This window comes from Heterocephalus glaber, unplaced genomic scaffold, assembly GCF_053883595.1.
Source record: "Heterocephalus glaber isolate CG9 unplaced genomic scaffold, H.glaber_assembly_v1.0 deba00001550, whole genome shotgun sequence".
Classification (NCBI taxonomy): domain Eukaryota; kingdom Metazoa; phylum Chordata; class Mammalia; order Rodentia; family Bathyergidae; genus Heterocephalus; species Heterocephalus glaber.
This window is the reverse complement of record NW_028258343.1, coordinates 3,856,472-3,927,182: the sequence shown is the minus strand read 5'-3', so window position 1 is coordinate 3,927,182 and position 70,711 is coordinate 3,856,472. Positions and strand designations below refer to the sequence as shown.

Here is a 70,711-nt window from a genome sequence, read left to right as displayed (position 1 = left end):
ATCAATTTCAGAGACATTAAATATTTTAATATAAAAAACTTTAAAAGATTCTTTTGGGTGACAACATAGGAAAATACCTTTGTGACTTCTGGGAAGCAAAAGAGTTCTGAAATGAGATTTTTGCTCATAAAGGGAAGAAACTAAGATTTGACAGTATTAAACACTTGATGAAAATATAGTTGAAAATTTGAAGAATGGATTTGTGACATCTGTTTAAAAAAACTTAGCAATAAAAACATATAAAGACAGCCAACAAATTAATAAGAAGACAAATGGCAGAAAGAAAAATGAGAATTTTTTTTTTGTACCAGGGCTGAAACTCAGGACCTTGCCCTTTTGAGGCAGGCAGCAGAACCACTGAGCTAAATCCCTGGCCCAAGAAAATTTTTTAAAAAATGGTTTTGAAATATAATAATTGGCATCTATATGTAACAGTCAACATTCATGTTAACCTTTGATCTGCTAATTTTATCCCTGGATATACTTTCAAGGGAAATTGTAGCACATGGGTACCAGGAGGCTCAGGCAAGGCCATCCATTTGTCTTTACAAAAATGTATAGACAAAAATCAGAAACAACAAAAAAATCAGAAACAACACGGATGGCAATGCATGAGGAATGGGGTCATAACGGGTGGATTTGTCCAATCGAAGTCTACAGGGCAGCAGAGATGAAGGGCTGAATACACTCATCAGCCTAGACTAAGTTGAAAGGAAGCAGCCCGTCACAAAAGATGAGAAAAAGTTCAGAACCAAACAAAACCAATCAATATGGTGTCTAGGGATAAATGCATAGGTGGTAAAACTGAAAAAAACAAGTGATGGAAACCAAAAGCCCACTTGACAGTGGGGGATGACACTAGTGGGAAAATCCCTGGAGCAGGAGCAGTACCAAAGGGTGTCGGGAACTGGTACCGGGTGGCCAAGGTCTGACTTCTCAAACTGAGGGCTGGGTGGGTAAGTGGGCATCCATTTTATTATTGTTCTTTACATCATATATACATGTTATAAATATAAACATGCACTTTTTGTATTAAATATTTGTTTATAGTTTTCTGTTAATGAATACTAACACTGAAAATGAGAGAAAGCGTTATTAGACCCAGTTTAAGGAATCTATTTTTTCCTTTTCTGGACAGTGTACCCTGGGCTTTTGAGATATAGAAGATGGGAGGAAGTTTCAGATTTGGCTGTGGCATTTCTGATACTCAGGTTCCCCCCGTGTTAAATGGGGATAATACAGAACTCATAATGTATCATTAGGATAAACCTAGATCATACTTTTTGTAAAAACGTGTTCTATATAAGTATGGAAGTACACGTGGCTCGTTGTTATTAACATACTGCAGTAGAAAAGAGTTCTTTAAAAAGAAACAAAAATAGAGGGCTGGGGATTTAGCTCAGTGGTTCCGCCGCTTGCTCCGCAAGTGCAAGGTCCCAAGTTTGATCCCTGGTACCAAAAAAGAAAAAAAGAAAAAGAAACAAAAATAGAAACCATCGTCAGTCTTTTGAAATGAAATATACAGGAGGTTATATTAAATCACTTCTGCATTATTTACATTATTGCCAAGTTTGAGGAGTATGTTTTAGCCAAAGGACTCAAAATAATTGCTGTACAGGATGTGAACTTTCTCCCAGTCCGTTCTGCCTGGGATGTGAAGAAACATTCGGGGTCTTTGGACAACTGAGGATCATTCGAATTGATGTTCACTTTCCATCAAAAGAAGATAAAGGGAGATTCAAGGTAACAGGTCTGAGCAGACCTGGTAGGAAAGGATGTCTTAAATCACTCAAGGGGATGCAGATCAAGGCTATGTATGTGGGCCCACCATCTGCATGACTTCATTTAATAGAGTTATATCAAAACAGATTGATTTTACAGCCCCCAAGAGGTGGGCTCGGGGTAGCTTCTGCTGACAAAAGTCAAACTGCTCTATGAAAGAAATATAGAAAGAAAGAAAAGGTTACACTGCTAAAACTTGAACCAAAAGGAGACAACAGAGTTTCCTCCAATCACAAGGAACCAAGAAAAAAATATCACATTTCCTGGCTGCCCACTCACCTCGCCACCCCTCCCCCAGGTCCCCTTTAGCAACACAGAAAGAAATCACAGTAGAGAATTAATAATGCAGTGAGCCAGTCTTTCCTCCCCGTGTGATTCAACCCCCAGCTGCGGGAGGGTGGCAGCGAGCTCTTTAACTCTGAGCGCCCTGAACCGGCTTTCAATATTAGACATCTGGAGTTTTCGAAAATTAACACTGGAACAAAAGTGACTGTCATACTCCATATCCCCTTCACCCGCCCTCAGTCCAAACCTTAAGTTTCTTTGGGTCAGCTTTACAAAGAACAGGTGAATGGGAAACACTGTGTAGAAATGTAGATTCCAAGCAATATTGAAGAGGGCGGTAGCCATCGCCACCACCTGGGTTTGGTTTTACTACAAACTAAAGGCAGAATGTGTTTTACCATAAATGACAGTTCCCAAACTGTAAGCAGCCTCCTTCCTCTCTCTTTCCAGCATATCTATTTAATCATGCTTGACTGAGGCAGGTGATGCAATAGATTCAGTGTAACTGCCTTATCTAGGTGTAGAATGACAAGGCCTGCTGTTGAGGAGGGGCAGACGCACACAACACGGCCCCTTGCAATTTGTCTTTCCTCCTAGGGGTATCTGTGGTGCTCCCCAATATTCCACAGACCAGAAGCAAACACTGGGGCACTGACTAGCTTGCCCTCCCCATTTCTGAAATAAGAATTGAATAATAAAATCAGTTTCAACTCCCCTCACCTGCGGTCTGGTTTTCCAAAACTGGAACTTGCCTAGAATGACACAGACATCCAGAGGAAATCCTGCTGACAGGAGCAGGCCTGACGACTACGAGAGGCGAGGTGGACTTTTGGTTCTCAGGATGATGTGTGTTGGGGACACACTTCTAGTGAGTAAGCGTCACACCACTCGGCAGTGTGAATGCTTCCAGACCACCAGAGTAAGATCAACGCTTTTGCTAAAACCTCACAGGGCTTCCTCACCTGAAGAAGATGAATTATTGGACCAACAACAGGACTATGAAACAGCGGCCTGGAATGGTCGTCTATCCCAGGAGAGAATGAGGGACTCCTCTGTGTCACAGCTCTCTGTGACATTCACTATCACCATTCTCCGGCATGTGACAGAACACTCTGCCCCAGAAGTGCTCACTCACAAAGGAATAAGCAGCCTCAGATAAGAGCTGAGAGTTATTTGGACATCTGCCCTCCTCCGAGGAGCAAGACCTGGCACCTAAAACAGTAGTAGAAGTCACATCACTTCCCTTTTGGGAAACCTCAGTGTTGGAGTTTCATCAATGTGATCCTATCAGTTAAATGCATTTCACAGAAGCTCCATGTAAAATATTTGGATATGTACTACGTCTTCCTGTCACAAGTATGTTCCCACTGTTAAAAGAGAAAATTGGCCCCAACCTTCTCTTAACAATGCTAACATTTACTCCCAGAAGAAAATCGTGGGATTTAACCTTGGTGCATTTCATGTTTTCACCCAGCCTTCTTGGGAGCTGGGGTAAATGGACAAATAGTTCCTGTGATTTAACATTGCATTTAAAAATAGATCTGTACTGAACTTTGTTGCTTTGTTTATAACTTCAGTGCCTTTTATGGAGGATATATGCTGGTGACAGAGATATTTTTATTTCATTGAAAAGCATCATGGGAACTGGGTTTACAATTTTGGAGGGAGAGGCTGGATATTATATTTTAGGATATTATATTTAGTCTTGTTTAAGAAAGTCTTTTCTATTCTCAAGTCAGAAAAATATTCACCTACATTTTCTTCTCATAGTTTTAAAGTTTCTTTTGGCATATACATTCCTTAATGTGAAATTGTTTTTGACTGTGGTATGAGCTAGAACTCAAAATTCATTTGATTCATAATTATAATCAGTCTTCCAAATCCATTTTTCCATGATTACTTCCTTTCCCTACTGCTCAATTATGTCACCCCCCCATGGTGTGACAAATTTCCATGTATACATGTGTAACATGAAGAGATAATCTCACCAGTGACCAAGAAATGCAAATGAGGACCACTGAGATCTTACTTTGTACCCATTTAATTGGCCTCTTTATATTGATGTACTGAAAATTTCTTTGCTCTTGTGCCAATACCAAGTACCAATCTTATTTATTATAAATTGTTCTAGGGTAAAGCCAGCTACTTCTTGGTATATAGTATTTTCTACACATGTTGAAATGTTTTTCTCACAGCTCGTTTCTTATTTGTGTACCTATATTGATGGATGAAGTAGACCTTAATTTTCATTTCTCATTTTATTCTTGTCCAATTTTACTTTTAAAAATTCATTAAATTAATTAATTAATTGCTGTGCTGGGGATTGAACTCCGGGCCTCTAACATGCTAAGCAAGTGTTCTATCCCTGAGCTACACTCTCAGTCTTCTTGCCTAAATTTAATAGTGAGGTCTTGCTGAATTCATAGAATGTGCTGTGTGTTCTTTCTCTCTGACCTGAAAGAATAGCATGAGGGTTAAGTTTTAAGAAAAACTTTTTTAAAAGATTAAAAAAAGTACATATGCGTTGCCAGAAATTATAAAAGCACCCAATATAATTATTTAAAAATAGAAGTTCTTTGTAGCATTACCACCCTAAAACTATTGTTAAATACTTTTGGTATAATTATTTCTAGAACTTTTTATCAGTATCTGCAATATATGTCCAATTTACTCTTTGTTTCTATACTCATACAATGCACACACAGATTTAGTATTATAGCAGCAGATGCTATTTTATCTACCCTTTCACTACTCAATTAGCATTCCCTGTGCCATTAAATATTCCTCAAAAATATTCCAGAAATTTCAGTAACTACATATTAAGCTGATTATGAAAATAAATCCATGTTAAATTCCCTTTGGGAACCAAAAAAGTTTTTTCATTTGTTTCTGGTTTTTAATGCAGTCTGATAATATGTCAATATATATTTTCCATTTCCATTAAGCTTCAGGGAAGTGTCACCTTCATTCTTAGCTCCATCCTGGGTGACCAAACCTTGAAGTCCATCAGCCTCTCGTGGGCGCCATCTTGAATTTATGTTAGATCCAAGGCTGTGGTACCCGTGGTGGCCTCCGACATCTTCGTACCCTGGGATGCATCCTTTTTCTTCCTCCAGGCCTGCAGCCCGTGCCTGTTCTGATTAATACTGAAGGCCCGGTGTGGGCTCGCGCCGAAGTCTGCTTCTCTAGGGCCTTGGCACTTGATTTCTTAGTGCCGGGAGTTTGTCTATTACTCGGTTAGTCAGCAGGCCCAGCCAGTAAAAGTCATGGATCCCACACCAAGCTTTGTGTCAGGGATAGTGCCACCTAGGTTTCCATTCCGACAGATGGAGCCCAGTTCCCCTGCCAAATGCCTGATTCTGATCTCACTGCTGCCTGGTGGCCTGCTCAGCCCTGAATTGAGAGACAGAGGAAATTCTCTGGTAAAAAAAACCCCAAAAAACAAAAAACTGGGAAAAAAGGATAGTCTGTGTAAAGAAAGGCTATTCATAACGAAGTTGGACATCTTGCAAAATCACAAAAATACTTGATCATAAAAGAGCATTGACATGCTTCTCTGATGTTCAGTTTAAGGTGACATGACTTCTAATTGAGATCCATTGGCAGTGATCATAGGAGAAAACTACTCATAATTTAAAAAAGAATTTGCCTATTATTAGAGTGCTGACCCTGGGCAATATATGAAATTGTGAGCCCTAATAAACTGCACCTTAAACATGGTCTCAACGTTTATTTCCAGAGAAAGTCCACATGGTGTCAGACATTGGGATATGCATTTGAGATACAGAAAATATATCCTTCTACTTTTAAAAATTCCCTTATGAGAAACTATTTATTTATTTATCTATTGTTTTTATTTTCAGTTCTAGGGACGAACCCAAGGCCTTGGCACTGAGCTGCATCCCCAGCCCTTTTTATTTTTTATTTTGAGACAGGGTCTCACTAAGTCATTGAGTTGCCCAGGCTGGGCTGGAACTTGCATACTCCTGCCTCAGCCTCCCAGAATGCTGGGATTACAGGTGTGTGTCACCATGCCTGGTTTACAATAAACCAAACACTAGATAGAATTGGTGCTGAGGATTCAATGGGAATGCCTAGAGAAAGCAGCTCAGTAAATCTCATTTGAGAGTGGGAAACAGAGTGTGTTTCTGGGACTAGGTCCTGAAGGATGCATAGGAGTCAGCTGAGAAAGTAAGGGGGTACAGGTATCGAGGATGGTAGGGTTCTCCGTGTGCGTGGTGGGGTGCATGGAGGCAGAAGGCATCAGGCCAACATCACAAAGGGACACATGGGCCACACAAACGAGCCGGGACTTCAGCAGAGGCCTGTGATGGCTCCTGAAAACAGTCCGATGACAGTGCCTCTGCTCAGGGCTTGGGGACCTGGATGCCATTCAGTCCTTGTCCCTGGACTCCTCCAGGCCCTGGGTATTGCACGGGCCCCGAGGTAAGAATGTGATTCCATGGACATTTAAAACAGCCCCACAGCCTGCAGTGTAGGGAATTGTTTGGAGGAATTATGACCACAAGTGAAAGGCCAGCTGTGACGCTGTGGAGCTGATCCAATGACAGTATCCTGTTTGGTGAACACAGGTACCAAAGGAGGTGACAGACATTTAGAGGTTCTGCATAAACAAATCTTATACTTTTTCTCTTCTTCCTTCTGTTGTTGTGGTAGTTTTTTGTTTTTTGTTTTTTGTTTTCTTTTTGAGACAGGATCTTGCTATGTAGCTCAGGCTGGCCCTGAACTCACTACATAGCCCAGGCTGGCCTTGAACTTGCAGTGATCCTCTAGCCTCAGCCTCCTGAGTGCTGGGATCACAGACATGCAACACCACGTTCTGCCTCCTCTTCCTTTTTTGTAAAATTCTTTTAAAGCTTTTTCCTAGTCATTTTATTTTCATGTGTATTTTCCCCTTTTTAAATTCTTTTTCTGCTTGTTTGTTTTTTAGCAAAACAATTATTGGTACACTTTAGATATACATAATGGTAGCATTCATATGGGGACTCTGTACCTGTACATGATATAGCTTGCTTCTTTTTTTCCTCATCCCCCTCCCCTCCTTTCTACCCTTCTTCCCCTCCTTATTTACAAAAGCTTCATTTCCATTTTTCCCTTCTATCTTTCTTTTTTTCTTGCCCCTTCTTTCCTTTCCCCCTCCCTTGTTCCCCTTCTCATTTGAACACTTTCTTCCCATTTCCCAATATCTATTATACATTTTAGTCCTTATTTCCACTGTTTCTCATACCAGAGAAAAAATGTGGTATTTAAACATGTGTGTCCGATTTATTTCACTTCAGAGTTTTCATTTGTATTAAATAATATCGCAGTATGATCTACAAATGATAGTTTGGAACATATGCTTCCTACCTTATTCTAACATCTTTTGGTAAATTTTCTGACAATCAATATAATCCTTAATATATTAGGGATTGGAAGAGATATAAGCCTTTAATCAGACGTGAAATCCCAAGATTTTCTTTTCTTTTTTCCTTTTATTTTTTTTGGTACAGGGCATCAAACTGGGGTCCTTGCGCTCAGGAGCTAAATCCCCCGCCCTCCTTTTCTTAAAAGTGCAAAATCCTTTCTAGAGAACAAAAGAAGTACAATGTTGGTTTAACCAGTATGTTTCTAATTCCGGCGGTTAAATAATTATAACACATTTTCTAGAGCCAGAAGTCTTTGTGTGAGCAGGGTTCTCTCCACTCTTGGAAACCACTCCTGGTTTTCCTCACTGTGAACGATTGTCTTTCTCTAACCAATTGCAAGACACTGAGATTCCATCCTACCCCAGGAAGAATGGCCATCACCAAGAGATCAAAAAATAACAAATGCTGGCAGCACTGCAGGGGACAAAGGAAGTCTCCCACACTGTTGGTGGGAATGTAAACTAGGAAAACCACTGTGGAAATCAGTAAGGAGATTCCACAAAACACCAAAATTAGAAATTCCATTTGACCCAGCCTCTCCTCTACTGGGTGTCTTCTCAAAAGAGTTAAAGTCATCATGTTACAGTAATACCTGGATATCCATGTTTATATAAGCACAGTTCATAACAGCTAAACCTTGGGAGTGGCTGATATGTCCATCAATAGAGAATGGATAAGGAAAATATGGGATTTATACATAATGGAGTACTACTCTGCCATAAAGAAGGATAAACTTGAGTCATCTGTAGGAAAATGGATGCACCTGGAGACCATAGTGTTAAGTGAAATACATCAGACATATAAGCTTAAATATTGCATAGTTTCTCCTATATGAGAAACCAAAGAGCAAAATAAAAGATAGAAATAGGAAGTAGGGAGATAGATCTTTCTCAAAAGGGAAAAGGATCAAGAGATAGAGGGAGAGTGGGTGGGGGAAAGGATGAAAAAAGGAAGTAAGATGTGTCATGTACATGGACCAAGTCCACACGAGGATGTCAACATTATGTATTGCAAACATGGACTAATGAAAATAAATAAACAATTCAAAAGATTGCCTCTTTTCAATTTTGATTTATTAAAAAAGTATTATTTTATTTATCATTATTTTACCAGTGATAATTTTACTTTCCTGTTTGTTTATGACTATTGGAAAACTGGAAGGCTCTGATTGAAAGAAAAATGCCAGTCTCCTATTTTAAACACATTCTTCATTTTGAATATTGTAAATTAAATAAAAAAATAACTACAGAGATGAGTTATAAAAACATAATTCTTCTGGCCAGGTGTGGTGGCTCACACCTGTAATCCCAGCACTTGGGAGTCTGAGGCAGGAGAAACATCACAAATTTGAGGCCAGCCTGGGCTACATAGTGAGACCCTGTCTCAAAAAAAAAAAAGGACAGAAAATATGTATTATTCTTCAAAAACTGAGGAATAAGTAGCTAGAAAGTGACAGTTGTCTTTAAAGTAACTACTTTAAAAACCTCAAATTTGTTAGTATCTTTAAATCCCCAAGAAGGGACACTATCACCAGCAGGCCTCTCTCTTGTCATGTTATGTTTAAATCTTCTGTGCTCGGATGTAAGAAATGTAAAGTTTAGGTCATTGTTTTCTAAAGATGATCATGAGAAGTGTGAAGTGCTAGCGGCTTCCTATTTTCTGACTCACACTACTGGAAAATCTATTAACTGGAGTTTACAGAGAAACATTCTGTGTTTGTGAAACCAGTGTAACATTCAGCCCGTATGCTCACTGACAGCCCCTTCACCAGTGTAGGTGTGAGGGGATGTGGACCGCCCTGGCCTGGAGGATTTGGGGGGTGAGCCCTTTAGCAAGGTCCGGCCCCCACTAGGCACCGTGTCAATGAGTCATGGACTGGAAGGTGCTAGAAAAACCCGGACAGTAGTGGCTGAGGCAGGGTGGGTGGGGCCAGTGTAAGACAGGTTTACTCTTTTCCTTGGGCATTCTGGGCTCTGTGCTTCTCTTTTCCCTTTCTTTTTTTTTTTTTTTTTTCCAGTACTGGAAATTAAACTCATCCCAGTCCTTTTTTACTTTTTATTTTGAAGCAAAGTCTCTCCAAACTGCTAAGTTCCCCAAGTTGGCCTCCAACGTGTGATCCTCCTGTCTCATCCTCCCGACTGAGGCATGAGCTGCCATGCCCTGCTTTGCCCTTCTTCATATGATAAGGTATTACAGTATGATTCAATATGGTGAATGTCAAACTTCATTCTCACAAACTCTGAAGACTCCCCAAATAACTGACTCCTGACTCAAGCGTTCAGCTAAGGACTGGAGGGGCGAGTGGATTTGGAAATAAGATTTCTCCCTGGGAGTTAAATAATAAACCGGCTCAGAAATACAGCATTGCCGGAAGACACAGACTGGGGCTGAACTGTAGGTGTTAACAGCATTAGACAGTGGACCACTGAGGAGGTGGGGGGACATAACGAGCTGGCCATGACCCCAAAGCACAGTGCACGGAGAAAGTGCCCTGGAGGACTCTGGCTGAGCAAGGAACAGAGTCCACCTTGGGGAACCCTGGGGGAGGACAGAGTCTGCCCAATTATCTCAGTGCCACTTCCTGTAGAAACAGTGCCCTTCCAGCTGCCAGCGATTCCAAACCCTGGCTGTACATTTCATTCACAGGAATTAAAAAAAAAATACCCAAGAGTACTATCCCAGACCAAAGATGGTGCTGGGTGTGGCGATGCACATCTTTAATTCTGGCACGTTGAGAAGCTGAGGCAGGATTATCACCGTCCATTTGAGGCCAGCCTGAACTACATAGAAAGATCCTGTCTCAAAACAAACAAACAACAAAAAATGGGACTCTCTGTGTATTGGTATCAACTAAAAGCCTCTGGTGAGTCTAATATGTTGGGAACCATCAAGTGGATAATTGATAAAAAATATTTTTCTAGTAAGGTGAGGGGAAAATTCCCTAATACAGTTTTGAAAATGAGTGATGGGATTTTGCTGATGAGGAACCTGAGGTGCGGGAACAGGAGGCAGCCTGCTCTCTCTGCTGAGGGGCTAGGAGGTAGCAGGCTAGGAAACCCAGTGTCTCCTTTCTGACGCCCCACACTCTCACTGTGGTATCAGAGAGGATGCAGGGCAGAAGCCAGGGACACTGCTTGTTCGGGGGAAGAGTCGGGTGAGAGCAAGGAGGAAAGAAAGCCCTGCCAGAAGGTGAGGCGGGGTCCTCCCCAGGTGCCTGCCAGGGTGTCACTAAGCGACTGCTGGCTGGGGTGGTCTCTGCATTACATTTCCTTAGCTGAATTGGCAAAACACTGGTAATTGCTGAAGTGGTAAATATAAGCACATAGAACACACACACAAGAGCTGACAGGATTCCTGAGACCAAAAAGACACAGTGAGGAGTGATGCACATAGAATGAGTGAATGTGTACATAGTATATAAATCTGTATAGCTGCAGAAGACGAGAATGAATACCTAAGTTGGTCCAGATTGTTAGGAGCATTGAGTGTGTTGGCAACTGGATGCAAATATTTTGGATCCCATGTCACCTTTGGAATCATTTTTGAGTATTCACCCACAATACATGTATTGTTTTAAATCATTATGATGCATTATGATGATTATATAAAATACTAAACCCCACAAAATACAAGAATTTTAAGCCAAGCATGGTGGCGCACCTCTGTAATCTCATCATTTTGGGAGGCTGAGGCAGGAGGATGACAGGTTTGAGCCTAGACCAGGCAATTTAGTGACTCAGTGAGATTCAGCCTCAAAAAATAAAAAAATAAAAAAGAGTAGCTCAATGCAAAGGCCCTGGATTCCATACCCTGTGCCATGAAAAAAAAAAAGAAATTAAAACAATGAGATTAAAAACAAAGTAATATTTTAAAATAATTATTTTTATTCATGCTAAATACACCTTTTGTTCTCAAAGAGAAATAATAAAATTAGTAAATATGCCTCTTAATTTTTCTTAAAAGCATCTACTACTTTGTGACAAAGCCACTTCAAATTCTAAGTCCATTTTTTTGTGATCTCACGTTAATATCTGTGGAAAAAGACATCTTAAGAAGACAGAGAAAACAGAAAACCGAAAATGATCACCAGCCCAGCCTCCAAATTCCTGATTAATTACGTTTCATTTCCAGTTGCCAGGTATGCAAAGGTTTTTGCTCAAACTCAGGTAGTTGAGAAAAGATGATATTTCCAACTATACTTTCAAAATCCCTTGAAACTCTTCGTCTGGTAATTTTTAAAGAGACCCAAAAGCATGGCTTTCAAGTTGAAGTATCCAGGTAAGAGTTGGGGGAGGGAGTGCTCCGCTGCCTACCTCGAACTGCACAGTGAAGGAGGCCCGAACCAAGTCTCTCAGCCAGTCTCTCAACTGCTGGGGTGACCACGAGTGACCCTGATGGTGACAAAGGAGAGCACTGTCAACTCAAGTATCAAATATTAGCAGAGTGTGATTTATGTAATAGTTCTGCAGCCCCCCCACACACACACACAAGAGAGGAAAGTGTTACATCAGCTTTTTAAAATAAGCTCAGCGGGCTCCTCTTTCTTTCTATACTGCATGGTGGCTTGCACCCTGCTTTGGGCTCTGGGAGCAATAACAAGCCATCAGGGAGAATTAGAGGAAAAGCATCATGAGGTCTATGCAAAGGACAGTAAAAGACTGGAGCCTGGCCTGATGGGGCATGCTTATAATCCCAGCATGTGGGAGGCTGAGGCAGGAGAACTGTCCCAAGTTAGAAGGCAGACTGGGCTACATAGTGAGTTCAAGGCCAACCTGAACTATGGAACATAGTCTGAAACACACACACGCACACACGCACGCACGCACACATGCATGCACGTATGCACATAGCAGCTGATATGGTGCATATACTTTCTAGGGCCCCCAGCCCCAGAGACCCACCCACTCCAGACTGGTGCTAGGCTCACTGCCACCCTCGGTGGCCTCTGAACCAGCTCTGTGCCACTCTTCTGAGTCACAGATAATTTGCTAATTATAAGTCACATCCTATTTTAGAAATCCTGATGAGTTATGCTCAAATGCTTATGTTCATCATGCTGGTAGAAAAATTGTGCTTTCTCATACTGGGTGAGAGAATTGGGAAGAAAAACAGAGAAAAGAGAAGTTCATTGTGAGACTTTGTGGTCCTCCGGACAAGCGTCCTCAGCCCAGACGCAAACATCGTAAGGGCAGCAGAGTCCAGTAAGAGTGGAAGAGCGAGTGCAGCCCTCACAAACCACTCCATCCGCCAGATACAATGGTGGCATAGAACACTGGAAGGGAAGATCGGAGAATAAAAGAGCCTCATGCAAAGTCAACAGTCCAAAGCAGCAGAATTTTGTCTTGAATACAGAAGTCAGAATCCAGCCTTGTGTGGCGTGGCGATGTCTGGTCCGGACAGTCCACCCATGAGTGGGGTCACACTGCCTGGGCCTCTCGACCCTTAGCTCTTGTGAGTGCGCGTGATGATGAACTTCGTAAAAGGATACATTCCTGTCACTTAGAGATGTACACTGAAGTATTTGTGGGTGTGAGGACACTATTGCTTTCAAATAGTCGAACAAATAAATAAATAGAAAAGAGAGGATGGGAAATGAAACAAATTTGGCAAAACGAGAGTTCATTATATTATTTTCTGATCACTGGACAGCTTAATAAAATAGATTTTAGGAGCTGTGCAGTGCTCCTAAACCGATCCATTGTGGGTACATCTGTACTGGATAGAAGAAGGAATAAAGGCTTGAGGGTGGAAGAATAGATTATTGTGTTTATGAGATATATATATATCTCAAGTGAGCTGGGAACTATGGACAAAGCCAAATATATATAAACATTTATTCATATGCATACACATTACATGTACGTGTGTGTGTGTGTGTGTGTGTGTGCGTGCATGTTGGTTTTTGGCATACTAGTTTTTTTGTTGTTGTTTTTTGTTTTTTGGTACTGGAGATCGAACTCGGCACCTTGTGCTTGCGAGGCAGGTGGAGGAACCACTGAGCTAAATCGCTGGCCCAGCATGTTGGTTTTTGTCCATGGTCCTTGGCTCATAACTCCCTCTCTAAACCAGGCCCCAATATCTAGAATTTCTCTCCCCTACGCTGGGTCATAGAACCTAACAATGTGCTCTAATGTTCCCATCTTTCTATCTCAGAGATGGGCATGCAGAAATTCTCTGATGCACCTCGTGTGATTACAGACTAAAATCCCCATTTAAGAAGGGATCCTACCCCAGGCCAGGACCGGACTGGACAGAGAGGCCTCGCTGGTCCTCCCCATGGGGCTATTAGTGTCAGCTCACTACGTGACCCCTTCGTTCGGGTCATGTTTCCATGAAGTTGTCCACGCTTCAGTCACAGCTCTGCAGAGAAGTCTCCAGAAACATCCCTTCTGGAGAGCCGGGTGCCGGGCGGTTCCTGAAGGCTGGCATGGCCAAGAGGACATGGAAGCTCTGGGCCCCAGCTCTTGTACTGCACCGTATATATCTCTCCATCTCTACCCTTAATAACGCCCTTTATAATAAATCAGGAAATGTTTTCCTAAGGTCTGTGAAGCAATCAAGTAAATTAATTGAACGTAAAGAAGGGGTTCTGGAAAACAAGACTTATAGGTGGTCAGCCAGCACAGGTAACAACCTGGGGCCTGTGACGGATCACGCGAGTGCACCTTGGGGGGGTGTCCAGCCTGGGGACTAACTCCTGACCTGTGGCATCTGGTGCCACCTCCAGGGAGATGGTGTTGACACCTGGCTGGTTTCCGCCGCAGAATTAGTTGTGTGCTTGCTTGCCGGTGGAGAGAACTTCTTACTTATTTGGGAACTGCAAAAATCTATTTGGGAACTTACTGGGGATTTAGCTCAGTGGCACCTTGCCTGCCTCCCAAGCTCAAGGTCCTGAGTTGAATCCATGGTACTGAGAAAAAAAAAAAAAATCTGTGACTACTGAGGGGTGAGAGCACAATGAGTTTATCATTTCCTATTTCTGGTGGCTGTAATGGCCAGACCACTTCTTCTATTTTATTGTTTTAATTTTTGAGACTGGATCTCATTATCCAGATGAGTCTGGCCTTGAACTTGTAGCGATGCCCTTGCCTCGGCCTCATGAGTGCTGGGATTGCAGGTGTGTGCCACCACACCCAGCTTTCTTAAGCTACCTCTTCTGGCCCGGGAACGCTCAGCCACTCTTTCTTCTTTGTGGATCCTTTCTTTCTCTCTCCCTGGTTGCTCTCCTCATTTTCTTCCCCGCTTCATGAAGGCTTAGGGCAGGAGCCCCAGGAAGAAGGACCCGGTGTCTTATCTGAGCAGGCACAGGCAGCCTTTCCTACCCCCGTGGTGCTCTGTGTCCTCTGGGTGAAACCCGAAGCCCGGTTCAGTACTGTCTCCCACCCTCATGCACTGATGATGTGCAGAAAGCTACCAGCCTCCTCAGGGAGGGAGGCGCTCACACACAGGTGTGCGTCACAGTGGCTGGGCAGGAGGCAGTCTCCTTATTGAGCTCGTCTTCTTTCAGGGTTCATCAACAGAAAACAACAACATCTGTTCTCAATAACTTATTTTTTAATATTAACTCTTTGTGAAGTTACATTTATTTAAGAAAACTTGAAGAAACCCAAAGATAGGCAGCATTCTAGGAGAAACAACTAAATGTGCAAATTTCAAATATTTTCTATAAGTATAAATAATCCCATTTCTTCACATTGAGAATGAAAATATTGGTAGACACAATTTTTGCAAGAGCCACAATTTTTGAAAGAACTAAATGAAAACACTCGCGTTTATTTAATATCTTTGGAAAGAAACTGGAAGAGACAGGAGAAAAGACATCTCAAATAATCTGAGGAAAGGCTTGTAGAGTTATGGATTGTAGGTATTTTCAGATCTTCATTTCAGACCCAATTCCCTCCTTTTTTCCCCCCACCTAGGGCAAATATGACACTATCACAAAGCACACAGAGAAAGAGCAGCCCAAAGACAGGCTGCAATGCCCTCAGCTCATGATTACTGGGCTTGTCCCAAGGCTGAGGTGTCACCAGACACAGGTTCCTTAGCATAGCAAATGAAAGCATCACGAAAGGTTTCCCTTTGAACCTCCCTGTTCCCAACCTTCCCTATTCCTTCCCTATCTTCTCTCCCAGGAGGTAGGATCAGAGAACAGTTTCTTATTATTCTAGAGATTCTCAAGATGTTTCTCGAGATTCTACTGAACGCACTCTTGAAGCCATTCCTTCTTTCCCAGGGAGACAGCAGCAGTGAATCAAAGAGAATATTCCCTAAGCAAATGTTAGCTCACGAAGACAAGGCAGAAAAAACATCTTCACTTAAATAACTGAAATTTGCAAATACAATAAATAAAGTGAATTATATACCAACGCTGCTAGGGCAGCATTTCAATATAAAAAATTCCCTCATACATAATATAAGGGTATATTATTTATGTACACATTTTTACACACAATAGTTCAAGATCTCTTTAGAAGGAAGACAACAATAACCCCAAGTTAGACACTGTCCCCCTAGAAGCTTTGCTGTAAAAGAGTGCACAAGGCAAAGAGCAGCTTGTTGGCTTTTTCCTGTGGACATGTTCTGTGTCAGCAGCCTCTGAGGCAGTCCGTGCACGGTTCTGTCGTTCCACAGAACCTCGCTCAGCAAGGAAATAGGCAGCAGGGAAACCCTAACTCCCGCTGCTCTCTGAACACATCCATTTTTCCTGAGTTCCCACGAGCTTCCTGTAGACGCCCTGTGCCTGGAGGATTCAGCGGAAGGCTGCCAGGATGGCTCTCCGGCTCCCAAGCCACCTATCTGTGTCTTTTCCATTTTCTAAGGAGAGGGGGCAGCACTCCTGGCAGGCAGGGCACACAGACTCGGCACACATTCCAAGTCCCAAGACATCAGGCCGCCTGCTTGGGAAGAGAAGAGTAGCTCTGGGCCGACTCCGACTTCATGCACTGCCAGTCACAAACTCTGCTCTAAGGCCACCTAAGGCCCAACCCGAGTGTCACAGACATGACGAAGAGCTTATCTTCCCTCCTTTGCTCAAAGACCCCCTCCAGGCCACTGTGTCAGGGCTGCTTCCAGTGGCACCCAGGGGATGGGAGTATTAGCACCATGCTGGACCCCTGCTTCCGCTTAACCATACATCTGCTTGAACTGGAAGCACTCGTTACAGTAGCCGTTGCACTTGGAGTTGCCGAAGTGATCACAGGCCGGGGCCCTGCAGCGCTGTTTGGGGGGCTCTTCGGGAACAGGCTCACCCCGGTGGGCCCCGAGGCCCACACGCTGGCTGAGGTGCTGGCACTCCATGCAGAGCTCCTCGCTGCGGCAGGCCAGGATGTTCTTGCAGGAGGCCCGGGCGCACTTGGGCCTCGAGGTGCCCTGGGTGGCTCTCGGCAGGTCTCTGTGCTGGCTGGATCTCTGAGGACAGAGAGTATGGTGAGACCTCATGGGACGGTGTGGATTCACATAGCAGGGGAACAAGAGGCTCCCAGGGGAAGGCTTCCTCCCAAACCCAACAAAGTCCACCTGGCCCTGGGTGGAGACCTCCAGAGGCCTGCAAACGGGGCTGGCGCTCCCCTTTGGGATTAATACTCAGCGCTCTACAAGACAGCTCCCAAAGCCTCTGCACTCGACAGGTGACATCTAGCCATGTCTCTGTCCCTGATCTGCCATCAAGCAGAGGTTCTGCCCAGTCTTGGCTCATGATAAAGGATTACAGAAGAAACCTGCTTTGTACATGTCTGTGCTTCTACTACAAACCAAAGATGTTTGTGATCAATGCCTGGCTTTCTGGATGTTTGAAGAAGTTTTACCACCTAGACTATGCAAACTGACAGCAGAGTTCCAACCTGGGCAGCCACAACAATGTGAACGCCTCGCCCAGGTTCCCACAGCACAGCCACCTGGCAGGGAGCCGAGCCCACCTGTCACAGCCCCCAAAGACGACCCGACACACGGGGAAGCTCCTCAGAGCAGCTCACCAGTTGCTCTTCAGTCCTCTTGGCCTCGTGAAATCTCTGGTTCTGAGCTTCAATGAAGCACTTCTGACAGTACCCTTCAAACATGGTGCTTCCCAGGGTGCCACATTCCCTGCCCAGGCATGGAACGGCATTCTGGAACCTGGAGCCAGTGGGGCTGGCTTTCCCTGAGGCAGCAACAAAATCTACGAGACAGTGGAGGCTGTTCAGTACCACAGACACAGAGACGCTGAAGGATCTTATACATTCGGCAAAATAACAACATGACCACTGAAGCAGCTTGGGCTTTACGGTCTCTCCCCCTGAACCTGCTGTGCTCATTGGTCAGGGAAACAAAACCAATGGCAGAAACATTAACTGCCCACCCTTCTTTCGAGTTAGAGATTTCCCAAGCCACAAATGCTTTCCCACAGTGTCAAAGGAGACTTCCCACCTGCCAGCTACTACTCTTCAGATTGAGTTTCTCTATTATTTGATTGATTGATTGATTGGTATTTTTTGAGACAGGGTCTTGCTATGTAGTTCAGGCTGGCCTTGAACTCACTATGTAACCCAGGCTGGCCCTGAACCCACTGCAATCCTCCTGCTTCAGCCTCCCGAGTGTTAGGATTATAAGCATGCACCACCGAGTGAGTTTCTCAATTATATATCAACATTGCAGAAGTCTAGTTTAAACTGTATCTAATAAATGACAACCAATGGCCTTATGAAAACCAACTCTATCTACTGGGCAATTTTGGTTTGGCACACAGTAACTAAGAGCTGCTGCCATCATAGACTGCCTCCTACATCCAGGAGCAGCGGGCAGAACCACAACTGTCCCCAAGCCCAAGGCGGTGGGAAAGCACAGTGGGGTCTGACCACTCCACCCAACTGCTCAGATGGGCTCCTTTGCTTGAAGTTCAGGGACAAAACCCCCTTTGGAACAAGAGCTGTTGCGCTAAGAACTCTATCACCACACTCACGTTTGTTTTCTTTGTACTCGATGAAACACAGAGTGCAAAAGCCTTTGTTTTCCGGCGTCCCAAAATACATGCAGCCAGCTTTCCTGCACTTGCTTGTCCCAGTCCTGTCCCCTGGAGTCCGTGCGGCCTGAGAGAGGCAGCCAGAGGGGGCGTCATTTCCAGCTCTGTGACAAGAATGCGGGGAGAGACTCTGCATGAGCTGCGAGGGGTCAGACTTGGACCTCTGGTGACAGGAAGAAGGGACACTGGAGCCGAGGCTGGAGGAAGACTCTGTCGTAGTCCTTTTGAAGCAAGTACTGCAGATCCCATTAAATGTCCTAGTGACGTCCTGGAGGCAGGCCTGGCACTTACCAGGATCTAAATGTCTGGTGGCATCTGCAGTCTGGCTGGCATTCAATTGCCGGGCATTGTGACATCGCTCACAAAACCCATTGTGCTGCACATTCAGTGTGAAGGGGCAGCCAGGGCTCCTGCACTTCATGGCCGTGGTCTCGCTGAACAGGAAGAGGCTGGGGGCTGTAGGTGGGGCCGAGTGAGGTCCACCCACTGGCTCCTCAGGGCACCAGGCTGAGGGCTTGTAGGCCTCTCCCCGAGACCCCCCAAGCGCCATGCCAGGGAGGCCCTCGGGGCCGGGCTTGGAGTTCAGCTTTGGGAGTTTGCTTTGGTTCTTTTGGCGCCTCGCCGAGCACTCGTGGCATAAAGGCTTGGTGTTCACGGACATGAAAAATGGACAGTTGGGTGTTTCACATTTTACATCCATGAGGGAGAGCTGGGGTGTGGTGGGCTCCAGGGGGTTCTGTGAATGCACCCCTCTCCTCCCCTGCTCGCTGTTTTCTTGCCATTTCTTGTACTCATGCTGAACAAGTTCAAAGTAGTCATCTACCAGATTTATTTCTTTGGGTAAGTTAGCTTCATCCAACCTAAAGACCCAAATGGGAAAAGATGAGACTACACAAAATGGCACTCAATGCTTTACAGCATCAGCTCCTAAGGGTTTTCAGAATGTGGATTCACTGCCATCCCCGAACTGCAGGTCTGTGACAGTACATGGTTCAAGATGTTTCCCAACATGTCCTCCAGTAGAGCATGAAGTCATTTAGTCTAAGACTCATTATTTTTCTAAAATCAGAGTCTCAATTATCATCTTTGTGTGTCTACACAAAACTACAGATGGGCTGGGGATTTAGCTCAGTGGTTCTGGCGCCTGCCTCGCAAGCTGAGGACCCGAGTTCGATCCCTGGTACCAAAAAAAACCCCCAAAACTACAGATAATTCTAAAATAAAAAAAGGTCCTTGGGGCTGGTGGTGTAGCTCAGTGGTAGAGCACTAGTGTAGCACGTAAGAGACCCGAGGTTCCATGCCTGGCATCACAAAGATAACAAACCAAACCAAAAAAAGCCAACATGAAACCTAGCAAGGGGTCCTTTGTGAAGAGCTCTTTCTCCTGTTTATCTGTTGCTTTTTTAAAAAGTCATTTTCACCATGTAACTTCTCAGCGATCAAATTTCTAGTAAAACATTACTCAGATTATTCACGTGGGTCTGGTCCATTTTATGGTGCAACCACTTTTGGGACACTTTTTTCTGCATTTTGCTGTTCTTAATTTTAAACTTGTGTCTGATCTCCACTAAAAGAAAGTTCTCTGCAGTGTAATGAAGAGGCAGACACACCTGCAGACATTGTTTACTGTTGACTCGAGCTGGCTAATCTCCACTTCGAGAGAGAAACTGATTCTTCTGTGCCCTCGCTGTATCTCAAGCATTCTAAATTCTCAGAAGCAGCCGCCTCTTTAACCTAAAGGCAGGGTTTGGATCTTGGACACAGGCACAATGGGGACTCTGCGGGTGTCCCTCTGCTTCTCCATGTGGCTGTCACATAAACACAATCTGCAACCCAGTGTATGTCTGTCCTTACCAAGAAGCCAAGAGGAAAAGGCTTTTTGCTTCCAATAGTCTTCAGTAGCTCTTATTTTTAATATGCACTAGAATCTAGACACATGTAGACACATACTTTTAAAACCCACAGTTTTGACTCTCAGCATCTAGATGCCCTGGAAAATCACAATGGAACATTACTTATTTTCCATTTGAAACCAAAGCTGGTGATGCCTTGAGTGATCCTCTCTGCCTCTTTAAATTTGCTTCATATTGGAGGAAGCTGGTTACAGATAATTTTGCTGTGGAGCATTGGAGTGGCAGCTGCCTCTGTGGCTAATGTAAAGAAAGTTACAGACGACAGCACGATCAAGCGCTTACTTTGCAGCATTAATCAGATGAGTGGTGCCATGGTCCCAGCCCTGGACTGGAATTTCTATCACCATCAAGTACTCCTTTAAGAGCTTTTCCTTCATCTCATTTTCAAGATCTGTCAAAAAGTGAATTTTTAGGTCTTCAAATCTCCCTCGGTCTCTGTTAACAAGCGGCACAGCTCGGATTTCTGAGGGGAAAAAAATAGCATATAAGTAAAATGTTACTCTGGAGAGGAGGTTGAATATAAAGCTATGTGTATGTATATAGTGGTCACATTTCGAACATGCAGAAAGCATATGATTAAAAGAGTAGAAAAGCATCATCTGGTCACAGTTAAATTCACATGGGAAAACAAAGTGCACTGAACTCTAATACATGCATTGCTTCCAGGAGGCTCACAGAATATTAACTAGCCAGCAGGCAGCGGGTCTTACTGGTTAAACTCCCATGTTCCAAAGTCAGGTGGGCTTGAGTTCAAATCCTGACTGTTTCGCTATCAAGTTATGTGACAGCAGACAGCTTATTTAACCTCTTCGAGGTACAAGTGCCACAGCAGTAAAATGAGGCTCTCTATACCCACGTCTCCCAGGGAGGCTCGAGGATGAAATGGAAGGAAATATGTACCTTGGGCCATAAGCACTGAGCACAGGGCCACTCCCATCAGGCCGCCAGACTGGGAGCAAACCTGACAGACACCAGCCCACTCGGGCTCTTGCACTGCACTGAGGCCTCCTACATTTGTCCCTCGAAGTAGGACCTGAGCTAAGAATGCGTATACACTTATCTGCTACTTGTGATTAACATGCTCCAAGTGCTTCCCTGGTCATATTCAAAAAGATGTGGGACCTGACCATTACCGAGCCTTCGTTACTTACTACTGCAGGTATGTAATGCGAACCAAACTTTTGAGTAGATTTTAGAGCATTCTGAATTAGGGATGTTCAACTAGTAAATTTAAATATTTTAAAAATCTGAAAAAAATTCAAATGAAATCTGCAACACGTGTCGTCGTCCCAAGCATCTGGGATAAGGGACACTCCACCTGTATGTACTAAGCAAATGACATCACACTATATTTCAATGAAAACAATATCTTTAAATAAGACTATCTGAAAAAGGAGCAAAAGAGTCCCAGGCACTCACAAGAGTTAGGAATGTAAACAGGTGCCATTTTCTTACCAGGCCCACTGTCCTTCAGCGTCACCAGAGGGACAAAGTGGTGGCTGTCGTAGCCAAGGACGATGGGGAATCTGTAGCAGTCCTGGGCAGGCCAGTGGAGGGGCAGGTAAATCCCACCCACTTTCAAAGGGGCGAAATTCGAACCTGATTCCAAACTTCTCAGCATTTTGTCTGCTCAAGGAAAGAAAATGAGAAAGGTCACCGTGTGACTTTCATCAAATGCCACCCAGTACTGTTACCCGAAATTTCGGGATTGAGGGCTTTCCCTAAGAACCAAACCATGACAGCTGAAAAACGTGAGAATGCAAATAATCACTCGGCGGGCATCTCACCTGCAATGATGATGATGGGCCTTCTGAGGATGTTGCAGAGGACGAATATGTGGATTTCCTCCAGGGAGTTGTATGGGAGCGCACTGCGGGCTGCCGGGGAGTCTGCAGACGCCATGCCAACGAGGTTGTCCCATTCGTCATTCCAGTTCTAAGGGGAGAGAGGCGGGAGGGGGATTAAAGGCATCTGTATTCAAAAGCCCTTCCAGCACTACTCTGCCATCACACATTTATGTAACTCAGCTTATTTTTTCCCCTTTCTTGAAGTCATTATTCACATGATTGTCCCTTTTTCCCCGTTTTGGCCTTCTTCCTTTACTTTTTCCCACTACAAAGCAAACTCAAAGGTGGGGACAGCACCTGCTTTCAAAACAATCCCTGACGAGGCATAACACTGACGCCCCCTCATCCAAGTGTCCACAAAAGCCCGGAACTTGTGACCTAGACTGCTGAGGCAAAGGCCTGCTCAGGGCAGCATGTGACAGGCAATCAAAGTGAAAAACAACACAAAAGCCAAGGAATGGCCAGGGGCAGGAGGCCTGCTACTGAAGCGCTCCAGAGCCAGGAGTGTGCTGCTCAGCAGCTTCTGGGTGCAGGAGAAGCCTGGGATTTGTCCAGGGGAGGCTTTCGGGGTTTTCCATGGAGCGTGCTTTGCTTAGCCAAACCCATGTGATCCATTAAGTCATCTGCTCCTCCAGAGGCAGAGATGGCTCAGAATACCCTTTACCCACATGGAGCTGTCAACAGATGCTCCCACAGGAATGGAACGTACCCGAGTATCATAGCAGAGCCCCGTTTCCACGAATTCCTGAGATTTCAGAGACTCGAGCTGCCAGCGGAATTTGAAGTTGCGTGTGTCGGTCTCCTTAAGCGTGCTGAAGAGGGCTTTCCTCAGCACGAGGTCTGTGTCCTGGACACCCCACATGTACTGACAAGCAGCGTGCATGAGGCAGTTGCCATCGCCTAAGGACAGAGGGAGCGACAAGGAGCAAGGTCAAGCCATCTGCACGTAAGGATCTACAAAGGTTTGCAGAAAAGACTGGCCCAACTGCAATCACAGGGGCCGAAGGGCTCGATTTCATATCAAGGACCAACTGATAACATTTCACACTCTGATGACACTGGGAGGAAAACATTTTTTTTTTTTTAAATGAACAGCAGCAACAGGGCAGAGGAGCCAGAGGACCTTGGTTCTAGGATGGCTCTGCTCCTAACTGATGCAGGTGACTTTGGGGGAAACTGACTGAGGTCTTAAACAGCTGAACTCCTCATGAAATGAGGGCTCTGGGTGGTGAAAGTCTACAATCTACCTCAGTAACAGACCTTGGTTTGCTGGCTATGGCACCAGCACTATTGCTCTAAGCAAGGGCAGCCAGGACAGAGTGTGCAGACCAGGAGACAGGCCTACCTCAGCCTACTAGACAGAGATGGTCTGGCTATGATTCAGTGTTACATGACTGGACCATTCCACTGGAGCTTGGGGCCCCAGTATTTTCCTCTCCTGGTTTGTACCTAGAGCCTGTGGGCACTGGCACCAGCCAAAATGCGTTCTGTGAGCCTGCTTGTGAGCAACTATCAAGTCCTTTTGAAAAGTTAAAAAGCACCCAGATGCCAAAATTTTAAAATAATTCAGTGTTTAGAGCTGGCATTTGGAGAAAAAGACAGGTCAATTTTCTTCCATTAATTGGTGACTTTTCATGTAAGGACCTAACTGTGGGGCTAAAACTCACAATTTCATATGGCTTTTTTTCAACTGCCAAATAATAACACTGGGGAGGGATTTTTAATAGGAAAAAAAGTTAACTTCTTAATTCCCTGTAGCAAATGCAAAGTAATATTTATTTTTTAAAAAGTTAAACTGTTCTCTTACACTATTATATAGTAAGGCAATAAACCTACTTGAAATTTTATCAAATCTTAATCATAATCAAACTGTAAAAAATACATCTAAAAACCCTCAAATACATATCCAATCAATATTCCATCAACTTACACACTTAAAAAACTAGCGAAGTATTCACACAAATGAACAAAAAGATCACCCAAGCCTTGTGTCTTGGCAGAAGTGTAGCAATGATTGTATTCTGTTGAAATTTCCCCTTTGCAAAATCTAGAGCAAAGATAAGGCTTTTTTTTCTTCTTCTTGTGCTAACTTTCAGTTCTTTATTGAGATGCACCAGTATAAAATTCCCTAAGTAACATCTGGAATTCCCCAGTTCTAAGTTATTTGACTAGCAATTGAGCAACAGCTATTGTACGTTTTGTTCTGGTGTGTAGACATTTACACTGTGAACTGCAGGCTGGACTTTCCAAGTGGGTGTGGTCAGGGTGAGCTGGAATAGGGCTACTCATTATACAAGTGAAATCGCGGCAGCCAATAGACGATGGAATTTTTCATATGAAGTTTCAATTTTATGCCACCTACTCCCTTCCTCATTCACCGCAGTCTCATATCCTCAAATGCAAACTTGTGAATCACCCCCACAACAGAACACTGACTTTGAAGAAACCTTCCTATGGGGGGAAGCATTAAAACAAAAAAAAGTGCTAAAAATTAGACAAGAAAAGCCATTTGTTTCCTCCTTCCCTTAAATATCATTTCTTCCTTTTTTCCTAATTTTAAGAAATTTTCTGCAAAGTAGGAAAATCAGGATTGGGGGCCTAAAAATCCCTGTTTCCCAGGAAATGTTATCAAAATACACTTGCTTTTGTAGCATGAATCCTTACTGATTTAAATGACATATGATTGCAAAATAAATGTCTACTCTTTATATCCTTTTCTTAAGGAAACAAAGGATTTCCTGCCTTAAGGAAATACTGCAGAATGTAGGTTACTTCTGTTCATGGTAATAAGATTTCCCTCTTTCTACCCATTTATAATTCTCCCAAAGTTGACTGTCTCTTTTTTTGTAACAAAAATGGGACAGAGTTGAAACCACAGACTGTCTGTCAGGTACATAAGCCCCTTGATGACGACTTAACATAATTACCTACTTCTATGCATCACTGGATTTAATGCCAAGAACAATGTAGACAGTAGCTATCTCCAGTTTTCTTTGAACTTTTGTTTCTAAGAGTCTAAGCTTCATAAATGCAGGTAAGACGTTAAGGTGATATACAAGAGCCCCCAGAATAAAAACAAGCACAAAAGCTCCACATCTACCAATCATTTTGTGTTACTCAAGTCAAAAATAGCCAAAGCTAATGCACCAATTAAGTTATTAAGTTAATGTTATTATCATCATCACTGCCAACGAGGATTTTCTGTTCTTGGAGGTATTATTTTGATCAGGAGTTTAGTCACTGATGTAAAGACCTAAGATTGCTGCTCTTACCTAGGCTATATGCATTTAATTGATCTTGTACAATCTACTTACTTATTCTAACATCTATATCCAACAAGGCAGAATTTTGCACTGCATGTACTGCACGAGACAGTACGTGCCTGGATGTTTCAATCTATGCACAGATTCTTGCTCAAAGGAAATGATTAAAATATAAAACTGTAAAGCTTGGAACAGGAAATAGCTCTTAGTGGTACAGTGGTATAGGACCATAGGCAATAGGACCTAGGTAAGGGAAGATAAAACAACTTCAGCTTCCCAACAGCCTTAACCCATAAAATGTACAACTCAAGAATTACAAAGACATCACAAGCAGTTTCTAATAACAGTATGAAACAACAGTGATACCAGTTTTCAACACCATGCTTTCCTTTTGAACTTAAACCTTTGAAAATATTTCCATTACTACCCAGGGAAGGGCATTTTACAGATGATTAAACAGCTGCAAGAATTAGAAACATTAATCACCTAACTGGGCCATGGTGTTTAGAAAAACATATTCCCCAAGTCTCAAAGCCCTGTGCAAGGGAATACACACGCTTAGAAAATATTCAAGAAAATGTTCACTGAACAAGCTTGCTTCTATCATGCGCCCCTCACGGAGCCAGTCTGCTAAGGCGGCTATGATTAGTGCAACTGAAGCTTCGGGAATGGGGAGCCCACACCGTGGGAGCTGTGCCGGACAGTGGAGCGAGTCTTACCATTGGTTTTCAGTGCCACGAGCTTCCTGACTTCACGACACCAGTTGAGCTTCTTCTGGCTTTCCAGGGAAGCCTGGATGTTTCTGTCGATGAGAGCTTTGTGGATGATCTCTCGGAACGGGGGACAAAACTGGCAAGTTCTGAACATTTCCAGCGTGTACCGGTGCATGGTTTTAAAATGATGAATGATCCCATTCGTAGGTTTGAAAATGTCTTCTGGAGTTCTCTCTCTTATCTTCACAGCTTTCCGCATATTGCTCAAATACAAAGCCTGAGGAAGGAGTTGTTCGGCCATGGTGTCTACGTCGCCTGAAGAGCAGGGGGAAAGAACCCATTCCATTAGCCTGCCTTTGATACTACTCCTATATACCTGCCGGCAGGAAACCCCACTGTTTGATCTTGTCATTACCCCAATCTGTAGGCAAAGGATCTTAGTCACCTCTACTCCTAGGATACTAGCCGGCCGCAAGGATGAACTCACACTGGACTGTTTTAAGTTACATCACTTTTAAAGATTAGTCTAAACAAGAGAAGGAAGGGGAGACTGGAGCTGAGGAGGAGGGGGATAACCCAAGTTTTCAGAATATCTGTCAGGGAGTCAAGCCTGGACCAAGTCAGGCCCAGGTCCTGGGCCACAAAAATCACTGAAGCTTCCCTGAAGCTGCCTTCTGAGGCCATCCTGGAATGGCCACTGGGTTTCAGGTGCACTGGATGCCAGCAAAGGGCACGATGGAGCCCAGACAAGCCTAGCTCCTCCCCCAGACCACCACCCGTCAGTCCCCGCTATTGGGCAAAGCCTTGAGTCCTCTTGTAAACACTCCCTCCCCAGGCTGCTAGGACAGTGAATATTTTGGGAAAGATCCTACAACTTGCTGCTGTCACTTAGGCTGCTGCTTGGTGTTTCCTCTTTAGTCCCAAAGCAAAGTATAAAGAGTTTATTCATGAAGTGTCTCCCAATATTTATAGTCAAAACTGATATCCAACAAACAAGCCTATTTCCAACACGTCGCTGTGCAGTTTCATAAGTAAATGGGCAACATCCTCTCAGAACCTTGTTACTGGACCACACTCATGACATGAGAATGAGAATCAGAACAGGAGATTCTACACTTCCAAGAACAGACACTGGAGCTCAATTATTTTGACTCATCTCTCAACCACATTTTAGTATGCCCTGCAGGTACCAACATTCAGGTGCATTTCCATCCCATCCTTCACCCTGAAATTGGCACGCATAATCAACAGGTGGAGGAAATGAAAATCTGGAAGCAGACAGGAAAGAAGTTTCAGCCAGGAGGCCACTCAGGACAAGTGGGGGTGGAGTGGGGTCAAAGGCCAGCATCCCTCACTCCTGTCCCGTGCTATCTGCCTCACTAGCTCTTCGGTGGGCATCTCACTATCCATCCTTATTTTCAGGAGCACAAAACTGTCCCCCTTGGGAAATTTCCCAGCAATGGTTAATCCCCTCTCCTGCATCACACTCTCTGCCAGGACAGCCCTTCAGCAAAGAGAGGTGTTAAACTACAGGGAGAAGAAACCTAGAACTTAGGGAAGCCACTCCGGGAGGGTCTAGCTAGCCTCTCTTAAGTCACTGATAAGATGAATTAAATTCTTGAGGGCCACTTGAAGGACAGAGGTTGGGAATTAAAGGAGCCTGAGGCTGTGTAAGGATCTGTACTGAGATTCTTGATCTGATTGCTGGGAGAAGCTCTGGGTCAGATGATAGCAATTATTCCCTCTAGGTGGAATCAGGCAAAAGCACAGAAGGACCAAGACCACAATGGTGAGACAAAAACATCACACACATATCCTTTATGGTGCAGCAAAGTGCCTTTCACCAACAGTAGGAATCCATTCATCCATGAATCCACCAGACAAGAATTGCCTGACCACCCACTGAAAGACTGGGGCTAAAAGTCAGAGGTGATCTTATTTCCCCTACTTGAAATCACACAACTACCTTAGTCTGCTGCTACAGGTCCTGCCCGGCCCTACAATCATGCAGGGGTGGGGCTTCACCCAGAGCCAGGTCCTCCCATACCTGCCCCTCACCTGTGGCAGCTACAGGGCTTGCAGCTTGCAGATAGCGACAGCCAGGCAGTAGGAAGATTCTACACAAACTACTCTTTCCTCTTTTTGCTTTTCTGGCTCTTCTATTTTTCTTTTCCATACCTAAAGATCTTTCAGCAAAGATCTAACATGTTGAGAGCTATAAACCATACGCAAGACATGCAAATGTTAATATTCAACAGCTCAGTGCAATCTCATTCATACATTTCTTCCCCGCACAGCCCTGCAAGACTAAAATCACCTCCTTAAAAGCAAAACAAACCCAAGGCCCGAGTTTCCAGTTCTTAGATTTTTCCACACTTGAGATTAAAGAATACATTTTTCTAACATATAATTCTAATGTCTTTATGGGCAAAAACATACAGTACTGCCCTTAACTTTTTAATTTTTTTTTAAACTTGTTACCTCACTGCCTTAAAGTAATTTCCCAATTTTTGTCACTAGGATCAATAAAATTCTACAGAACTTAGTCATTACACTCTTTCCCCTTTGTTCTATTTTTTCCACTCTGGGCTGACATTTTTTGTCTGCGATGTGGAATTTTATGAATTATTTATCAACAATACCCCAGCCAACTGTTGGGAAGTATTCCTCCCAAAAACTGTACAAAGAGCTGCAAAACCCGGGAGCAGCATCTTGGATGGTGGGAATGGGCCACTGACTGGCTGCTCCGCAATCTGGGACCGGGGCTGCGGGACAGAGGGCTCTGTCATCACCAATGATTTTCCCAATGGGTTGCCCGACACTGGCCCCGGCTGGCTTCCCAAGGAAAGATGAGGCAAAGGGGGCTGAAAACAGAGCAGATTCAAGAAGAGCTGAACTGAGCTGAGCTCTTCTTCACTTAAAACCACTGCTTTCCTGAGACGCCAGGTGGCAGGATGTGGGACGACCCGGGCTGACGAGGTAGAGTGCGGGGTAGGGACTGGCGCAGGGACCCGCTGGCCGATCCTAGTGTAAAAAGCCAGCGACTCCTAGTCCGTGCACTCTTCTCTTAACTGCTGCAGCTGGGAAGCTGAAGGCTCGGCCCCGACCCACCCCCTGCACGGAGCACCGAGCATACCGACGCCGTCCCCGGGGCCCCCAGGAACCCTGGGGAGGCTGCTCCTGGGACACACATCCCTGCTGGGCGGGTTCTGCACAATCTGCGAAGAAACCGCAACGCTTCTGCAAGGTCTACGTGGCGACGAGCATGCAGCGCTGATTCCCAAACCAAGATGTGACAAGGAGCCAGAAAGCACTCACGACCACCCGACCCGAGCACCGAAGGCCGACTCTCCCTCCACCAGCCTGCTGCAGCCCGCGGTGTCTGCACTGTGGGCGGCGGGAGGCAGCCGGGGCTGTCACCCCGACATCTGCCACGGCGATCTCGACTCCAGCACTCCAAAACCCAGGACCGGCGCGAGCTAGCCGCACGCTCCTCCCCCGCCACCCAGCCCGGGACGGCAACGCAAAGCCCGCGCCTGCGAGACCTGGCCGCCCGCCACACGCCCGCGCCCTGCACCCGGGCGGCGCTCACCTCTCCGGGCCGCGCGTTCCTCTCGCAGAGTCCGGGTCAGGGCCGGCGCGGGCGGCTGACGCGGGTCGGGATCCAAATCGGAATCAGGGTGGGGGTCGGGCCGGGGCTGCACCCCATGGACGCCCGGGCTCGGGCTCGCTGGCTCGGCCGGCCGGCTGGGGGTGTGGATGCGTCCCGGCGGCCGCCGCTCCGCCCCCGCCAACTCCGCGCTCTCCGGGCTGTGCCACTGCAGACTGTGCAGTTTCCTTTTCTGCCTCGCAGTTGTACCGGCCGCAGCTCCCCTGGGGATTTCCACCAGGGACTTTCCAGTCACCTGATGGCGCGCCTCGGACCCCACCGGTCGCCAGGGGGCGCGCGAGGCCACCACGCTCAGGGCCCCGCGTCCCGCCCCGCTGGCCGCCCCAGAAACTCCTGCGCCCCGCCCCGGGGTGTCCCCGCCTGAGTCACCGGGCATTTCGGAAGCTGCCCTGCGCGTCACATCCATGTGGAAATCGTGGTGATGGGAACTGGAAACGAAATCGGTTCTTTTTTTACAGTCGCTTTTCTGCAGAAAAAATCAAGTGTGGACCCGCAGGGAAATCAGAGAGACAGAAAACCCTAAAAACCACCCGGCCCCCCGAGACCCAAGGGCTGGGCTGGAAAAGTCTGGGCTGAAATAAATCAGAAGCTCGAGCTTAAATATCGCAGGGCTTCTCTTACATGGGAAACCCAAAGAATAGATAAAGAGCAAAATAAAACAAATAGGAGCAGGGAGATCTTTTGCAGAAAAAAGGGGAACAAGAGAAAGAGTGGGATGGGAGGGAAGATGAAAGGGATGAGAAAAGAATTAGGATGTGTTGTGTCCGTGAGCCAACTCCACCCAAGGAATACAGTCATTATGTACTGCAAATATGCACTAATACAAATTAAAAATTAAAAAATTATAACACCAATTCCCAGGCTCAAAAAGAAAAGTCTGAGCTGAGCAGGAGATGCGCGTAGGGGGCAGCCCTTCACAGGCCTGGCGGGATTTGGACAGAAAGAAGTGGCAGCTCCGCTTCCGGTCAGCCCCAGGCTCCAGGCTGGCTGGGTGTTCAGGGACCAGGTGACGCCAGGCCCCTGGTCCTGCAGCCTTGAGTCCTGGGGCCAGGCCAGGCGTGGGTAAAATTAGCCTTAGGAGCAACCTCCAGCCCTACCCTCCACTCACTCCATTTCCCCTTTTTCCTTGCTGCACCCCTAGCGCCCTGCCTTGGTGGGGTCACATTCAAGGAATATTTCAAGCAGGATGTGGTGGTGCACACCTGTAATCTCCACACTCTGGGAGGCTGAGGCAGGAGGATGGCAAGTTCAAACCCAGCCTGGGCAATTTAGCAAGGCTCTATCTCAGAGAAAACTATATATTTTTTTAAGGCTGGGGATATTATTCAGTGCAAAGGCCCTGGGCTTAATCCCCAGCACTAGAAGGACAAAAAAGACATTTTAGAAACTGCTCTAGCCCTTTCTGAGGTCTGCTTTGCCTGCCTCAGGCTTCCTTAGGTGTGTCTTAGATGTCGGGGTAATTAGTTCACTCCAGGGAGCCCTGGCTGATAATAACCCCCCTTGTGTTCACTCTTGGGAAGGTGGAGCTGTATGCTAATTGTGCCAGTGGCCTGGGCAGAGGAGGTACAGCAGCTGCGCAGAGAGGGCAATGGGCTCCTGCCTTGATGCCTTCTATGCCCAGGGGTCCCCTCGGCCCAATTTCTAGAAGGGCTAAGCTAGGACCAGATGGAAATATTGGGTGCCGTTGAATCCCTAGAAAAGTATGCTCCCTCCATACCTCTCACCATGTACTAAACTAAAAATGAATCAAAGATCTAAATATTAACACAGAAAACCAGGCGTGGTGGTACATGCCTGTAATCCTAGCACTCAGAAGGCTGAGGCAGGAGGATTGCCACAAGTAGGAGGTCTGCCTGGGCTACATAGTGAGGTCAAGGCCAGCCTGAACTACATGAGACCCTGTCTCAAAAAAAAAAAAAAAAAAAAGGAAAAAGGTCCCCTGCCTAGTAAGGAGGACCTGCAGAAATCGGACCAGGGATGGGGTGGAAGCACCTCTTTTGGCAAAGGGAGGCTTAGACCAGTAAGCAATGGCTCTGTCCCAAGGCAGTTCCTGGTCTTTTATTTATTTATTTTTGAGACAGGTTCTCATTATGAAATCCAGGCTGGTTTTAAACTCTCTTAGTTACCCAGGCTGACCTTGAATTTGCAGTAATTTTCCTGCCTCAGCCTCCTGAGTGCTAAGATTACAGGTGGATGCCACTATGCCTGGCTGGTCCTAGTCTTTTGGGGGTGTTCTTTTGTTTGTTTGTTTTGCTTTTGTTTTGTTTTGTTTTTTGACACAGGCTGTCATTATGAAGTTTAGACTGGCCTTGAACTCACTGTGTAGCCCATGCTGAGCTCAAACTCATGGCAATCCTCCTGGCTCAGCCTCCTGAGTACTGGGATTATAGGCATGTGCCACCACTCTAGACTTGGTTCTAGTGTTTTTTGTTTTTTGGGTTCTTTGGTACTGGGGATCGAACTCCGGTCCTTGCACTTTCGAGGCAGGCAGCACAACTGAGCTAAATCCCCGGCCCAGGTTCTAGTCTTTTTAAGCCATTGTCTGGAATCTTTTCTAACTCCAAACCTCCTGGTAGTATTTGTCATTTGCTCATTCCCACCTGTTTTCAGTGGTCCCCATGCCAACAATAGGTCATCCAGCCAATAATACAAAATGACGGGTCTTGGTACTTGCTATAGGCTTCCATGCACTTTTTATGTGAAGCTTAGAAAACTGCAGCCATCCTCCCAGGGAGGCTTGGCCCTGAGTGTCCCATGCTGAGGCCACACTGCTCAGGCAGCCCTGAGGCCCTGTCTCAAAGGACAGATTCCACCAAGGTCAGGTTGGGGCCTCTTCCGGGACTGTGAGTCATTCAGGCAAACAGGGGCCCATCCCACCAAGGAAGCCTCCTGGGAGTGCTTCGGGGATGAAAGAAGATGCTGGGTGCACACAAGAACTTGAATCCCCACCCTCCTCCTGGCCGCCTCAGCCTCCTGTGTCACCTCAGCTGGGCCTGCGCCCTGGCCCCTCTCTGGCTCTTGTCTCCTGGGTTAGCTGAGCAAGGAAGGCACCAGGAGGAAGAGGGAGCCCTGAAGGCCAAGTTAGTTCCTGCCACTTCTGGCTGTCCAGACAGACAGCTGCCACTGTGCAAGCCAGGATTTGTGACAAGGACACAACAGTGAGTCTCGGGAATGTGGTGCTGGATTTTGTTCTTCCTCCATTTTCCCTGACTCTACTACTGAGTTCATGGATGCCCACCATTGATGAGTATGTTTTTAATCCTGGCTACTTTGGAAAGCTGAGGCAGGAAGATTGTAAATTCAAAGCTAGCCTGGAGAATTTAGAGAGACCTTGTCTCAAAACAAACAAAAAAATAGAAAGGGCCAGGGATGTAGCTTAGTGGCACAGTACCTCCCTGACTTTGATGCCCAATATCAATGCATAAATAAATAAATAAATAAATAAACAAATAAACAAACAGAAAGGCTGGGAAGCTGGGCATGATGGTGCATGCCTATAAACCTAGCACTTGGGAGGCTGAGACAGGAGGCTCACCATGAGTTCAACACCAACTTGGAATATATAGCGTGACCTTGTCTCCAAAAACAAAGGGTGTGCATCCCAAGATATCGAGGAGCAGGAGAAACCCGATCAGAGACACAAGCTTGACAAGCAGGAATGGGACTAAGCTCAAATGCCGTTCAAGAACTCCCCTCCCCTCCTTCCTTCCTTTTGGACAGACAGGGTCTCACAATATAGGTCAGGCTGGTCTTGAACTCATATAACCAAGACCTCAAATTCATGACCCTCCAGCCTCAGGCCCTGGTATTACAACTGGGCAGCCTCACAATTGGCCCAATGTGTGATCCTTTCCTGATCAAGAATCAGCAACAGTGCCTCTGAGAGTGCACTGAATCCTGAGCAGTGAAAGTCACAGATCAAAGCAAAACTGGACATTTGTGTCCCCTGCACCTTTCATTGGCCCCTTTCCCAACATTGTCCACTTTGGAGTGCTAGTAATTATTTTTTCTGGTACTAGGGATTGAACCCAGGGTCTTTGGACTGGGTGATCCCAGCCCTTTTTAAAATTTTCTATTTTGGTCTCCCTAAATTGTCCAGGCTAGACTGGAACTTGCAATCCTGCCTCAGCCTCTCAGAGTTCTGGAATGACAGGTGTGTGCCACCTCACCAGGTTATTCGTGCTTTTTTGAGCAGACAGATCTATATGAAATCGACTTTGAAATAGCCTTCTGTGAGGCTAAGTTTAGTTATCTCGTGGATGCTTTGGATGCACCATGCTTCAGATGTTAATGACCCTGGGTTAAGCTTCGAGGAGACCTGAGAGAAAGGAGTGCACTTTTGAGGCCCCGTGGGGGTGGCATCTGCGGAAGGGACGGGCGCTCCCTGCGGACCAGAGCTTGGGGTTTCTTCACCACACAGGTCTGCTTTCTCCCAAAATGGCGGCTCTGTCTCCGGAGCGCAGGTCCCTGCAGGGATTCGCGGGGGAATGGAGAAGTCCAGCCCACTCTACACGCTGTCACTGGGCCCCCAACAAAGCCCTGCCCCTCTGGAAGCTGGGCGCTTGGTTTGGGGCCAGTGCAGCCCCTCTCAGTCCCCGCTGGCCCGGAGGCCCGGATGCTGAAATGAAAAACTTGTCAGGAAATTCGCCCCTGTGGATTCCAGGTTAATTCCTGTCCACGCTCGGCTCAAACGCTTGGTAAAGTAATTTTATTTTACCTCACAGATCTATCGAACCCTGGTTTCATCTCTGCTTCTATGGAAGCTGCTATGAGTGACCGAAACAATGGTCAAACGATCGGGGCAAAGACAAAGGCCCAAATGGGTGTTCTTAGGCAGCACCAGGTTGGCCGCCGGCAGAGATGAGTCCTTTGTAACTGCGCCTCGGGGACCTCGCCTTCCACCATCCAGACTCCTTTTTCTCCTCATACGTGGGTTTGGGTTCTCCCAGGTCTTGCCTCCTTCCCTCTGGCCTCTGCAAAAAGGGATCTGGTTTTCCTCCCCTCAGATGCCTGTCTCCTGGGTCTAGCTAATAAGGGGATTGATGTTTCTTCTCCCAAACAGGCCGCAGTGTGGGACTTTGTTAAACTTCCACTGAAACCGGAACTTCCTACAGGTTAGTGCTGGAAGTCGCAGTTTAGGCTGAAAACATACCTGCTGTATTTCATTATCCTTTCTATTTTTGGGGGGGCGGGGGGACAGTACTGAGAATTGAGCCCAAGGCCTTTGCTCTGAGCTACCTCCCCAGCCCGTGTCATTCATTCATTCATTCATTCATTTTTTGAGGCAGGGTCTTACTAAATCACTAAATTGACCAGGCTGGGATTGAATTCGTGATTCTCCTGCCTTAGCCTCCTAGAGTGCCAGGATTACAGGTGTGTGGTACCACACTTGGCATATTCCCATGATCCTGAGAGTCTGTGGTTTAAGACACACTACAGATTTTGTAACAACGTGAGGGCTGGAGAACAACTTCACAATATTAAATGTACACACATTCCTCCTTTATTCATTTTACTCACTGACAATAGTGCACTTTTGCTGAGGGGCTATATTTCTCTTCTCCACTACAACCATCAATATTTCATTGGAAGGCTTCTATTCTGTGTGTGTGGGGGGAGGGTACTGGGGATTAAACCCAGGCCTACATCCCCAACCTTTAATTATAAAAAAAACAACAAAAAAAATGGGATCTTCCTAAATTACTAAATTGCCCAAGGTAAGAACTTGGGATGGATCTTCCTGCCTCAGCTTCCTTGAGTGCTAGAATTACAGGCATGTACCACCACACCTGGACCTAAGGCTTCTTGGAGGTTTTGATTCTGAAACAGAGATAAAGGGCAGGTAAACTCCCAGGCTTTTAAAGTGTTCCTCATTAAAAATTATTCTGAGGCATTTGGGGACTTGAAAGCTGCTTTTGCTAAAAACAACAACAACAAGGGCCGGGGATTTAGCTCAGTGGTTTCGCCGCCTGCTGTGCAAGTGCAAGGACCCAGTTCAATCCCCGGTACCAAAAAAAAAAAAGAAAGAAAGAAAAAGAAAAAACAACAACAACAAAAACCTGTGACTCTTCCTTGGGGCCTAGAGAAGCCTGTACTTAGTTTTAGGTAACTAAAAGCAGAACAAAGCTTGACCTTCTTTGCATGTCTCCTTTATTGTATTAGCACCTTGGACCAAACCCCCCAGCTCTGCGGTGGGCCTGTCCATCACTCTGGAAGGGTCTGTCTGAAAGTTAACATCAGACTGATCACTGCCTACCTTGTCTCTTCCAGCTCAGCCTTCCAAGTGCTGGGATTACAGGCTTGTGCCACCATGACCAGCAGGAATTTTTTTTAAAAAAAGAGAAACATGGGGGATTTAGCTCAGTGGTTCCTCCACCTGCCTCGAAAGCACAAGAACCTGAGTTTGATCCTCTGCACCAAAAGGGGGGGGGGAGACATGAGGCTTTATTAGGCAGAGATTTTAGAGATATAGGACACACTCAAGGGCAGAGTGCGGGTGCTCACAAAAATGAAGCACTCAGAAATGTTTTTAAAAGTGTGCATTAAGCGTAGCACATGCCTGTGAGCCCACTTCCTCAGGAGGCTGAGGCAGGAGGATGGCAAGTTCAAGGACAGCCCATGCAACTTAGTGAGACTTTGTTGCAAAGTAACAAAATTAAAGGGCTGGGGTGGTGTAACTCAGCACTAGAGCACTGGCTTAATATGTGTGAGGCCCCGGGTTCAATCCCCAGAACTGCAAAGAAAAACCAGTGTTATAAAATTGAGGGTATGTAGTATTTTGGAAGTGCAGACAGTGAAGTTCGCTGATCCTGTTAGATTAATATAAAGAGATCTTTCTTTTTACCTAGGCTAGAGAATAAAGAGTAGACCAGTAAATAGGAGGTGCTGCTTTAAAATTTTAAGTTCCTGGGCTGGGGATTTAGCTCAGTGGCACCACACCTGCCTGGTAATGGCAAGGTCCTGAGTTCGATTCCTGGTACTGCAAAAAAAATTAAAAAAAATAAATAAAATTTTAAGTTCCCTTACCTACTACTAAGTGTCCCTGAGTAAAACTTAACTTACTGAAGAAGGAGAAAATAAACAGGCTCTAATAGGACTGTGTGTCCCTGAGAAGGATCAGACCATTTTCTTCTTTTGCATTTGAGAAAACAAATCGATTCTGTCCAGGGTATGTTGAGTATGAACGTTTCCTGTTCTTAATTACCCGTGGTGCGCTTGGGTAAGTGGTCCCGAAGGCCCTGCATTAAAGGTTTGGTCACCACCCTGTGGCACTGTTATGAAGTGATGGGGCCTTTAAGGGGGTGGGGCCTAGCAAGAGGAAGTGAGGTCACTGGGGGTGTGGCTTCAAGGGGACACTGGGGCTCTGGTGCCTCATCTTCCTGTCTCATTTCCCAGCCTCCACCAGGTGAGCTACTGCTCTTCTGGGGCCCATACCAGCGTGGACCCAAAAGCAACCTTTGAAACCATGAACCACCAGAGATCTTTCCTCCTTAAAAGCTGATTATCTCAGGATTTTGTGACTAACAAAAAACAACTAGCACACAGTGAATTTGACTATTTTCCCATGTGAATGTTTGGAAGTTTTAAAATGTGTTTTCATGAACTTCCATTTTCAGTCATTGGTAAATGAATTTGTCCTGTGCAAAAAAACACAACAAATCCTGTTTAATGTTGTATAAAAAGGGCTACTGGTTACTGAAAGCTCTAGAAGGTTTGCCATGGCTGATATATACAGTTCTTGCTTTGAACTGCAAGAGAATTATATTTCTTAGGTTGCTTAAAAATTCTTGGCTATGAGCATTTTTTCTTTTTTTTTGAGACAGGGTCTTACTATATAGTTCAGGGTGGCCTAGAACTCACTGTGTAGCCCAGGCTGGCCTCAAACTCACTGTGATCCCCCTGCCTCAGCCTCCTGAGTGCTGTGATTAAGGCGCTCTAGAATTCCTTTACGCATGCACTTGATTTTACAAATATAGAACGATGATGATGATGATGGTGATGATGATGATGATGACGACGACGGTGATGGTCAAGACGAGCTTTCCATCTGGTCCATAGGCCAGTCCTCGCATTCCTTCCAGGTGACATGAAGGCCATCCTCCAGGCCCCACGGATGATGGAGTTTAGCTCATTTCACGCTGATGTCTTCCGTGGGTGTCTCTGGGGCTGCAGGGGACAGCTGGGGTGCACAGGCGCATGGAATGTGCAAACAGCAGGCCAGAAACTTGCCCTAGACCTCGCTGCGCGGTGCTGTCAGGGAGACTTTCAGACAGATGGAGGTAAAACAGACTTTCCGGTCTCGCTGGAAATGCCCCGTGCTCTGCCCAACAGTTTGCCCATTGATAGTAGCAGAGGTGAGGCGAGGCCTGGGCCATGGCCCCTGGGCATTGTTTTGTCTGTTTCCAACCCTAATCTCATTGACTTCCCCATCTCCGGAAAAGTGAATAATTGCTTTTCTAGGAAGTATTCCAAGGACCACAAGGTTTGTGTCAGCTACCTGGGGTTTGGGCACAAAAACTTCCTCCGAAGCAGGTCTTCTAATTGGGGGCTTCCTGCAGGTTTCGCAGGAGAGCAACAGGATCCTTTCCTCCGCTGCACGCACGGAGTCTGGCGTGTCACCCCCTTCCCCTTCCCCCGCCTCACTGCCTTTGTGAACCGACCCTGCTGCTGCCGCTGCCCTTCAGGACCCAGAGCCCAGCCCAGGATGCTTTTTCCTTCTAGAGGGCAAAGATTTTGCTCTAAAGAACCGGCTTCCTTAGGGCACAAAATGTTCTCCAAGGAGTGCAGGGTCCAGGGGCAAATCTGCATCTTTTCCACTTCTAGCTTATTCTGCTTCAACCTGGTTCCAGTGACCTAAGGGGACCCTGATGAATATCAAGTGGACAGTGTACGAAATGGCTCACCTCACAGTTGTTCAATGGGTCAGTGAATCCCCTTCCCCATGCCATGTTGTGTCCCTGCTCCTAGAAAAACATCCAAAGCTGGCATCGTGGTAATCTCTGAACTCAAGAGGCTGAAAGAGGAGGTTTGCTTTGAATTTGAGGCCAGCCAGGGCTGCATTCAAAGCCAAACTGAACTACTTAGCGAGACCCTGTCTCACCCCTCCCCCCCCAAAAAAGCAAAGAAAAATGACCCAAAGAAACACTCGCTCCAGAGTCGCTAAAGATAAGGTGCCCATCCACTGCAGCCCAGGGCCCCTTACAACCAGGCTTTGTGTCAGACAGAGCAGCACTCAGCTACCGTCCGCCCTCCTAGACAGCAGGGTCCTTCCAGGCAAGCACAAAATATCTGGAAGCTTCTTTTCTGAAACGTTGTTTCTGATTTACAACTTGGAGCTGCTCTTGCACTCTGCTTTTTTGCGATCCTTATTATTTCGGAGTTTTTTGAGACAAGTATTCCAGGCTGGCCTCGAACTCGAGGCGCTCCTCCTGCCTCTGCCTCCTGAGTGCTGGGATCACAGGCCTGGGCCACCCTGACCACCTGCCTGCGCTCCATTCCATTCTAGGGCCATACTGTTATTTAATCCTGATGCCCTATAAGGCTGTGCTTGGTCATCTCCACCTACAGGGGTCGGAAGGCGGAGTCCAGCTGCATGGGGCGGGAGGCAGCAGGGACCTCCACATGCACAGTGGGGTGACTGCACTCCCGCACTGACCCCATGCAGTGGAGCGGCATCTCCTCGCTTAACTCTGAGGGAGGTTGAGCACACGTTTACAGTTGAAAGAACTGCCTTTGTTTCCCTTCCTCAAACCGCAGAAGCCTTCTTGGGCATTTTCTCTTGATTCTTCACCTTTTTTCCCTGCAGTAATGAGAACTGAACTCAGTCTTTGCTCTGAGCTACATCAACAGCCCTTTTTAAATGTTTTATTTTGAAGCAGGTTCTTGCTAAATTCCTCAGGCTTGAATTCGAACTCTTCCTGCATCTGCCTCCCAGAGTGCGGGGATTACAGATGTGAGCCACCAGACCTGGCTAGTAGCCTTATGAACAGTTTATGTATAAGGAAGTCGTTAATCTGTATATGAAATATATATATTTAACTTTGGTTTTTTTGTTTTTATTTTTTTCCAGTATCAGGAATTGAACTCAGGACCTTGCACTTGCCAGGCAGACAGGGCGCCACTGAGCTAAATCCCCCGCCCTGCCTTTTAACTTGGCATATAGCATATTATTTAATTTCTTCAGGTGACCACCTGGTTGTTCTAACATCATTTACTGAAGAATGCATTAATCTCCAGCTGAGTCTATCATATACTGAATTTCTCTGAATTTTAATGCATTGTTGGACTTTCTGTCTATTCCACTGATTTTGTTCTTATGCAAAGTCACATTTTAATAATTAGAGTGGTTATAATATGGGATCATGTATTCATTTTTTTCCTAAATTTTCCTGGTTTATCTTGCTTCTCTTCTCTTTCTTTTTTTTTTTTTTTTTTTTTTTTTTGAGACAGGGTCTCACTATATAGTTTAGGCTGTCCTTGAACTCACTATGTATCCCAGGCTGCCCTCAAGCTCAAGGGGACCCTCCTGTCTCAGCCTCCCAAGTGCTGGGATTACAGGGGTGTGCCGCCAGTCCCAGCTTCTTGTTTATTTTTTCATATGAATTTTAGAACCACTGATTCAGTCTCTTTCCTCCAACAAAATCAGTTTTTGTTTGTTTGTTTTGCTACCAGGGATTGAACTCAGGACCTTGTGATGCAAGGCAGGTGCGGAGCCACTGAGCTAAATCCCCGGCCCAAAATCAGTTAGTTTTTGGAGGGAGTATGTAAATTTATAGATTAAATTAGGATGATTCTAAATACTTATGATGTTGAACCTGTTTATTGAAGACAAAGAGATATCTTTCCATTTAAATATATTTATGTCCTTCAGTAGTACAGTGGACACCTGAGTTATGACTGGCCTGACATATGAACTTGGGTTATGATAGGAATTTTAGTTTTTACTTATGAACAAAGTCTTGAGTTATGACCTGAATGCTGGCCACTTGTGCTTACAGATGATCTCAGATACAGATTTCCTAGTTCATTCATTTTTTTTTTTGGTACCGGGGGACCTTGTGCTTTTGAGGCAGGTGGCCGAATCACTGAGCTAAATCCCGGCCCAATCTCAGATACAGATTTAACCCTTAAAGAGAACCCTTGAAGAGAATATTACAATAACCTTTACTGTGTGGGTTTAACTGAGAAATCCTGGGCCAATGTCTCTCTAAGGTCACTGAGATATGCCTGTGTACAGGAGAGAGACTTTGCAGGCTGTGTAGAGGAGCCTGAGCCTTCAATTGACCAACTTGAGTTACAACCAGCCCTCAGGACCGAATTGTGTTCGTAAGTCAAGGGTCCACTGTAGTTTGAAGTTTCCCCATATAGATGTTATACAGGGGGATAATAATGGTGTCTACCTTAAAGAGTTCTTATAAGGATTAAATGAAAATAATATGCTAGCTGTTTGTGGTCATGCACGCCATGATCCCCTTACTTGGGAGGCTGAGGCAGGAGGATTCCCAGCCAGTCTGGGCTACATAGAGTTCAAGGCCAGCCTGGAATACATAGGGAGACCTTTTCTCAAACAAAAAACAAAAAGCAAACAAACACAAAGATATTATGCACCCAGGCCTGGTGGTACACACCTGTGATCCCAGCACTCAGGAGGCCAAGGCAGGAGAATTGTGAGTTCGAAGCCAACCTGAACTACATAGTGAGACCCTGTCTCAAAACACCAAAAAAAAAAAAAAGAAAGGATATTAAAAAAGATAATAAGCGGTACCTGTCTGTAACACACACTCAAAAAACACAATGCATGACAAATCTGCACATTGCCATATCTGGGAATTTGTGTGACTAATCCAATAAGATAAATCAGTCTTTAATTAATCTCAAATTTCCATGATTGTGACTCACTCTGGGCTTTGCCCTTGAAGTAGTAACTGTGTTCCTGCCTCTGCCCCACCCACCTGTGTCCTGCTCACCTCTGCACTAGGGTTACCGGGGTGACCAGGTGCCCCCCAGGGTCCCGGCTTTGGGTCCAGGGAGCAGTGAACACCTGGAAGAGGCAGCTGCATGGGAATCTCATTTGCTGCCCCTCTGGGCTCCTGTGAACAGGACAGAAGAAATACTGCTGTGTGCAGGATTGCTTCCCAAACTCTTTTCTTTTCATTTTAAAACAGACGGTCTCAACTGCTCGTGGAAGTGTGCTCCGGTGACACTAGCAGGAGGATCATGGAAGATTCGAGGCCAGCCTGGGCTTCATGGTGAGTTCAAGGCCAGCCTGACCTACAGAGTGAGGCCCTGGCTCAAAAAACTGAACCCAAAGAAATCTTTTAAAATGGTGAATGAACAAAGCCACAGTTCCTTTTCTAGTTTCCATCAATGCCCTCGGCATGAGCTTATTTCCTGCCTCTTAAAGAATGAGGGCTTACTGCTGGGTGTGGTGGTGCGTGCTTGTAATACCAGCACTCAGGAGACTGAGGCAGGAGGATCGAAGCAAGTTCAGGGCCAGCCTACATACCGAGACGCTGAAGCACAGTGCCACGCTTCCTTAGAGAGGGGCGCAGCTCGGTATGACAGGCCGGGGCAGGCACTGGGACAGAGCCTGGCGTGTGGGAGCAGGCATGTGGAGAAGGTGGGATTCCAGCCCTCACTCTGGTCACGGGCAGAGCGGATCCAGCACTTAGTGCAGAGGCGGTGGGAGCGCTGGTGCCTGAGCAGAGCAGGTCCTGGGACCACAGCACTGGGCTCGAGGGGTGGGAAGCCACCGCACTGCTAGGAGCCATTGAGGCTGCAGCGCCTTCAGGAGTGCCCTCTGCTCCGAACACAGGACATGCTCAGTGTTTGTTGAGTGAATCCAGGAGGCTGACAGCCAGTTTCTGAATGTAGGGCACCCAGGAGAGCCGGGCTGCAGCTTAGTCACCACATGGTGACTAAGGACGTGGTCATCTCAGGGCCAGGTGAGGCCGGGCTGCCACTTGGGCAGCCAGGTAGGGGAAACCAGGAGGATGAGGAGTCCACAGGCAGGTCCTTAATCATCTGCGACAGCTTTGTACTATCACTGGAAATTCACTTTTGATCAAACACTGGAAATGTTTTGCCATTTCCCCGGTTTCCCTGATCCAAGATGGTAGATTCTTACTAAGGAGGTCACTTAGGTCCTGGATGTCACTAATGAGTGTTACACTTGCATGAGGCTGGCACTGGGAAAGCCAAGAAATCCTGGAAGGTGGTATTACCGGGCCTACTTTACAGGTGAGAAACCTTGGGATCGAGGTCAGTGTCTTAGCTGGGCATGATGTTGCACTCCTGTAATTCCCAGCAGTCAGGAGGCTGAGGCAGGAGGATCAGGTTCAATGTGGTCTTATATTGGAACGGGATCTTCAAGCCCAGAATCCACCCTGCTCTTCCCAACCTCCCTGACCCGACCTTTCCCCTCCATGGGGGCTGTGTGGCTCAGTCGCCCTGGTAATTGCAGACTCCAAGTGAGATTGGGAGATGCTTCGTGTCATCCTTGGGAGGTGCTGAGGCTGCTGACCCAGAACCAGATATTGAATAGCTAAAAGCTTCACTTCGACAGGCAGGTAGTGAACATTGGCGGCTCTCCCAGCCGGGGGTCTCGGGCACATCTCAGTCCTGCTGGGAGGGGTCAGGAAGCCACAGGAGGGTGGCGCCCGCCTGAGCTGCAGGCAGGTTGGTGACAGTGTGCTAGGAGACCCTGTGCTCACAGCGCTCAAGTCCCCAAGAGAAACCTATTCTGCGCACAGTCGCTTTATAAAGTAGGCACCATTATGATGCCCATTTAACAGATAGGGTGACAGAGAGAAGGGGTAGACAGCATGCCCAAGGCAATTCTTTTTTTCTGAGACAGGGTCGGTCTTCTGAATTCCAGGCTGGCCTTGAACTAACTATGGAGCCCAGGATGGCTTCAAACTCACAGCAATCCTCCTGCCTCAGCCTCCCAAGTGCTGGGATCACAGGCACATGTCACCACGCCGGCAGAAATAGCTCCTTTTGTCTTTCTGTTTCATGCTGACTGACCACGACCCAGGGCTCCATCTCAGCACTTAGTGTACAGAGCCAGTTCACGTCGCACCATGCTCGTCCTATGGTTTATTTCTAGAAGCAGGTGAAGGCGGCCCCCATACTTCCGGCTCTTTCTGTCCAGCAGGGACGCTGGCTTGCTGTGTGCACTGGGCTCAAGCGACAGGAAACAGGAAGGTGTCCAGTGGGTGCGAAGGGAGCAGGTGGAGCCTCTGTGCCTGGTCCAGGAGGCAGAGAAAGCTTCAGGCGACTCCCAGGAGTGATGTCCGCCTCTCCCTTGGCTGCCTTGGAACTACTTCCAGGACCTTGAGTAGTTGGGCTTGGGGAAGGGGTTTCCCGAGGGTATTCCCGGCTTGGTTTACCCCCGGGCCAGTTTGGGAAATGGAGCTCCATGTGGTCCTTATTTAGTGGTTTTCTGGTCTCTGAGATCACATTTTACTGGGCTTTTCTAGTGGCAAGAGGAGCACCTGACTCAGAGAGGCGAGTCCACGGTTTCCCCAGAAGAACACACCCTGCAGGAGCAGGGTCCAGGCCCAGCAAAAGCTGCCTCCTAAGCTTTGACCACCACCCAGCCAGCGCCCACCAGGCAGCAAAACAATGTGTGGCTCCCTGAATTCTCCGAGGATCCCGATGCTGCTGCCTGGGGACTGCGCCTCCCGGTTACTTCCTAGGGCCACCAGGTTGGTCTTGCAAACCAGCCCTGCAGTAATTAATATTTTTATTAACATGATGACAGCAAGCTGTGACTCGTATAGGCACATAACTGACTGGCACTTACAATACAGATTTCCTTTCTTTTCTTTTTGATTTAATACTTGCAGTTTGAGTTTTTAACTTTTATTTTATTTAGTCAGATGTGGTGGTACACGTCTGTCATCCTAGCACTCAGGAGGCTGAGGGAGGAGGATCACCATGTGTTCAAAGCCAGCCTGGACTACATAGTGAGTTCAAGGCTGGCCTTAACTACATAGTGAGACCCTGCCTCAAAAATTTTTTTTAAAAAAATTTATTTTAAAATTATTTTAATGAGTTTTTAAAAATATTATAAGAAACAAGCTGTGAACAGCTCGAAGGGCAGGGCTTGCCTAATTTCCATGGGCGGTGCAGCCAGGAAAATCTTGGGCTCTTTGGTTGTTAACAGAGTCAGAGAAGTCCCAGGTTGCTTTAAACATGCCTCGTAGCTGTGTCTGCAAACGTCAGGGAAGGCATGCGGCTGAGCAGGAGAACACACCAAGTACCAGGGACTCCTGTCCACCACAGGGTGCCCTGAGTGTCCTGTGACCTGGAGTAACTGAGTCGGGACACGGGGCACAGCACGCATGGCATCAAATGTTGACTTTTGCACTCTAGGAAGAGATTCTTTCTAATTCAACCTAACAAACCCTGTTAAGTAATGCTTATATGAAACGAGGGGGAATACAGGAAAAGAGTTTCGGAAATACATTTCCTGAAAATTTTAAATTTTACAGAAATGCTTGAGGCAGATCGATTTCTAGGTGCTTGGAGTCTGAATTCAGTAAACGATAGTGGCAGCAGCATCAGAGTCTGGGTGAATACAAAGGTAACTGAGGTGTTTTGTGTTTTTTTCTTGAGACAGGGTCTCACTGTGTAACCCAGGCTGGCCTTGAACTTGGGGCGACCCTCCTGCCTCAGCCTACTGCGTGCTGGGATTACAGGTGTGTACCACCACACCTGGGTTTCATTAGTCATTTTAAGATTTGGTGCTACATGGGTTGATGAGGACTCTGTTACCTATTGTGAGATACAAATAACTCCCAAGAACCCACCCCAGGCACTCCAGGATATTACCCACTGAATACTCTCTGGAGCTGATGGAAGCCGTTGGAGTCCATAGGACAACGCAACAGCCAGGCAAGCAGTGGCCAGGTCTTGAAGCTCTTGGAAGAACTGAAAGTTGAGCCAGCTCCTCAAAGGCAGATACAACATCAGGAGTTCCAGAAGGGGAGTGATGTGGGCCGAGACTGGAGCGGAAACTGAGCTGGAAGACAAAGGCAGGAGAGAGACTGGGCAGGGTCACCAAAAGAGGCCTGCAAGTCAGCCAGGGGACTTCAGCTGTGGCAGGGATGGGAAAGCAGAGCTCTGGAGACTTTCAGCTGTAAAGTGGTGAGAGGGAAATGTGTTTAAAGAGCTGGGCATGTAGTGTACGCCTGTACTCCCAGCACCTAGGAGGCTGAGGCAGGAGGATCACTATGAGTTCAAAGCCAGCCTGGGCTACATAGTGAGTTCAAGGCTGGCCTGAGTTACATAGTGAGACCTTGTCTCAAAAAAAACAAAGAATGAAAGAAGGAAGAAAAGGAGGAAGGAAAACAGGAAGGCAAGAAAAATTCCATTGATTCGGCAGGGAGGAATTCTAAGGGAGATAGAAAGGTGCTCCTTGGGTGATTGCTTCTTGTTGTTTTAATTTTTATGAGCACGTTTGCAGCCCATAAGGAGCATTCGTGGCTGGAGTCTGATTTGGTTTCACTTCCCCTTCCACCCGCTCCTGCTGTCCCCAGCCCCCTGCCCTGGGCAGATCTGCCTGTGCTTTATGGACCCTGGCTCTCACGCCTGGCCATTTTGCCAACGTGTGAACTGTCTCATTCAAACAGCGAACCTAACGTCTTAGGTTCATTCAACATAACAGTGTTTCAGCCTTGGATATGAAAACGCTCTGTGCGGTTTCCCAGCCGCTCCCACTGCTTCAGGACAGGAGGCCGTGAGTGTGTGGGGCCCAGCTTTTCCCAGGGCCCGGCTGACTCCGAGCCGGGCGATCACCACCCTGGCAGACAGCAGATGGATGTGGAGTCAGCCTGGGCGGCTGGGGGAAGTCACAGGGCCCAAGGGACTCAGTGAGGACCCAGCACAGTGGCCCTGGAGACGTCCACAGTGAGTCTGCCTGAGGGGAACCGGAAGAAAGAAGGGCCAGCTGGGCTGGAGCAGGGGCCGGTGCAGAGGCTGGAGGAGGCAGCACTGGGCCGAGGCTGCTGGCACTTCCTGAGGGCCCCACCTCCCTGCCAGGGGTCTTGGTGACATTAACACCCTCAGCGCCTCCATGTCCTCTGTTGTCAATCTCCTCATCCTATCCTATATTCGTCTCAGTGTCCATGGCGTCGGCCCACACCCTCCGCAGACACCTGATTCCAGGTGCCTCGAGCCTCGAATAGCGTGGCCTAGTAGTCCAAGCTGGTCTTGAACTCACTATGTAGCCCAGGGTGGCCTGGAACTTGTAGCAGTCCTCCTGCCTCTGCCTCCCGAGTGCTGGGATTATAGGCCTGCACCACCACACCTGGTAGGTGGAGTATTTTCATGTGAGCTCCAAACACCTGCCCTCTCATGTGCTTTAAATCACCTCCAGCCCCTAATGGCGGGACACCATACTGAGGGCTGGTACCCTCTGTTGTGTAAGGAATAATCAAGGAAAACGCACTGTGCAGTTCAGTAGGATGCAGGGCTTTTCACATACTTTCCATCTGCAGCTGGCTGAACTGAAGGTCCTGCATTCCCAGGTGGGAGTGCCCCCTGACGGCACCTGTGCTGTGCGCGGCCATGCCTTGCGGTCAAGGTCCCCTGAATGTGCTCGGCGCCCCCATCATCTTGAGGCTGGACCTCTCTGCTCTGAGGACCCGTTCGTTCCCAGGCTTCCTCCAGCCGAGCCCAGCCTCCCTTCACCCAGTTCCTAGCCCAGGCACCTCCCTCTGCCTGGCCCAGGGCTTCACTACCGATTCCCACTGTGACTGCCACACTGCGCTTAAGCATTTGTGGTCGATGATGCTTGTTTCATTCCTCCTAAGCCCTTCAGACTTCCAAGCCTGCTCGTCCTGACCCTGAGCCTGCTCCCCTCTTTCTCATCTCAGGGCGGGCAACCCAGCGGTGAGTCACCCTTACCCAGAGCCCAGGAGGCCTCTGGACTCCTTTCTCTGCTCACATTCAGATGGTGGACAACTCTGGTAGGCTGAAGCAGGAAGATCTCAAATTCAAGCCCAACCTGGACAACTTAGCAAGCCCTCCTCACAAAATCAACAGTAAGAAAAGGGCTGGGGATATAACTCAGTGGGAGGTGCCTAGGTCATTCCCAGTACTGCGGCACACAAACAGAAAGTGGCTAAGTCCCATTAATTGTATCAACTTCACTTCTCTTAGTTTCCTCTCCATATCCGAATTTTTCTTTGGTTCTTTTTTGAAACAGGATCTCACTATGTAGCCCAGGCTGGCTTTAAACTCGAAGCAAATCCTCCTGCCTCAGCCTCCCTAATGCTGGGATTGCAGGCGTGTGCACCACCACATCAGCTTCTGAGTCCATCTTTATGGCTAATATCGAAATCCCAGAGGCAGGGTATATAGTAAGGAAAGCTCACAGTTTCAGAGGCTGGAGGCCCACATAGCCTGTGGAAGCTCTGGTGGGGCCCTGGGCTACGTCACATCCCGGAGTCAGGCACAGAGAGGAGGCTGCTGGGTCCTGCGGTCCCTTCTGAGGACTGGTCTGTCCTGACCTCATGGTCTCCCACAAGACCCTGCCTCTAGAGCTGGGCGTGTTGGCACATGCCTGTAATCCCAGCACTCGGGAGGCTGAGGCAGGAGGATTGCTGCAAGTTTGAGGTCAGCCAGGACTACATAGTGAGTTCAGTGCCAGCCTGAACTACAAAGGGAGACCCTGTCTCACCCCCCCCCCAAAAAAAAGACCCCACCTCTTAAAGAGGCCACCACCTACAGTAGTGCCCACCTGAGGACCAAGGCTTCAGACATGGCCTTTGAGGGGGCATACATAGGACACCCAAACCTAGCACCCAAAACCTCAATCCTGTTTTGTGAAGGAAGTGTCCTGGATCCTTTTCCAGGTTCCTCTCTGCCCTGGTGCTCAGGATCTAAGGTTCCCTTATACTTTGTTCCAGGAGCCGGTACTCATCTGTCTCTCACTTTCTGTTTCTCCTATTTTTTCCTTCTTCTTGCCTATGAATCAGCTCTTTCTTCCCTACTGAAATGAAACAAAGTAGCTGGGGTGATGGTGCAAGCTTATGATCCCAGGGCTCTGGGAGGCTGAGGCAGATCTCAAGTTGGAGCACACCCTAGGCAATTTAGCAACTTAGCAAGACCCTGTATTAAAAATTTTAAAAATTTAAAGGGCTGGAGATGTAGATCAATCCAAAGATCCTGTGTTCAATCTCCAGTGTTATGGTGTATATCTAGATATTTCCCCAAAGCCTCATGCACTCATAGGTGGGGCTTTTCATATGTGGTGGGATCTAAGTGTGTGAATATGGATTGAGGATGTAACTAAATTTGTCCACTGATTGATTTAGCATAGATCTGGTGTGGGTAATGGAAGCCCCACCCTGGGGGTAGGTAGCACCACCCAAAAGGCTTGTAGCATGGATCAGATAAAAGGGAAAAGGAGGCTGCTGCTGCTTGTTGCCTCCTGCCTGCTCTGCCATGGGCTGTTTCTCCTCTGCCATGACACTCTGCCTTGGAGCCAGCCAACTATGGACTGAAACCTCTACAGACTGTGAGCTGAATAAACCTTTCATTCTTTAACTTTGGGTGTTGAGTACTTTGTTCCAGCAATAAAAAAGTAAGTAAGATGCTCAGTACCACAGTAAGTAAATACATAAATAAAAACAGAATGATGGGCCAGGGATTTAGCTCAGTGGTACCATGCCTGTCTTGCGAGTTTGAAGTCCTGAGTTAGATCCGAAAAACAAAGCAAAAACAAAAAACCCAGAATAAAACAAATCCACTTCCCTAACCCTCCCCTGTTCATCCTGTCCATGGTGGTTTTCCCTCCATGCCCACACATGCTCCTACTCTCTTGTTTACCTGTTTTCTTAATCATGTTCATCACAGTGCTATTTTATTTTCATTCTAACTCATTTTGACCCCATTGGCATGTGAACTGCATGTGGGTTGGGGCTCATCCCCAAGTTCCAGCCTGGCACCTTGTACAGAGACATGTTTTTTGGTTTATCTGATGGATAAATGAATGCATCCAAGTGAATAAAGAAATGAACTTACTATCTGTCTTCACTTCAATTTTCTTTCTTTCTTTTTTCTTTCTTTCTTTTCTTTCTTTCTTTCTTTCTTTCTTTCTTTCTTTCTTTCTTTCTTTCTTTCTTTCTTCCTTCCTTCCTTCCTTCCTTCCTTCCTTCCTTCCTTTCTTTCTTGCCTGCCTGCCTGCCTGCCTGCCTTCTTGCAGTGCTAGAGATCAAACCCAGGGGTGCTCTACCAGCAAGCCATGCCCCCAGGTCTTTATTTTGTCTTTTAAAGACAGGATCTTGCTATGTAGTAGAGGTGTATATCCAAGGGTGGCCCCCAGCTTGCAGCCCTCCTGCCTCAGCCTCCTAAGTAGCTGGGATTACAGGTGTGTGCCACCATGCCAGTCTTCCATTTTTCCCTTGGTAATCCAGCCTTCACATGACCTATAAAGCCATCTCCCTGAAATACCAGTTCTGAGCACCCCAAGCATCCACTGAGAAATCTGTGATTGTGTAGGAAACCCTTGAAGGGTTAATAAGAGGGGTCCTCTTAGTGAGGCTCGGCCCGGTGGTGCACGTCTGTCATCCTAACTGCTCGGGAGGCCGGCGCAGGAGCTGCACAAGTCTGAGGGCAGCCTGGGCGACTTTGTGAGGCTATGTCTGTCTCAGAAAGAGAATGAAAAGAGGCTGTGGGTATGGCCAGCGGCACAGTGCTGAGTGTCTGTCTGCACAAGGCCCTAGCTCAAGCCCGGTCCTGCAAAATAAGAAAAGTGCACCACTTAGACTCTGTACTGTGACCACAACCTACCGCCATTTTCATAAAAGTAGCCTGAAAATCATCTTAGTCTTTATTTTTTCACCTCAGCCTTTACTCCTTACTCTGTGTTATAACCAAGTGGATCACTGATTGTAATTCATTGTACATGCTCCTCTATTTTATTAATTCTTGGATGAACTAATATAGGAGGAAATAAATGGAATGGAGAGATACTTTTTAAGTTAATTACTTACAGCTTTGGTTTTCAATACATTTTTTGGAAATATATAGCTCAGAAAATTGAGCCCAAAGTACCTATCTATGGATATATCTTGAATTAGAAACATTAAATTTATGACTCTTTCATGAAACAGTTCAAGTTTGTTTATTGAGACAGGGTCTCGCTATGTAGTTCAAGCTGGTCTTGAATTCACTATGTAGCACAGGCTGGCCTCGAACTCCTAGTGATCCTCCTGACTCAGCCTCCTGAGGCCCCACGACGTTACACTCAGTCTTTCTGGGGCCTCACATGCACACATCCATCCAGTGCTATACAGTAGTTTGGATCTTGAATGTCCCCTAAACACCTGTGTGTGGAGGGCTTGGTACCCAGCAGTGCAGCGCTGGGAGCTGTGGAACCTTTAAGAGGCGGGGCCTAGTAGGTCTTTAGGTCGTGGGGGCGTGGCTTCCTCCTCTGCTCTGAGGATTTGAGGCAGCTGTAGCCTGCCCCAAGCTCCTCCCACAACCTGCAGCTTCTTCACAGGCTTAGACCTAGGAAGCCCCTAGTTCCAACTAGAGCCTCCAGAACTGTGAGCCAGAATTAACCTCTGTTTATAAGTTATGAACCAGTATTGTTTTATTTTTATTTTTTGTGGTACTGGGGCTTGAGTCCAGGGCCTTTGTGGTGAGCTACATCTTTAACCCTTTTTAAATTGTTTATTTTGAGCAAGGTCTTGCTAAATTGCCAAGGCTGAGCTCAAACTTGTGATCCTCCTGCCTCAGCCTCCCAGAGTGCTGGAATTACAGGCGTGCATCACCAAACCCAGTTTATAAAGCAATTATTTCGGGGGTTTTTAGGCTTTGTTAAAGTTACAATAACAATGTATGAGAAAATAGGCCTTTTGAAGTAGGAAAGTACAAATAATTTATAAGTGAGTCTGAAGGAAGTATAAACAAGAGATTGGGGGTTTGTTCTTTGGTTATATTCCCAGACTTCAGGCCTCAGACATTTTCAGTTCCTCAAGGTTCTGTTTTTGAAAAAAAAAAAAAAAGTTTCTGTTTTTGTTTTGTTATTCAGTTAAAAAAAATTTTTCCTCTGTTCATAGTTTTAAAAGTTCTTGGGAAAAAAAAAAAAAGTTCTTGCAAGCTAGGTGTGGTGATGCACATCTGTAATCCTAGCACTCGGGAGGGTGAAGCAGGAGGATCGTTGTGAATTCCAGGTCAACTTGGGCTACATAGTTCAATGCCAGCCTTAACTACGTAGTGAGACTCTGTCTCGAAAAGATGTGTGTATGTATATATATGTATATATATAGGCAATGAACATGTGCTGCTGTGTTAGGATTCATGGAAGGCTTATGCATGATGCCTCCGTGGGAACAAATGGCCTCGAATTCAGGCAGGAATTTCAGGCTGGGTTAGGACAGCATCCCCGCTATATACTGGAGCAGCTGAGACCCGAAGAGAGGAGAATGTGGGGTTCCGGGTGGGCACTGAAGGAAGCACAGTCTGAAGCCCCGCGCTAAGAAGGCTGCAACCCAGCGAGCTGTGCTCGGAGAGCGACGAGGATCCTCCGGTGGGCGCCCCGCGCCTGCGCCTTCTCCGCAGCGTACACTGGCGGTGACAGCGGGCAAGCGGTGAAAATCCTGAATCGGTTTGTTGTGATTTCTAATACCGAATTTAGAAGGTAATGTCCACAAATTCTGTTATACCACCCCGTCACGTATCATTGTCTGTAGCGGATTCCCCTCCCTTCTTTTTTCCCCGTCCTTCCTCCTTCCTTCCTTCCCCCTTCCTTCCTTCTTCCTCTCCTCCTTCCTCCCTCCCCTCTTTCTTCCCCTTTTTCCTCCCTCAGTCCCTCCCTCTCCTCCCCCCTCCTTCCCCCTCCCCCTCTTCATTGTGAACGGTTGCCATGGGAATAAGAAGCAGGGACTTGAAGGACACAGAAAATTCGGCGGGCAGGGACAGCGCCTGGCACACGCCCTCCCGCCCTCCCTCGCTCACGCCTGACCCACCCGCGGACTTTTGTGCACTCGCCTGCTCCTTGGACGCTTATGAGTAAGAGGGACAGCACACCGAGTCACCTAATCCCCCAAGTCGTCCCCCCTCCCTCTTCCACTCGGGAATTATGAATCTGAAGCACTTCACCGACGAGGAGGTTCTCTTTCTAAAAACGACCCCACCCCCGGTATTTTCAATTTTCTGTGTATTCAGGGCACCAAAGCAGCAGACTGGGAATTTGGGGGCTGACTTAGCTCTGGCTTTAGCTGCGGGTCTCTTCATTTAAGATACTCCTTTCTCACCCCAGAAACTTAGGTTCTGAGATTTAAATTTCTGGGTGTAAAATTAGTACATTGTGTTTTCAAAATTATACACATTGTATTTACAGCATTATTAATAAATGAAAATATGCCTTTACCTGACTTGGAATATGTTGGCCATGTCCTCTGGCCTCTCATTTATTCACACTTAGGACAGATAGAGCCCGAGAAGGAAGTCATGCCGATAACTCTGGCAAAACATGAGAGAGGTTGGGAAGCCCGGTGTGGTGACGCATAGCTGATCCCAGCACTTGGGAGGCTGAGGCAGGAGGATTGTTGTGAGTTGGAGGCCAGCCTGGAACATATAATGGGTTCAAGGCCAGCCTGAACTACGTATCAAGACCCTGTCTCAAAAAAGCCAATAACTAAAATAAAATGGGGATGCATATGGACTGCTTTACTGGATAAAACCACTCCTCAATTCCTGTTACCAAGGAGGCGATGCAGAGCAGGTCTGTGTAAATGTGTGTTAAATCTTAATTTGATTAAAGGATGCCTGGGGATGATTATTTTTTCTGCATATGACCAAAAACAGTAGGGTAGCTGGTCCTTATGTAGGTTATAATTATTCTCCCTTTTTCCCTCCCAATATATTTTATTGGTAAAAAGGAATAACTAAGGTTTTGGTTAGCAGCTGGGCTTGGTGGTGTAAGCCTGTCATCCCAGCACTCAGGAGGCTGAAGTAAGGTTCAAGGCAGGCCAGCCTGGGGCCCATAGTGAGCTCAGGGCCAGCCTGAACTACATAAGAGATCTTGTCTCAAAAAAACCCCAAAAATAAGAAACCTAAAAAAGTTTTTGGTTAGTACTTTGTTCATAAAAATAATCTAGTAAACTGCTTGTGAAGGGTTTGCCTGTCTTCTATGGGTCTCTTCCTGATCTGGTGGGTAACCCAGGTTGAGAGCTCTCCTGACTGGGTTCTGCTATCAGATGATTCTCCTCCTACGTCCCAATTCACTACAGGAAGTGGCTCACTTCTCCTCGCAGAAGGCAGTGGTTGGGTCCAGAGGGGATTCCTCTAGGGCTGTGATGTTCAGGATGGAAAGAGAGAAGAGGGCCTGCATGAGTGAGTGTGTGCATGCTCAGCCTATGCAGGCGCGGGACGGGAGGGGGAGGGGGAGGGGAGGGAAAGTCTCAGCACAGAAGCCTGGAGCAAACCATCTGGTGTGCTGGGGTTCAGAGATCTATGCCATGGACACTTCACATGCTGAAGATGACAGGTATGGGTATCTAGACCCACCCTAAGTTTCCTTTACTGTATTATTTTTGTTTCTATATATTTTGTTGAACAGATAGTCTTTAAGTTGGTTCTTAATATTTTCCTTAGTTTTAACTTTGTTCTTAGTATTTTTTTTTCCTTCCTTTCGCTCTTCCTTTATTTTCTTTCTTTTTTTTTTTTTTCTAAAGAGCTTTCCCTAATATTCAAAGTTTCACATTACTTAAGGTACTTTTTAGGCTGGGCATGGTGGTACGTACCTAAAATCCCAACTACTTGGGTAGCTGAGGCAGGAGGAACCTAAGTTTGAGGTCAGCGTGGGCAATTTAGCAAGACCTGGTCTCAAAATAAAATTTAAGGTACAAGGTACTTTTTAAAGGTATCTACATGTCCAGTGTAATACAAAGAGCTGAATGTATCTGAAAAAGCGTGCACCTTCACCTCCTTTGGTAGAGTGACAGGTCTGAGTGGCTTTCAGTGCATCAGGGCACATGGTCCCTGAAGGGTTCAGGGAGGGACTCCTGGATGCCCAAGAGCCATGAAAACTGAGGGGTCATCCAGATAAATGACCTTCCTCTCATAACTAGTGCTCACAAGAATAACTAAATAATTCTGGCTACTAAGCAGAATCTTCTCTTTTTAATCTTTACTTTTTGAGACCTGGTCTGTGTTGCCCAGGCTGGCTTTGAACTCACAGGCTGGCTGCTGCTACCTCCTGGTGATCCTCCAGCCTCAGCCTCTTGAGTGCATATGGGAATGACAAGTGCGCACCACCACACCCACTTGCCAGCAGCAGCTTTTTAGCAGTCGGGCTTGGGCAAGGTACTTGCTAGACTCCTTCTATCCCTGGCCCTCCTCACAAAGTCCCCCCAGTGATGATGAGTGGCCAGGGGCTGCCCCTCCGGGTGGAGCTGCAGACTAGGCATATACCTCAGTGGGAGGCCCGGGAGGGGAGAGGCCCTGGGCCCAATGCCCAACATGGAAGAAAGGCTTGCAGAGGAGGGACAAAGAGAGCACACAAAGTTCCCGAGCTCCCGGCACAGTGCAGGCGGGGCCAATGAGAGACGTGGCTGTCAGCCAGCAGAAGGGGTGTGGTCACAGGAAAGGAGGTGAGACGGGTGCCCAAGGTTCCCATGGAAATTTTAGCTGCCCACCTCAGAAGTCTCGGCACTCAGGAGGCTGAGGCAGGAGGATTGCCATGAGTTCAAGGCCAGCCTGAGCTACATAGCAAGACCCTGTCTCAAAATAAGTAAAGAAATACAGGAAGTTCTGAGGTGGAGCGGAACAGGGGCATCCACAGCCTTGCCTTGGTCCCAGTAAGACAAGGGAGGAATGGGGGGGGGGGGTCCTGAGAAAACGCTCAGTAGTGTCATCCACATGTGACTGTTGAAGGCCAGGTCTTACTGATTTTCAGAAATCCCAGTGTCGGTCACCATAGCTGGGATCTAGACTAAAAACGTCTTGACTGTGAGATAACTAAAAAATATTTTGTCACTTACGCTGTGCAATAATGAATAATGGCAGCATGTGTAACTCGTACCACACGCACAATGGATGTCACGATAGCAGCATGTATTGCTACAGACCCTTACCCTGTCATTTAGCTTTGAGAACAACCTGAGGAGGTCCATGCTACAAAGATGCCTATTTAGTTATTTAGCTATTGAGTCTGGGTCTATGTACCCCAGGCTGTCCCCACACGTGCCTCAGCCTCCCAGAATGCCGGTGTGCCACACTATGCCCGGGTAACTATGCCGGCTTCAGAGATGAGGAAACGGGCTTTGGAAGGAAGTTCGGAAGCGCTGTGGAGCACGAAGTTGAGGGATGAAGAGCCAGATGCTGACAGCGAGGCCTGAATCCGGCCAGGGTAGCCCTCTCCTGCTGATCTCCGTTATCTTCGGGCTGGACAGTTGGCTGAGTTCACCCACGCTCCCCTTGCAGAGGTGACCTTGGGCTGGGTCACTGTGTTTCTCCTGATGAAGAGGGGCCAGGTGGCCCTAGCTGTGTCCCTGGCCCGCCCCTCGGAGCTTCTGGGAACCGGGACAGTGGCCCGTTCCGCCCTGCCCTCTGTGAAGCCACTGGGCTCCTGGCAACATCTGGGCATCTGGGCATTCAGGACAGACCCCTTAGGGACAGCGGAGGAGGGGCTGAGTGATAGGGCCAGCAGGGAGCTGCCCCTGTGTAGGGAACAGGGAAAGGGGACGTTACTAGGACCTCTGCTGTGAGTCGTAGTCTCCTGCGAGCCACAGCAGCCCAAGGAGAATTAACTTATACAGGAAAGGTAGAAAAAGGAGACTTGGAGAAGAAGCTGAGCTTTGGGCCTGATCAGTGCTGCTCTGGGCACCAAAGACCAAAACCCCCGAGCAGTACATCAGGAGAAACATGTACCAAATGACTCAGGACAGAGAGTTCAGTACATCAGGATAAACAAGATCTAACAAATGACTTGCAGAGAGTTCAATACATCCGGAAAAACAAGATGTAACAAATGACTTGCAGAGAGTTCAGTACATCACATGGGGATAAACAAAGTAACAAATGACTTGGGGGGCTGCAGAAATCCAAGAACAATGAGGAACTGAGTAGATGAAGATTTTGTTCCTCCCAGGATGTCTTCAGCTGGTGTAATCTTGTCCTGGAGCATCACAGCATCCCTGGATCATTGAGGTTTCAGTTGTGACCAGGGGCCAAAATGGAATTATGTCTCAAAATGCCATAGCTGGCCTGTAGGCAGAACTAGGATTTTTCCCTAAAATTATGTAGCATTGCTCCTGACACCCCTGCACAGCCAGGACTCTGCACAGTGCCTCTCCCATCGCCAGGGTGCTCAATACTCCACAAACAACAGAGCATTCAGGGCAGGGGAGGCTTTGTGAGGACCCAGTGTAGGCTTGGGAACAGCGAGGTTGGTGGGGGAGTGCTGAGTTATGCAGCAGCAGATACCTTCATATATTATTATTCGGGGAGGGTGCATTGGGACAAGGTCTCACTGTGTAGTCCAGGCTGGCCTTAAATTCTCTGTGGAGCCCAGGCTGGGCTTGAACTCATGGGGATCCTCCTGCCTCAGCCTCCTGAGTGCAGAGATGACAGGTGTGCACCAGCCTTTATTTTGATTACCTTGGGAAAGCAAACACGTGGCACCACAACCATCCAGCACTTAGTTTTTGCTTTTGTGCTGAAACACAGCTCATGAAAATTGTGCAGTGTTTAGCTCTGGACCATGAACGTCCTCAAAAGACAGCAGACAGGATGGGGAGAGAGTCTGAACTCTGGTCCCTGGAGGAGCAGGTAAAAGCGGGATGTGTTTGTAGGGGAGGAACTGTTCCCATGGGGGTGCAGGCTGTCGGCTGAGCACAGGCCTTGGACACTGGCACTTTCTGTCTTTGTCTCTTTGCACTTGGATTGGAACCCAGGCCCTTGTGCCTGTCCTGAACAGTGAAACTTTTAAAAGCTCTTGTGGTGCCAGGCATGGGTCATCCCAGCAATCAGGAGGCTGAGGCAGGAAGATCACCAAGAAGAGTTCAAGGCCAGTCTAGGCTACCTAATGAGTTCACAGCCAGCTGCCTAAATTATAGTAACAGTGACTCAAAACAACCAATCAAACCAAAAACCCCTTGGCTGATGCTCACACACAGTGGGGTTGCACGCTGCTGTTTGGGGAGCAGTGTCTTCAGGGACCAGGAGAGGCTCCTTGGAGGAGTCCGGTCCCTTCCTGGGCTGCCAGGGCCCTTAGGGAGCAGCTGCTGAGGAGGAAGGGCAGAGAGCTCTCTGCTGGCGCATGGCCTGGCTTCCTGGGCACCACCGAGTGGACCAGGAGGGGAGCACCGGATCTGCAGAAGCCTCCTTGCGCTGCGCGTGGTCCTCCCATCTCTTTTCACTCTTAGACTGGGTTTCTCCTCTTAAGGAGACCTGCTCAAGAGAGTCTGAAAACCACTTTACCCACTGACCTTTAGGGCTGGTACCAACTCTGAAATTCCACCATAGTCGGTCTTCTTTGATGGTTTCTAAGAAGTCAGGCTACTGACTGAGCTGTCTTTCCAGAGTCAAGCTGGTCATGGTGTGGCATGCCTGTCATCTTAGCACTCAGGAGGCTGGGGCAAGAGGATTGCCTCAAGTTCGAGGCCAGCCTCGACTACATGGTGAGACCCTGTCTCAAACAAACAAGCAACAAATATAAAATCTGAGGGGAAATACAGTGGGGGCTGAAGCAGGGCAGTGTGAGTAGGAACAGGAAGCCTTCTCTTTGCACCTGTCTCTCCGCCTGGCCAGGCACAGGTCTTTGGTTGTTGTGGCACTGGAGTGTGGGTTTGACCAGGTGAGCAGGGAGGGGCTTTCTCTGTGGACACTGAGGCTGAGGAGTCAGAAGCCACGCATGGGGCTCTGTCAGGTGCATTGAGTCATGAGGAAGACTTGTTTGGCCACAGCCTGCAGGATCCACCCTAGAGCTCTGGTGTAGGAGGCCGTGACCGGCGGGCCAACAACTGGCATTTCTAACAAGTGCTAGTGTTGCTTTTTCTCTTTTCTTTTTGAGGCAGGGTCTTACCATGTAGTTCAGGCTGGCCTTTAACTCGAAGTGATCCTCTTGCTTCAGCCTCCCAAGTGCTGGGATTACAGGTGTGCACTCCATGGTGCTTTTAGCAAGTTCCAAGTACCGCTGACCCAGGAGAACCACAGCTTTCACAGACGGAATTCATTTGGGGCATCCAGAAGACTCCTGTACCAGTGGCAAGTGGGGGTGGGTAGGTGGCTAGCAGGTGCCTGGCTGTGCTGTGTTGGGCTCTTTACCCCTGCGGGTGACCTAGTCTACTCATGAGGAAAGCACGGAACCAACCCCGTTTGAGGGACATCGCACCACACACCTGACTGGTCATTTTGTTTGAGGCAGGGTCTCATTCAGGTTGGCCTTGGACCTGGATCCTCCTGCCTCAGCCTCCTAGTGCTGTGATTACAGGGTGCCAACCATGCCTGGGCCTGACTAGTAATTTTCGAAATGGTCATCAAACCTAAGGGAAGTCTAAGGAACTGTCGCTCTCGGGAGGAGCCCATGGGAACAGAGCTGCTGACAGATCCTGGGACAGAAAAAGTCATTAAGGGAAAGGTGCGGAGGTGTTGCTGCCAGTTCGCTGGTTCTGACAAGAGAAACTGGGTACAGGCGGGGACTCTACCACACAGCACTTTGTAAATCTGACACTGTCCTAAGATAGACTTCACTTCAAAACACACACTTCCTGACTGCTAAAATACAAACCTTCCTGATAGTGGTTAGAGAAGAGCTTTCAGCATCAAAGAAAAAAAAATCAAAGAATCATTTTAGTTTGAACAGAGCCTTATCTGGAAAGAGGAGGATAAATTACATAGCGTGTGTGTGTTTGGTACCGGGGATCCGACCCAGGTGTGCTGCACCACTGAGCTACATCCTGATGTTTTATCCAAGGCAGGGTCTTGCTGCCAGGCGTAGTGGTGCTCGCCTGTAATCCCAGCACGTGAGAGACTAAAGCAGGAGCACCACGGGGAGTTCCAGGCTAGCCAAGGGTACAGCGAGACCCTGTCTCAAAAACAAAAACAACAAAACCCCCCTAAGAAACAGTCTTGGGCCAGGGATTTAGTTCAGTGGTGCCGCGCCTGCCTCAGAAGCTCAAGGTCCTGAGTTTGATCCCTGGTACCGAAAAAAAAAAAAAAAAAAAAAAGGTACGGCTGAAGCCTACTTGCCCAGGAGTCAGAGTAACTCGTACCCCAAAAAACAAGTCTTGCTCAGGTTGGTCTTGAACTTGAAATCCTACTGCCTCATCCTGAGTTACCAGCAGTACAGGTGTGCGCCACCCTGCTCAGATTTTTGTTTGCTCGTCTGTTTTGAGACAGCCCCACACTGTAGTCTCGGCTCCCCCATCCCGCTCCCTCAGCGGCACGCTCCTCTCCCTCAGGGCGAGCTGCTCAGTCTGTCTCCCCTCCACTCCGATAACAAACAGCCGCCGCCAAGGTGTTGCCATTGACGTGTGGCGGAGAACTCCCTTTTCCACGTGTACTGGATCGTCGTCATCCGGCCAACAAATGGCCTTGTTGCCATGGAGACCGGCCAGGCCCGCGTCACTCTCGCTGGGAGCATGACGAGGACCCTTCTCTATGTCGCCTGAGGCTGTCCCAGAGCGGCTGCGGCCCTGCCCGCAGCGACAGATACCACTGAGACCACTGCTTGCTGCGTGCACACCGACAGACGACGCGCTTGCACCCTAACTGACGCGGTGTCCCCTGACACTGGAGTTGTTTGGAGACGGAAGCACCGCAGGCAACAGGTCCGGGTGGGGGCTGTGTTCCAATCGACGCGCTTTCCTTACCGTGTCACAGCAGAGCCGCCAGCGGTGGGGGCGGGCCGGCTCCGTGCGCCTGCGCACTCGCTCAGCGACCCGGCGAGCCGCTTCTGGCCTCTAACGCGCCTGCGCCGGCCACCAGTCTGTCTCCCAGTCTCCCGCAGCGCCGGTCAGTGTCGCCAGAGGACTGATGGCCAGTCGGCCGCTGCTTTTTTATTTTTAGCTTCAGCAAAGGAGCCTGGAAATGAACCTGTTGATTTATTTGATGGAGGCGTCTTCATTCATCTGGCTGAGGTTCCTCGTGACTCAAGAGTTGAAAAAGAAAGGAGGGATTGGACGCCCCCCTTCCTGAGGCCGAAAAAATTAGACACCGTGGCATCAAAGAGATACGGAATTGAAAGCAGCTGAGTGTTTTTCCTATGTTTGTTCCATCAAGGTAGCTTATCCTGGCACGAGACTTCCCAAGTAGTCATGATTTATAAAGAGGAATGTGCAGAGAGAGCACTGTTCAGAAGCACTGGGGCGGGTACACACTTGGCGGGTTAAGTCTCTCTCTCCCTCTCTCCTTCCCTCCCTCCCTCCCTCTCTCCCCCTTCCCCTTCCCTCCCCCCTCCCCCTCCCTTCCTTCTTTCTTTCTTGACAGGGCCTCGCTCTGTAGTTCCAGGCTGGCCTGGAACTTGTGATCCTCCTGCCTCAGCCTTCCAAGTTCTGGGATTACAGATGTGCTTATGTTATATGCAACAAATACAATCCTTTCTCCATAAACCATGGCATAGATCATAAATTTTCTTATTTTTTAAGTCATCTATCTTGTAACCCATAAATATGTACAATTATTATGTGTCAAATATAAAACAAAATTTGAATTAAAAGTAGTAATGGGCACAACATAACCAAAGTTCTTTGGAAAAGCTTATCTCCCTTGTGTTTTGCGATATCTTTGCCATTCTCTTCAGAACATGCAGGTATACATGAACGCACACACGTGCACACACACAAATACACACATGCACTCATACTCTGGAATGAGACGGACCAAAGCCATGGATGTGGCCTGTGGTGTTCCCTCCAGCATGACTGCCGTTGTCCCTGCTTCTGGCCACAGCCTTGTGGTGGATGCTGTCCTCCCCGTGGGCCAGGCCTGCCTGTCTACATGGCACCTAGGCAGGCATGCCCCCCACCCGTATTCCCAGCACTCTGGGAGGCTGAGGCAGGAGGACTGTAACTTCCAGCCCAGGCTGGGCAACTTAATGAGACCCTGTTTCAAAATTTAAAATAAGGCCTGGGGCTCTAGCTCAGTTCCAAGATCCTGGCTTCAATTTCTAGTACTGCCAAACAGCAAAAAAACCACACGTGGCTCCTAGCGGCCTTCTCCCTGGTGACAGGCCATGTGGAGGTCCCTCCTGCTCCCAGGAGAGCACATCTGAGCCCCTGCAGGTCCTGCTGCCCCAGTAGCCGCTTGCAGTCTTCCTCCCACTGGGAAACAAAATGCTGCCCTCACATTAGGGCAGTTTTGCCGTCCAGCTCCTGCACTCGTTGCTCCCTTTGCCTGGAAACCCTTCCCTCTGCCACCCCTCCTAAGTCACTGCCCACTGTTCACTGCGCCTCCGGTGCCCTGCTTGGCCCGCCCTGCTGTGCGCTCCTGCGCTAGAGTCCAGTCACTGGCCTCGTGCAGTGCTGGTTTCCTCCAGACTGCAGGTTCTGCTGACAGGAACTGCACCTGTCCCAGGCTTGGCTTCACTTCTGGCCCCGTGTGGGGCACATCTTAGGTGTTTGGAATGTTGAGACAGGCAGAGGATGTGTAGTGTGCTTCTTTTTAAGTAAGCAATACTACCAGGTGTGATGGCGCAGGCTTGTAATCACAGCACTCGGGAGGCTGAGGCAGGAGGATCTTGAATATGAGGCCAGCCTGGCTACATGGAGTTCAAGGCCAGTATGGACTACGTATAGTGAGATCCTGTGGAAATGTTATAGGAGATAGGGCAAGGGAAAGCTGGCTGGGGAAATAAGCAGGACCTGTCAATCACAAGATCCCAGGGCAGTTTGAGGACCCCTATGTAGAATTTCTCTGAGGGCACAGAACCAGCAATCAAGGAAGCTGCTGTTTGCATGAGTTTGCATGGTAGCCCGCCCTGCATTTCTCAGATGCCACGGTGTGTGCTTTCATTTTTGCTTTTACTCTCTTTTTCTCTTTGTTTGGCCCAAGTTTGCTCTGCAGAGCTGGTTTCTTCCGTACCCATTCACTGTGCACTTTTCAGATAAACTTTTGGCACTGTTTTTGGCTTGTCTGGTCCAATTCTTTGTTTGAGGCAAGAAGGACTTGGAATACTTTTGATTGGCGAGCCATTTCTAAAGAAACCACTCTATAAGAGAGAAGGAAGGAAGGAAAGGAAATGGAGAAAGAAAAGAAAAGGAGAGACAAAAAGAAAAGAAAGATAAAAAGAAAGAGCTTAAAAGTTGGAGGCCAGCCTGGCCTGGCCAACTTAGATCCTTCTTCAAAATAAAAAAGAGGCCTAGAAGTGTAGCTCAGTGGGACAGGGGCTCTGGGTTTGATGGGCAGTACTGAAAGAAGAAAGAAAGCAGTGCTGGAACGAGCATCTTTGGCTCATGATTATTTGTCCCCATTTAGGAATTTTGAGTTACTTTTTGACGACAGATGCTTGGAAGCAGAATTCCTAGGCCAAAGGATATAAACACCTTGGAGTCCTGGAAAGGATGAGCTGCTTTCCAGAAAGGTTTTCATCACCACAGCAGTGTGTGTGGCCTTCAGCCGTCTCCTGCCAGCACAAGTGGGAAAAGCGAGCGCTTCTGCTACTGACAGGAAGAGCTGCTCTGCTGTCAACTGCACCTTGCTTAATAACCAAGAGGCTTGAACCCAGCAACACTAAGCAACATCTCCAGTCCCCCCAGACCCCTTTTTATTTGTTGTTCTGAGGCAGGGTTTGGTTTTTTTCGAGACAGGGTCTCACTGTGCAGTTCAGGCTGGCCTTGAAGTCCCTATGTTACCTAGGTTGGCCTCAAACTTGCAGTGATTCTCCTGCCTCGGCCTCCGGAATGCTGGGACTACAGGTGAGCAACACTGCACCCAGCTGAAACAGGGTCTTACTAAGTCACCGGGTTGCCCAGGCTGGGCTCAAGCTTGTGATGTGCCTGCCTCAGCCTCCCACAGTGCTGGGATTACAGGCACACCCAGCTTAGCATTTTTAGGTCTTAATGTTCAACAGTCTAACACTGTTAGGTGGTCGGGCAGTCATTGCATCCCTTGGAATTTCTTGCATCCCTCTTAAATTTAATGCTGTGTACCATCGGCAGTGAAAAAGTTATTCAGCGATTTTCTCCTGGCATAAATATAATCTGACTTCCTTCTCTCCTCCCTGTCTCCCTCGCTCTCTCCCTCCCTTTCTTTCTTCTCCTTTTTTTCTTTTTTGGTTTTTTTGAGACAGTCTCATGATACTGTCCAAGTTAGCTAGTCTTGAACTCTTGATCCTCCTGGCTCAGCGTCCCTATTGCTGGGATGATGTGTACACTGCCATGACCAGCTCAGTTTGATTTCCTTGTGTTCACATGAACTCTTGTGTTATGCATTTATGTGCAACTGTACTTGGTACTCTGTTGTGTTTTTTTTTTGTTTTGTTTTGAGACAGAGTTGCACTATTAGCTCAGGTTGGCCTCAAACTTGAAGCAATCTTCCCGCCTCAGCCTCCCAAGTGATGGGAGTATAGGAGTGCGCCACCACACCCAGCGTGTATTCTAGCCATGGGGAATTGGTTTCCAGCAGGAGGGAGGATGGTCTTTGGCCAAAGACTGACCAGCTGTCTCAGAGTGCTTGTAGGGTAACCTTTCCTTTGCCAGTGATTCCAAGCGTCCCTTTTCACTCACTCCAAGTCACTGCTGTCCTTCGTGCAGTGCCTTCCGAGTGGCTCTGGCCCTTTGCCATCCTGCAGGGTCTGGGAGGCTCTGAGGCAACAGGGCAGCTTCTCTTCCCTCGCCGCTCCCTGTCACTGCCTCCACCCAGCAGCGATTCTGCTTTCCTGAGCCTCCTAGAAAGGGCTGAGATCAGAGCCCGGCCAAGCACAGTGCATTTGTGTGAAGCCATGAACTCATTTGGCCATGTTTACTTTTTGGTTTTTTGAGACAGGATCTCACCATGTAGCCCAGGCTTGCCCTGAACTTATAATGATCCTCCTGCCTCAGCTTCCCAAGTGCTGGGGTCATAGGTGTGTGTCACACCCGGCTTTCTACTTAGTCATGTTTATAAATGTGGTTTTCTGGCTTTCTGGGACCATAGCTTTGGCTTGTCACGCATTGGACTCTTTGAAGACACACAGCCCGGGAGAGAAGACTGCGCACAAGACAGAGCCTCTGGAATCACCCTTGTGTCCAGGAGACCTAGGTTTCCATGGTGATGGTTTCTTCTTTTGCACATCCTGGCAGCGCTGTGCTGGGGAGAATGTCAGGCGTCACCACACAGAAGTGGCCCTGTGCTCCCTGACAGGAAGCTGCTAGCCACGGACTCAGAGGAGAGCAGAGGAGGCATCGTTAACTTACTTCGCTCTTGCTCACTCACCGTTGCGAGGCGTGCTGGCTGGCTTGCTTGTTTTATTTTTATGGGTGCACAGTGCACGTCTGCAGTGCTCGCTCCAATCCCTCATGTGGAGCTGGTCATCTGCATGATGTGTCCTGGTTTCTCCTTTCTCCCCCTCCCGGCCCCCTCCCTCTGTCCCCAGGAACAATCCATCTCCTATTTCCCATCATCTACTTTGGCCTTTATTTCTAGACTCATTATATAGTTCTTGCAAGTTGGCTTCTGAGAAAATTAGGATCAAAGAACATGCTATTCCAAAGTACAAAGCTTTATCAACATTAATTTGCTACATTTGCCACAGATCAATATTGGAAACAGATACAAGGGATTATTTTTGTATTTTGAAATGTAAAACCAAATGGTTGTAAGAGAATCTTGATATTTTGGGAAAGTGTCACATTTCCTATCACAGTGCTGCCTGGAGCCAGGCATGGTGGTACACACTTGTAATCCTAGTACATGGGAGGCTGAGGTAGGAAGATTTCAAATTTGAGGCCAGCAGGGACTACATAGCTAGACCCTGTCTAAAGAAAAAGAAAAGTGCTATTGGATTTAAATGGAAGCATTTAAAAAAATCTCTCCATACCCTGCCCCAAAATGTGGATGTATATTTTAAAATGATTTAGGTCAAAGGTGGTGGCTCATGTCTGTGATTCCCAGCACTCGAGAGGCTGGGGCAGGAGGGTTGCTGTAAGTTCAAGGCCAGCCTGGGCTACATAGCGAGACCCTGCCTCAATAATCAGAACAAAACCAAAACAAAACCCCCACCACACCAGTGTAACCCTAAAGCCCCCTCCCACACCCCACAGAAGCCCCACAGAGTGGGTATTGGATGAACTCATCCGCTAAGAAGTGCACGCTTCTGGTGCGGCCCTTGGGCTCAGAGGTGTCGTCCACAGAGTCCTCTCTCCGTCTGCGCTTCCTGGTGTCCTCTTGGTGTCCACCTTGTTTCCTCACAGGGCTTCTGGGGGCCGCTGTGCCCCCAGCTTTCCATCAGGTGAAGCAGGACTGACAGCCTGAGCCACCTCCTGAAACCAGGGCCTGAGGTCCCGTCCCCTTTCCCAGGGCCAGAGAGGTGGGCAAAGCTCAGGCCGCCACCTGTGCCACCCAGCAAGAAGGGGGACAGCTGGGCGCAGCCCCTGTCACCCCAGCACCTTGCTGTCCTGTTAGCGTGCACTGGCTGCTCCAGACCCTGGTCCTTCTTCATCTCAGGCCCTCGCTGCCCAAGTTAGGCAGCCACAGAAAGACGTTCCACTTGCATCCCTGGTCCCCAGCTCCAGCTAAGGCCCAGGTCAAGGTCAGAGCAGCAGCTGTGAGAAGGGCCCTGGTCTGTCCCCCCAAGAAGAGTCCTGCCCCGCTCTGTAATGCCGCCTGAGCTCCGAAATGTACCCGGAAGTGGATTCCTTCTTGGGGGTCTTGGCCTCCTTTCTATTCACAATGTAAAAGAACCGCTCTCTTAGCCCGAGTTGGTGGTGCAGACCTGTCATCGCAGCACTCTGGGAGCCTGAGGCAGGAGGGTTGCAGTCAAGCCCAGCCTAGGGGAACTTAGAGATGTAGTGAAAACCTGTCTCAAAATAAAGGGTTGGGGTTGTAACTCAAGATGAAGGACCTGGATTCAACACCAGGACTGAAAACAAACAAAGGACAAATTCTCATTTTCTAATACCTAAGCTTGCAAAAGTAACCCGAGGTAATCACCATCATTTCCCCTCAGGTGTACTCCTCGGTACACCTGTCCTTTGGGGTGGTGTTAACATCCGGCCGCCCCATGGAGAGGAAGCGTGGCCGCTTCCGCACTCCTGCTCCAGGACCTGCCTGCTGCATCACTCACTCCCCTTCTGCTTCAGCCACGCTGGCCTTGATGTTACTAACAGAACCCAAAACCTTCCCCTCCTTAGGGTCTGAGACTGCCCAAGTTCAGATTCCACCTTCACCACTTACTTTCTGAGCTTTTGGTGGGGGGTGGTTGGCACTGGGGATGGAACCCAGGCCTTCACACTGAGCTATTTCCCCAGCCCATTTTATTTATTTTGAGATAGGTTCTCACTAAATCGCCCAGGTAGGACTTGAACTTGTGATCCTCCTGCCTCAGCCTTCCAGAGTCCTGGGATTCCAGGCACATACACACACTGTGACAGGCTCTGAGCTTCATTTCGTGCATTTGTTCGGTGGGTAAACACTAGTCCTACTTCATAGGCTCGGGTTGGGATGAAAGCATAGATGTAAAGTTCTGGTGTTTTGAGACAGGGTCTCACTAGTTCAGGCTGGCCTTGAACTCACAGGGATCTTCCTGCCTCAGCCTCCCAAGTGCTCACAGGCTTGCATTACCACACCCGGCTGGGAAGCTGACTTTCTGAGCCGTGGTGACTGTGATGTCCTGAAGCAGAAAGCATTTGAGGGTGAGTTGAGCATGAAGAAGATGCAGTGAATGCAGGCACCATTCCTAAATCCCAAGGAAGATGCCATCCACTTTACTCTGACAGCCCCCTGATTTCCAGGGCCTCAGCTGCCAAGAGGGGACCTTGATGCCAGCGGACACCGGACACCGTGGGAAGGGCAGACACCAGAGACCAGCGGGGGCACTGTCCCCAAGGTGCAGAGAGCCAGGCTGGTCATCCTGTGCACAGCAGGCGAGGCCAGGGACACTGAGTGACAGTGCCAGTGGGATTGTGGCCAGGGTCATCTGGGCCCAGAACTGTGGCCACTGACGGGTACGGCAGGAGGGGAGGACATCGTGGCCGTGCTGCATCCTTGTGGCCTCCTGGTGGGAAAATGGGCTGCACTTTTAGAAAACCCCAGCTCCAGCTCCAGCCCCAGCCCCCAGGGAAGGGTACAGGGGCCACCATTAACATCAGCCCAGCAGCTGGGGCGGCTGGGAAATCCTGAAGACAGGGAAGGAAAACCCAACTTCCACTCACACTTCTCCTGAATCCTCACCTGAGACCACTTCCTTGACCTCAAAAAGTGCAGGGAGGGGCTGGGTGTGGTGTTGCACACCTGTAATCCCTGCCAGTGGGAGGCTGAGGCAGGAGGATTCCTGGGAGTTTGAGGCCAGCTGGGCTAGATAGTGAGTTTAAGATCAGCCTGAACTGCATAGCAAGACTATTTAAAAACAAAAACAAGGACCAGGGATTTAGCTCAGTGGTTCTGCTGCCTGCCTCACAAGCGAAAAGACCTGAGTTTGATCCTGGTACCAAAAACAAAAACAAAAAGCAAAAAAAAGTGTGGGGATTTTTCCCCACCACCAACCCAGCAATTCTGCAGCAGTGGACACCTCAAATCCTGTCCACCTCTGACCCTGTCCACATGGAATGAGTGACCTCACAGGCTGAGGGCTCATCCAGTGGAGATTTACTTTCACTCGTGCTGCTCACTGAGCAGCTATGACTTGGGGTCATACAAGCCCCTCCTTAGGTTTGGTTAACTTCATAGAATGACTCACAGGACTCAAGGGAACATTTGTTTATCTTTTTGATTTTTTGAGACAGGGTCTCCCTCTGTAGTCCAGATTGGCTTTGAACTATGTAGTCCAGTCGGATCTTGAACTCGTGGCCATCCTCCTGCCTCAGCCTCCCAGGAGCTGGGATTACAGGCATGAGCGCGCGCGCGCGCACACACACACACACACACATCCCGGCTTTCAGGGAAACACTGTGGATTGATTGTAAAAACCCTTACCCTTGGCACACTTCAGAGTATGGGGCTGACCCTGGGAGTGAGGCCACCTCCCGACCGTTGTGGCACAGGGTTTCGAAGAGGGTTTCCTGTCAGCAGCGGAAAGCTCCCCGTCCAGGACCTGCCCAGGAAGGGGACTCCCACTTTCCATGGCCTGGCTTGGAGAGGGAGTTACAGTCCAGGAACCGATGACGAGAACCTAAGTATATACATCATAAAATCACAGCAATCGTCTGCCCCGCCGCTTCCGCTTCCGGTGGGGGCTGCAGTAATGGGAAACTCAGGAAATCACACCTGTGTCGTTGTCACCCTTAATAGCTTTGTTGTAAAAACTAATAACAGGAAAAAAAAAAAACAACTACCAGGAATGGTGAAGTATACTACACAACCCATCCCGGTGATCTCCCTCCCCGTGGCAGCCCATCTGCAGTGTTCCGAGTCTGAGTCTGCATACGGCATCGGCCCTGCTTCTCAGTTTTCCTGAGTGCAAAAAAATCCCACCCTGAGGGTCCCTGTGCGCATGTGCACACGCCTCGGGGAGTAAGTCTTCAGTGAGGATTGCTGGGCCAAAGTTCCGGGCACCGAACTCATCTAGACTTGGCTCTGACTTACGTCTGACTCCTCTGCATTGAGTGTGGACCAGATGGTCTTTCCTTTGTTTGTTTGTTTGTTTGGGACAGTGTCTTGCTGTATAGCCCAGTCCGGCCTTGACCTCATGGCCATCCTCTTGCCTCAGCCTCCCTTGCGGTCTCTTGGTATTTAGAGATGGCGTCCTCAGTGAGGACGGTGGGCACCAGCCCAGGCCACAGCCTTGGAGCCATAGCCCTGGCCACAGCATCATCAGCCTGCGCCGGCGTTGGCGGGGTCCCTGTGGGAAAACCCAGGATGAGGTGGTGGGATTCGCCTCGGGGTCAGTGACTGCTTGGGGGTTGAGTGTCCGGCCAAGACGCCCGAACCCCGAGACAGAGCCTCCTCACCTGTCATCACTGGGGAGGCTGAGGCAGGAGGATGGAAAGTCCCAGGCCCACCTGGGTAGCTCAGCGAGCACCCCCACCCTGTCTCAGAACAAAGCACAAGGCGAAGACCAAAATCAGAGCTAGTGGAAATGACCTGGCAAAGTTTCTCCTTCATAAAAATGTGGAACTTTCCAATTTAATTCAATGGCACTTCTAAATTCCTTAACTTTCAGGAATGAACATCCGAGGAGTGTCCAGATGTCACTAGGCTTATAGGAAAGAGTAAAAAAAAAGTTGAAATCTCTTATTTAAGTAAGACGTATAAACATGGATGAGTGTGGGCCCGGGGTTTCTTCACAGCAGCATGCCGAGAATAACCTCAGCGAGTGCTGTGAGGATGCGGCCTGGCCTAGGTGCCTCCTTGCTTCTCGGGCTGCAAGGTGCTATATCGGAAGTGTACGGGCCACCTTCATTTCCCCATCCGAAATCTACAAAGCATCCATCCAAAAAGATTGGGATAAGGAAGATGTTAGGGCCAGGCGTGGGGGTGCAGAGCAGCGCCGGTGGAGGCTGAGGCAGGAGGACTTAGCTAGACTCTGTCTCAAAATGGAAAATGAAAACGTAAGCTGCAGGTTTGCTTCAGTGTGAAGTCCCTGGGTTCCACACCCCCAAAGTGTAGGCAGCTGTAGACCTGAGCTTATAGATAACAGACATCTGTGTCCTGTGAGGAATCCAAATGATGTCCTGCAAATTATCCTATTAGGTTTGAAGTATTATTTCAATTTTTAGCC

General features: G+C 47.7%; 1 protein-coding gene and 1 long non-coding RNA gene across 5 annotated transcripts; one reads left to right on the top strand and one right to left on the bottom strand.

Moving 5' to 3' along the window:
- Positions 1-15,032: 15,032 nt before the first annotated feature.
- Tnfaip3 (TNF alpha induced protein 3) lies at positions 15,033-29,952 on the bottom strand. Of its 4 annotated transcripts, none has more exons than XM_087190022.1 (9): positions 29,818-29,952; positions 26,232-26,540; positions 22,959-23,149; positions 22,190-22,337; positions 21,858-22,028; positions 20,685-20,865; positions 18,430-19,349; positions 17,468-17,649; positions 15,033-16,904 (listed from the first exon to the last, which is right to left on the bottom strand). In XM_087190022.1, exons 2-9 carry the CDS (start codon positions 26,524-26,526, stop codon positions 16,620-16,622), a joined length of 2,373 nt encoding a protein of 790 aa, XP_087046148.1. In that variant the 5' UTR covers positions 26,527-26,540; positions 29,818-29,952; the 3' UTR covers positions 15,033-16,619. The 4 variants fall into 4 exon arrangements, with proteins under 4 accessions (XP_087046148.1, XP_087046149.1, XP_087046146.1 ...); XM_087190023.1 differs by lacking the exon at positions 29,818-29,952 and adding an exon at positions 29,362-29,552; XM_087190020.1 differs by lacking the exon at positions 29,818-29,952 and adding an exon at positions 28,284-28,573.
- Positions 29,953-34,081: 4,129 nt separating this feature from the next.
- On the top strand, positions 34,082-44,730 carry LOC110347047 (uncharacterized). Its single transcript, XR_002391402.2, has 4 exons — positions 34,082-34,824; positions 34,958-35,009; positions 42,060-42,143; positions 44,376-44,730. It is a non-coding gene; the product is annotated as an uncharacterized LOC110347047 (long non-coding RNA).
- Positions 44,731-70,711: the final 25,981 nt, after the last annotated feature.

What these genes read in the sequence shown, in the direction of transcription:
- Tnfaip3 (XM_087190020.1), bottom strand. Translation starts at nt 28,401, where the DNA reads ATGGAAAAGAAAAATAGAAGAGCCAGAAAAGCAAAAAGAGGAAAGAGT. An exon ending in CGTGGCACTGAAAACCAATG is followed by an intron (nt 23,150 to 26,231) that starts GTAAGACTCGCT and finishes CTCTGTCCTTAG; the next exon opens with GCGATGGCAACTGCCTCATG. An exon ending in GGCTCTGCTATGATACTCGG is followed by an intron (nt 22,338 to 22,958) that starts GTACGTTCCATT and finishes CTCTCCCCTTAG; the next exon opens with AACTGGAATGACGAATGGGA.